The sequence below is a fragment of the Pituophis catenifer genome, unplaced genomic scaffold (genome assembly GCF_029215685.1).
Source record: "Pituophis catenifer annectens isolate HBS135680 unplaced genomic scaffold, rPitCat1.0.hap2 SCAF_7, whole genome shotgun sequence".
Classification (NCBI taxonomy): Eukaryota; Metazoa; Chordata; class Lepidosauria; order Squamata; family Colubridae; genus Pituophis; species Pituophis catenifer.
Window position 1 is genome coordinate 22,562,959 of NW_027256887.1, and position 72,089 is coordinate 22,635,047.

At 36.3% G+C, this 72,089-nt stretch overlaps 1 protein-coding gene across 1 annotated transcript; it reads left to right on the forward strand.

Annotated features, from left to right (window-relative positions):
- Positions 1–4,929: 4,929 nt before the first annotated feature.
- On the forward strand, positions 4,930–47,336 carry SLC13A1 (solute carrier family 13 member 1). Its single transcript, XM_070946705.1, has 15 exons — positions 4,930–5,028; positions 9,488–9,616; positions 10,941–11,077; positions 23,255–23,442; positions 23,540–23,591; positions 23,683–23,731; positions 24,767–24,927; positions 32,608–32,727; positions 33,472–33,570; positions 33,691–33,792; positions 39,486–39,589; positions 41,107–41,216; positions 43,271–43,432; positions 44,682–44,819; positions 47,193–47,336. The coding sequence occupies exons 1-15, from the start codon at positions 4,930–4,932 to the stop codon at positions 47,334–47,336; spliced, it is 1,794 nt and encodes a 597-aa protein (XP_070802806.1).
- Positions 47,337–72,089: the final 24,753 nt, after the last annotated feature.

The following is a 72,089-nucleotide window of genomic DNA, read 5'->3' on the forward strand; positions in this document are numbered from 1 at the left end:
TTGAGCTTCTTTGCTCATTTGAAAGATACAAATTTTGGAGAGAACTACGGGTAATACTTGACTTTCGATCACAGTTGAACCCAAAATTTCCGCTGCTAAGTGAAACAGTTGTTAAGTGAGTTTTGCCCCATTTTACGACCTGTCTTGCCACAGCTGTTAAATTAGTAACACAGTTGTTAAGTGAATCTGGCTTGCCTGTTGACTTTGCTTGTCAGAAGGACTGGGATATGGAAATTGTCATAAATATGAGTCTGTTGCCAAGCATCTAAATTTTTATCACATGAACATGAGGACGCTGCAATGGTGGTAAGTGTGAAAAATGGTCATAAGTCATTTTTTTCAGTGCCATTGTAACTTTGAACCATCACTAAATGGACTGTTGTCAGCTGAGGACTACTTGTATATAAAATCGGTAAAATTGATTTACACTTCATAGAAAACACAAATCATTGTTAATGGAGATTTAACAAAACCTTGTAATACAAAAAGGAAAAAACAGAGATGACTACACTCTTCTCTCATTTATTTTGGTTCTTGAAGTACAAGAGATATAAGTCAAGATGAGATGATTATAAGTGTAAAGAGTAAAAGAAGAACCTTATTAGTTAAGGGCTTTTGCAGATGGCTTGGTATTGGGTCTAGAAATTTTTTAAAAGGGAATTAAAATATTAATGAGACAATTAAAAGAATTTGGTGTATTAGCAGGTTTCGGGATGAGTAAACTGAAAAGGAAGATGTTGAGAAAAATATGAAAATAACAGATCAAACAGAATTGATGGATACAATTGGTTTTAAAATTGAAAAAAGTAAAATATCTGGATATCACTATAATACATATGAATTGTACTGCATGTTATTTCAGAATATTTTATTTTATTAATCAAATTTATATGCTGCCAATGTTTCCAATAGGTCAGCTCTGGGGGGGGCTCAATATTGAGACATGGAATGAAATATAAAAAGATATATTTGATTTGATTTGATTGATTATTTGTTCCCTATGACTATCATTAAGTGTTGGAAGTGTTGTACCTATGATTCTTGACGAATGCATCTTTTCTTTTATGTACACTGAGAGCGTATGCACCAAGTCAAATTCCTTGTGTGTCCAATCACACTTGGCCAATAAAGAATTCTATTCTATTCTATTCTATATTAAGATATGGGGGGGGAATTATAGTTGTCATTGGGGAGGAGCATTTTTGTGGTAAAAATGAATATCTTGCCTAGAATTTTCATTTCAGACAATACTGTGTATAAACTCTTATTGAAATTTGAAACAGAGGAACAAGGGGGCTAATTTTTTTTTTGTTGTTGTTATAATATACACAGGAAATAGAAAATATACAGCTGAAAATATTAAAATTCACATTATGCTATCATATTAAAGAGATTTTTTATAAAATGATGTATCATTATATATGTTATCAAAGAAATTGTCTAGCATGTATTAAGGCACTTCAAATTTATGTTTGAAATGTGAAAAACAAGAAGGGACATTTTATCGTGTTTGCTGAATGTGTTAAAAAGCTAGAAAATTTTGGGTTCAAATACTTGTATTGATTTAGGGATTTCAAAGATTAATATACAAGGTTTATTCTTTTTGTTTTGGAATTCAGTGGCAAAGTTGGAAAAGAATGATGGAACTTTGTACATGATAACTACAGCAAAATTATGTTTTTTAATTAATTTTACAACAACACAACACAACATACAAAACATAAACACACAATATGTGTTTCTTTTTAGCAAAATTATTATATATGCACAAAGAAGGAAAGATTTGGCATTAAGATTTTTTTAATATTTTGATGAGTAGACAGGATAGATTATAGAAAGAGGACAATTATAACTATAAAATAACTTTTATAATTATACTTACAGCTGTCATATTTTTGTAATCCTGGAAATTAGTACTCATAAAAGTTAAACCAACTGTCTGCTATCACATCCAATCTATCCTAGCAAAATAGTGCTTGCTTTCTATTTGCTATTCAGATTTAATTTGAATTTAATAGCCCTAGCATATATCTTGTTCTGTAACTAACAACTTGATCATTTACAATTGGAGCTATGGAAATATTTCAAAGTTTGCCACATTATTCAGGCATAAAAAGAGATTGGCTGTATGTATTACATTTTTAATTCAACTTGGTGGTTACTGAATATCTTTGAACAGAAAGAATTTTATATGCTCTTATCTGCTCCTTTACATATTGCACTGAGTTGTTTTGATTGTGAAAGTAATTTTAATTTCAGAGCAATACAAGTATAACAAACAAGCAAGCACATGCGATTTGGGTACATAAAACATAATTTAGGCTTAGCTCCAGGTGTGAAACAGACATGATGGTTTATTTAATATGCTCTAGATAGAAGAAATAATGTATTTCTTAGTATGTGAAACCTGACAATACATCTTACATTCCTCGTTCCTATGTAACAATCAATATTAACCTTGTACAATGGGGAGTGACTCAATAGTGGTTTTCACTTACCTTCACTACCAGTTCAGAATTGAGAGCGTGCGCGTGTGATCACTTTGCTTGCGCGCAGCGCTTCTGCGCATGCGCAGAGCATCTGTGATGACATTCGGGTGGGTGGGCAGAGCCTCCCGCCACCACCACTACTGGTTCACCCAAACTGGGGCAAATCGGTAGAAACCCACCACTGGAGTGTCCCCAATCTGTTCTTTCATTAAGCATTATACAAAAGCCTACAAGACATTTTCTTACTTTCCTATACAGAGGTTTCATAATTAAGTAACATCACTTATCTACATGTCTGTGGAGATTCTCAGACATCCAGGTCATGGTTGTCCCAAAGGTGCTTTTTTCAAGAAGCAACTGGACTTTCTGGTTTTTCTTCAGACCTGAAGACACTTCTTGGATGAGAAGCAAAACACCTTCAAAGAAAAACCAGAAGTCCAGTTGCCTCTTGAAAAAAGCACCTTTGGGATCACTTATCTACCATCCATCATTCTATATTGTCAAATATTTTATGGCAGCAGTGGGTTAATGAACTAACATGATCCTGAAAGATTCATCCAAAAGGTGAGTGACAGCGTTGTAGTAAATGCGCACAGGGACTGATCTATAATGCTGTTTATTTTTGGCTTTGGTAGGTCCATATGCTACCCTGTAGTTCATGATATCAGTGTTCCAATATTTGAGGGGCTGCCACAAAGATGAGGGTATTAACCTATTCTCCAAAGCACCTGAATGTAGGACAAGGAGAAATGGATGGAAACAAATCAAGGAGAGAAACAACCTAAAAATAAGGATATATTTCCTGACAGAACAATCCATCAGTGGAACAGCTTGCCTCCATCACTGGAGGTTTTTAAGAAGAGATTGGACAGACATTTATCTGAAATGATATAGGTCTTTTGCTTGAGCAGGACTGGACTGGAAGACCTCCAAGGTCCCTTCCAACTCTGTCATTCTTTTCTGTTTTGTTTGTGTTTTGTTCTGTTCTGTTCTGTTCTGTTTGCTCTGTTCTATTCACATCAACATTTCAGGGAGCCTATTACAGTATTTTGTGTTCCTATTTTTTAACAAATTACTTTGACATATTTTCTGCATGTATTGCTTTAAAAAAATATTTTTATTGCGATGATTTTCCTTAAAGCTTTTAAAAAATATTTTTCTGTAAATTGTTCTGAATTCCCCTGGAAGAGTAGTTTAGAAATAAAACAAATACATAAATTTCCTGTAGGACAGGTTTTTTGCTATTTTGTAAAGGATAGGACCATTAGATCTGGCATATAAAAGTTCAGATAAGTACATGATTGTAGCAAAGATACAGAAAACATAACCTACATTTAAAAGTCATCTGGATTTTTAAAAACTTTTTAAAAATTAAAATTGTAAAATAAGTGTATCAAACCTCTATTAGGTTTAATTTTACTACACATTTGCCATCAAGCCCCCCTCCCCAAGAAAAAATGTAAAGGCTAAAATTCTGGCTCAATTAACTATAGTGATGTCACTTTGTCATGGTTAACCAAAAAAAATCCTGCTATATTTTTAAAGTGCAGCTATCAACTGCAAAAACAAAAATGGCATTCCTCCCCCCACTTTATTGCTTTGGTGAATCAGGCAATTGAGATTTACTAAGTACGAATGTGGTTCAGAGAACAATCACTTAGATCCTATAAATCATCATAATTTGTTTCCTTGCAGCTGATTATATGCCTCAGAGATCTATGGAGACTAACGTCTCTACATTTGCTCTACAATACATAATTCACAAGTGACCTCTGGCCCACTGGCCTTGCAAAGCATTTAGAAAGTTAGCTTTAGGTAATTTGGCCACACTCTTCTTCTAAACCTTTCCCCCCTCCCCTTACAAATTCCATAAGTTGCTATGGAACTCATCCAAAAACCATATACTTAAATTGTCTCTCAGTTTATGTAGTATGGATAGATATCCAGCACCACCAATCCATAAATATGAAACAATTGTTCTAAGTATTTCTTGTTATGTTTGTCACCGTTTTAATCTCAGTTTATGAGGCTAACCAAAGTACTGTAGGTTTAAAGAGCTGCAAGTAAAACCTCTGCTTCAGAACAATCCCTCTTCAAAGTTGGTTAAATTTTTGAATGAAAAAGCTTCTCAGAGCCATTCTAATGTAGAGAAAATCCTGGTTAAAACAGCATAGTACAGCTAGGAACTGTTTTATCTTAAAAGAGAAAGAACAAGTGCAGTGTCTTCACTGGAGAATGCACTTCTTATCTCACATGTTAATGTAAACAAGGTAACAATAAAGAACAAGATTTATTTTTAACTTGGCTTGGCCAAAGCTCTGTTGCAATGACTAAAGGTGACAGTTTAGAGAAATATTAATCAGATACATCTATTTAAAGCTGAATCAATTTTCTTTTTTATTATTTTTCTGCAGAAAAGCTAAGTTGCCAACCCAGGACAATGAAGATAATCAGAGAACTCTTGGTGTACCGCCGGTTCTTTCTTACTGTTTTTACTCCTCTTCTGCTGCTTCCACTGCCTCTCATCATCAGAACCAAAGTAAGTGAGAACGGCAGAGCCTTTTCAGCTTGAGGCTGTTTAGATATGCTTGACTGCACCTGGCATGGCCAGCATAGCGAGATGCATCGATTGGGAAAAGCTGGGCTGTATATTGACGTTGAATTATTTTACCTGGCTATATCACTGACTTCCGGTATTTTATGCCCTATTGATCTCAGAATGAAATTCCGTACAACATTATAATGTATGTGACTGGAAAATGATCAAGGCTCTTTTTCTGATTTTTCTTAATGTGATTTTAATGGATAAACTGAGAAGTCATCAATCAAAATATTTCATATCTTTTGAAATCACAGCTCCTCACAAAAATCCTAGAGGCTGTGAATTACATGTATCTTTATGTTTTAGTATATGGGCATTTGAAGCCAATATGATTTGTAAATCATGGCTTATGACAGGTTTTTGTAGAAACCCACTCAATTATGGTTTAATTAGTAAAGTATGGTTAAAGTAAACCTTGACGTACTGTGTGAGCCTTATCACAAACCTAAAGTATGTTTAGTTGTGGATAGAAAATTACTAAAAACTATGGAAGTTTCAAATTACAACTAAGGCAACAAGACTGGGAAAAAAAACCTTACAGAGGGGATCCTTCTTTTTGAAAGTATAAAATTCAGTAGGAATGTCAGTAAACCTGTCTTAATAGAACAAAATAGATAAAAAGATGAAAATCATTTTTACAATTGCTATCATATATTCCAAGGGATATCCCCTACCCTGATTCCTAGTTTCCACATTCAGATAGGGCAGAATTTTTAAAATATGACAGAGGAACATCATACGAACCCTTCTTCACCCAAAGAAGATATTTTCATGAATCTGAATAAATTCTAATTTGTAATATTTGTATTCACAAAAAAGGAATATAGCATATTCCTTTGGGATATATGCAAGCTTCAAGCGTTCTTTCTTGGACCATGTTTTATTTTCCTTTGAAACAGCTGCATTTTCTTCATGCTTCTCCTACATACTTGTTCTCTAGAGAGTTTTCTCATCAGCCTTTCCCTCTTAAAGTGCCTTCCACTTATTTTGATTTCAAAACAAAGTGCTACATCTATGGGCCATTGTATGAAGGTTGCTGAAAGATGGAATTCAGCAGGTATTGATTTTTTTAGTGTATTAGATGCTTTCAATATTAATTGATCAATACCTTCAATAACAGTACAGAGATTGCATATGAACGCAACATTTTCTATTTAACATCTTCTGATGACAGAAGATTAAACTAAGTAGATATCAGCAGCTTGTTAACTGGACAAGTGTGGCTTTTTATCTGGCAATATAATCAAGGCACTTGTCAGATGTTAATAATGTTAATGAGTAAATTTTGGACTCCATGAAATTCTACAACAAAACTTGATTTTTGAGAAGTTGCCGACTGTCATCCTGGTCAATGACTGTGGCAGTTTGATTAGCTATACACTTTCCCCCAACTTTTTATGTCTATATATTTTCACAGTACCGCACAGTTCCTTTAAGTTCTAAAGGAGGAATATAAATCTCCCCTAATGCAGATATTCTCCCCATCATAATTAGTCATAACAGCATTTTCAGAGAAGTTATTTTGAGAACAAATAAAAATAGACTCCGAAGATTGAAAGGTAAATCTATCACATTCATGCAATGATTTTTTCTCTTCTCTAGTATCTTTTATATTATGAGTTTGCCATGCATCAATATATACCATCCAATACACAATTGTTTAGGAATATAGATGTCTGTTTGGATATGCAGGTAGTCCTTGACTTACAACCACAACTGAGCCCAAAATTTCTGTTGCTAAGTGAGACAGTTGTTAAGTGGGTTGCAAAGGGTTATCACATGATAGCAGGAACCGTCATAAATATGAATCAGTTGCCAAGCACCCAAATTTTGACCACATGACTATAGGGATGCTGCAATGGTTGTAAGTGTAAAATATGGTCATAAGTCACTTTCTTCAGTGCTGTTGTAACTTCAAACAATCACTAAATAAACTGTTATAAGTCAAGGAATACCCATATAGATGGATATGATGGATATATAGAGCAACATATCTGTCAGAGAAACCTATGTTGACATATGGAACCAATGTTGTGAAGCAGTCTCATTGTATATTTATGGAACCTGGTATCATTTATATAGCCATAAAATAGTTGGAAGGACACACTTTGTATATTTTAAGTTAGGAAACATGAAAAATATGATATAGTACTATGAATGGTACAGATAGCAGTAAAGAATCTTACAACATATTGAGCTGTGACCTAGGAGCTATCAGTCTTAATTTTTCTTAGTTTTTCAGCTTGTATAGCTCTATCAAGTTCAGATTATTTCCCTTGATTTTTTTTAAAGTTTGCAGTAAAAAATACTCATGTATTTTTATGCCTATTCCGTTAAGCATCCATGTTTTTGTATGTATTGTGTATCTAACATAATATTTACAAATACATTTGACCAATATGAGAATTTTTACATTATTTTTACAAATTTATATTTTTATGAGCAAATGTCAGTGAGTTTAACATTCTAAATGCTTATGCCATGCAAAATTCAAAAATAGCTATGTTTATGTATTAATTAAAACATTCATAGTTAAATAAATGTTCATAAATTTGCCAGATGTGAGCTGAAAAATTCCTGGCAGGAAAAAGAAATTTTAATTTCTAATATCTTGGGACCATCCAGATTTTTCCATCCCAAATCTAGTAGCCCTATATTTACATTTGAAAAAGTTCAATTTTTATATATATATATCCCCATCTCAGTTGAGAGTTTCCTTATCCATATACATAGCTGCAATTGTCATCTCTCAGTGTGGTTTGATACTGGTCTTTCTATAATTTCCTAAAAAGCAATCCTTTGCATCATTTAAGTATATTAATGTTTGATATCAAAGCTCTGATTCTTAGTAATTCTCAATCATCAGTAGTTATGCAGTAAAAATTTGGATGGTATCTTAAGAAATTAATCATTGTTTGGGAAATATGTGCTAAATATGTATGACTAGCCACAAAAGACAGGTAACCTCCTACTGCACATTCTAGGTCCATAGTGATTATATTTATTGTTGTATTTTCTTTTTAGAATATAATTCTGTAAGAATGGAAAAGTGTTATAAAAATGAGATTTTACTACTGTGTTTTTCAACAAATTGCATGCAATAAAATAAATTTCTCTTGTTTACCATCTTACTGAAATGTAGCTGTGCCTAAGAGATGGATAATTTAGTTTCAGGCAGAGAGAAGAAACCCTGCTCAATCTGTCATTTAAATGACTAATCTTTCCGACTAATCTTTCTTCTCTAGCGTATGTGCACAAGGATAGTTTAAGAGATCCTTCATGTGATGGAGAGAGAAAAAAACTGGCCGCAGAAGTTTTAATATGTATAGATTTTGTCTTTGCTTTGGTTTCTTGAAGATTTCTTTACAATTTTACTGAAAGCTGGTAACAAGTAGTGGTTTCCTGTTTTTAATTACCTCTCTGGGACACAATCTGTTACAGAGTGCTAAGGATGTGGAAAGGCAGACAAAAATGTTCCATCATTAAGAATGAATCTTAGGCTCCCCGTGACACATATATCACATAGCTCCATGGAGACTATGTATACCCCCCCCCGAAGCTTTTAGAAGGGCAAATTGAACAAACACGAAGAAACATATTCTCAATCCTATTTAGGAGACTGTTTATTCATATCCAGATCACCAATCTTATACGGTAGATCTCAGCCCAAACATGCAGGCTTTAGCAGATGGGAAGTATAGGAAAATGAATTCAAATAGGCTTGTGTCCTAGGGCATTCATTTTTGTTTGTTTGTTTTGAGGACAAAGCAAAAGAACTCCATAGAGGCACATCCTCAGTTATCTTATATACTGTAACTGAAACCAAAATGAGGATAGTTGGCCTACAGACCGAAAACTGCCATTAGCACAATATTTTTTTAAAATCGCTTCTATATAATTATCAAACTAATTGCCCAGATAAGTGCATTTCAGTTAGCAGAATAGAGTGTCGCCATGAAATCACTTTATTTTAGTCCAAATAAATGTCATTCCCTTACAGTAAAATAATGCGAAACTTTAGTATAGATTCAAATTGGCAGAAGATTGTGGTGGTTAACTTTTGTAAGTAGAGGTTGGGTCAGCTTCTGTTTACTGAAGGATTCATTGAAACCTGCAGTTTGACGAGATGTCTAAACTTTGGTGTACAACTATATATTTGGAATTGTATTTTCTCTTCCGTTCTTTGGATATTGCCATTTGACTACAATTATTGTCTAAGGCAGTGTTTCTCAACCTTGGTAGCTTGAAGATGGGTGGACTTCAACTCCCAGAATCCCCCAGCCAGCGCTGCTGGCTGGGGGATTCTGGGAGTTGAAGTCCACCCATCTTCAAGCTACCAAGGTTGAGAAACACTGGTCTAAGGTAAAACTAATTTGTTTTAAATTATTTTTTCTAGGAAGCGGAATGTGCATACACGTTGTTTGTGGTTGGTGTCTTCTGGCTTACAGAAGCTTTGCCTCTGGCTGTTTCTGCATTAATTCCTGCTTTAATGTTTCCACTGTTTGGAATATTGCCTTCAAAAAAGGTATATCTCTTCTGTTTGTTTGTTTGTTTCTTTTTCTCTACTGTTACTCCATCAGTCAGTCAATTTATATTTCAAAGATTAAAGTGCTTGTACTCTCTTTGATCAGATGTTGGTTTATAACAGGGGTGGGCAACTGTGGCCCTTTTCCAGCCTGTGGATTTCAACTCCCAGAATTCCTGAGACAGCCAATTCCTGAGCTGTCTCAGGAATTCTGGGAGTTGAAGTCCACAGGTTGTAAAAGGGCCACAGTTGCCCACCCCTGGATTATAAGGTGCCAAATGCTAAAAGGAGGGCTATGAGATCTAAACTGCAAAAATCCAGAGCACCACTAGGCTAAAAAAGATAACACAATTCCGATTCTTTGCTTCCATCTAGCTGCTATTTTTTTTTTCCTTTAATATATATGCCGCCCTTCTCCGGAGACTCAGGGCGGCTTACAATGCGTTAAGCAATAGCCTTCATACTTTTGTATATTTATACAAAGTCAGCTTATTGCCCCCACAATCTGGGTCCTCAATTCACCTACCTTAGAAAGGATGGAAGGCTGAGTCAACCTTGAGCCTGGTGAGATTTGAACTTGCAGTAATTGCAAGCAGCAGATGTTAATAACAGTACTTTAGTCCACTGTACTACAGGCTCTTCTATTTGTGGAACCAATTAAATAATCCTACTAAAAAGCCCTGAGTTCAGTTAGAACACATCTTGAAACTATCCTGGCTTGCATTTATTTTTACATTAGAGATGATTGTGAGGCAGAAATTTAAAAACAGAGCTAGCCTGGTACAAGGTTAATAAAACAAGGCTAAAACCCAGGAAACTGTGAGTTCTAATTCCAGTTTAGGCATGAAGCTGCTGGGTGACCGTGAGCCACTTACTCTCTCTCAAGGCAGTGATAAACCAATTCCAAAAAAATTGCCCGGAAAACTGCAGGAACACAGAAGGATGACTGAGCAGACTACATTATGATGACGCTTGCTTATGATACTAAAAACAAAATCACTTTTCATGAACTGAGCCATAGAATGACACTGATATCACTTAGACAACTAAAATACTAAGAAGTGAATGAAAATGACTTCCTATACGCACAATCTAAATTTATCCTACAGTTCCCTAATTCTTATTAGCTCCATTTATTTTATTTATCTCATATTTCTCTCAGATGATGGGCACTGCAGCCACTAACCTGCATCTTTCTCCAAAACTGCTTCATATATATTTTTTGTTTTAAAAAACTCTTTTTTTGTTCCAGATGATTTTTGTGTTTTGAATGCAAAAGTTTAAAAGCATGCACTTAGCTAATAAGACACATTTTGCTTTTTAGGTAGCATCTGCTTATTTTAAAGATTTTCATCTGCTCTTGACTGGCATAATTTGTCTGGCAACGTCAATTGAAAAATGGAATTTGCACAAGAGAATTGCCCTGAAAATGGTGATGCTGGTGGGTGTTAACCCTGCATGGTATGTAGCACGCACATGTGTGTGTGTTTGTTTGTCTGTATGTATGAAGATGCCATTGAAATTCCATTTGGCTCAGAAATGACTTTGCTTTGCAGCACAGTTGCTTCCTCTTTTCTTGATATTTTGTTGTCCATTAGCAACCACACACTGGAAAGAAATTCAACAAGTGCTGCTTTAGTACAGTTTCACTGTTACAAAGAGGATAAGAAACAATGGGGCAAGTTGAGCTGTAAGGCATTGCCTGTTTACATACCAGGATTACTGCTCTATTTGGCTGCTAAAGAGATTTTCTACGACCAGCCTTTTGCTGAAATTTAATTATATGTATCATTGGGGCGAGAAGACAAGTTGCACATGAAAAGCTTCTGTTATTGACGATAATGGTGGATGGCTTGGAACGAAATAGCAGACGAACTAGTGAACAACTCTGACTCATCCTCCTTAATGGCTGAGATTAGGCAACCCACGAGATCTTTCATACACTGCATCACTATTATTCAATTTATAGTTTAGGTAGTTCCAGCAGCAATTTCAGACTCGGAGGAATATTCTGTCTTTTTCCCAATTTGCCGACTGTTCTTACAAAGAAGAAATTAAACCCATGCTGTGCTCTTTTTTATTGCTCTCAGGGAGTCAGATGGCCCCTACTGTCTCTTGTCAATCCCATCAGCAAGTCAAAAAGGAGTTTGTAAGCACAGCAGGCTCCCTGAGTCTGAATTGCCAGTGGCTGCTGTGATGGGGAAGCAATAAGCTGTCACTTACCTCTTTGATTGCAAATTAGCAATGTTAGCTAAAGCAGGAGCGTTTCCCCTCCTGATGTTCGATGTGGGTGAACAGGAAGCCATGGTAAGAGCTGGTAGATGTGCTGATGCATTCCTACCAGCAAACATACAATACTAGCAAAAAAAGAGGTGGTCCTTCAATTGCACAGCAGCCATATTGATACTTTGCACCTGTAGGCATTCTGCTGGACACCATGGGATGGATCCAAAAGTAACCATATCTAGCCATTTGGGGTGATCTAGAAAGCTAAGTAGGGTTAGCCTTGAAAATATTTGTATGAGAGGTCACTAGGAAACTTTATGCTAATATAGAATAGACTAGTGTTTCTCAACCTTAGTCATGTTAAGTTGGGTGGAGGGGAAATTCGGGAATGAAGGCGGATATACATATCCCAGGATAATGTTGCAAGATACAATCTGGGTCAGTCACAAGGACCAGAGGTTTAATCCCCTGAGCTTTCAGACTTGTGTTGGAGCCCATTCTCAGGGAATTTCTCCCTAGCAGTGTGTGTGCTTTGGACTATTCCAGTGATGGCTAACCTTTTCTGGACCGAGTGCCCAAAGCGCACATGTGTGTGCGCAAATGCATGCATGCACGCCCAAACCCCCCAAATGCAATGTACATGCAGACCCATGCATGTGTCCTGGCCCTGCACGTGCACATGGCCCCCCATGCGCCTGCCCCCCATGCATACACATGCCCCCCACATGCACTCCACCTCCTGTGCATGCGCGACAGAGACCTGACGACAGGTGGTTGGTGTGGAGGTGCACACATGCGTGGAGAGCTGAACTGGGACGACGGCTCACATACCCACAGAGAGGGCGCTGTGTGCCACCTGTGGCACACATGCCATAGGTTTGTCATCATGGGACTATTCTGTTTGTTGTAGTTATATGGTGCCTGGTGTGTGGATTTTTAGTAGTTGATTAGCTTGATGATGGCTACCTATTAAGTTTCCTTATGCTGCCAAGCCCTCATCTCCCAAGTACTTGATACAGATGGTGGTAAAGCTGGAGTTTACATCCATCCATCTTAAAGTGGCTAAGGTTGAGAAACACTGAAATAGACTAAAAGTACATTTTTATACTTATCTTCTCAGAGAAATTTAAGCTACAGTTCTATGGATATACGTCTCAGTTCTTAGTTATGTAAATTACACATTTCGACTATAATACTGTAATCAGTTTCCCTAGACCCAAGTATTTTAAGTGTCATGTCACATGTACAATGACCCTTTATTTCTCTTTGCAGTAATGCGAGTATATAACATGAAATATGCAAAGTATATTTCAAACAAGAATAATTGAGAGTAAGCAATATTTTTTTATTGTGGGACATAGTGGTTCAGTGGCTAAGACACTGAGTTTGTCAATCGAAAGGTTGGCAGTTCAGCGGTTTGAATCCCTAGTCCTGAGTAATGGGGTGAGCTCCCGTTACTTGTTCCACCTTCTGTCAACCTAGCAGTTCGAAAACACATAAAAAATACATGTAGAAAAATAGGGACCACCTTTGGTGGGAAGGTAACAGCGTTCCGTGCACCTTTGGCGTTTAGTCATGCCAGCCACATGACCATGGAGATGTCTTCGGACAGCGCTGGCTCTTCGGCTTTGAAACGGAGATGAGCACTGCCCCCTAGAGTCGGGAACGACTAGTAGATATGTGCGAGGGGAACCTTTACCTTTACCTAATATTTTTTATTACACACATATAGACTTGCTTGGTTGCTCCAATGTCTAGAATTACAGCCTAAACCTCATGATTTTGTGATTTCAAATTAGTAAAAAGTTCAGATAGATAATAGAAAAATAAACAATACATTTATCTAGAATTTCCTTTGTAATCTGGTTGTCTTCATACTATTAAATATATATACAGAATAAAACCCAAAAGTAATGACGATTTAATGTTGCATGTAAAGCTTCACACTTCTTCTCCAATCATACAAGTGAGTGAACAGGTCACAAAGTTTTAATTTATTATACTTTTTGATTTAGTTTGGTCTGGGAAGTTATACCAAGGAAACATTACAAAGTTAATAAGCTACAGCTGCCCCATGCGTCTTTCCTTATCATCTATAATGACTTTTCCCAGAGGGAAGCTAAATAAATTGATCTTTCTGATGCTTATAATATGGTTTTTGGAATTAAACATATTTGAAATTCCTTCCACTGGAGATGACATATTCATCATAATTGACTTATGCCTTTGAATTGTTCAGTCCTGCAACCATCAGTCTTGATATCTTCATGCTTGCATGCATTATATTTTATCAAGTCAGCATTTTGATCAAAGAATATTTTACACACTTTTCTGTAAGAGAAATAGAATATAGATTTGCCTTCAGATAGTATTTAATTTAACTGAATTAAATCAAATTAGTTTGCTAGGTTGGGCAGAGTTTTTTACTACAGAGTAGTATTGTCATCTGTTGTAAATTTGTCAATGAACTCAAAACTTTTGGCAGCAAATTGCTGTTGCATTTTCACAGTGGGTTTTTTAATGGAGTATTCTTGTGTTTAGTAGTATTCTTTAATATTATTGAATAAGCTATTATCAACTTTAACAAAAGTTTTAAAAGAAAATTTTACTTTAGAAATTTATTAATAAATGCATATAGCTTAGACACTAGAAACATACTCCATTCAATATAGTTTGTGAATGACAGAATCAATGTTCGTATATAGTAGAAATGAAAAAAGTGGCAGAAAGTATTTATGGAAGAATTGGATTTTAAAATGTAATGAACATCACTGATTAGGATAATTTGAACATGCAATAAAGCATTTAAGCAGTTTATTTAAAGCTGCTGGATAGCACTTGTTATAAGCAAAGAGTATTTGTAGAAACATTCATAACATAAAACTTATGGATACCGCCAATGTTGTACACTACTAGGGATCCAATATGTATAAGTAGAAACCTGAATTGTTTAAATGTGATTTTAATAGCAAAAATGTCAGTTTTTCATATTTGGAAGAGTCAGGTATTCTAAATAGCATGTAGGAGTGTCAGACACATTCATCTTGAATGATGTTGAAACTGTCAAAAGCAATTGCAGTATACATATGCCTACAGTATACATATGCCTCAGTATGCCTACAGAGCCGAGGTGGCGCAGTGGTTAGGGTGCAGTACTGCAGCTACTTCAACTGACTGCTAGTTCAGCAGATCAAATCTCACCGGCTCAAGGTTGACTCAGCCTTCCATCCTTCCGAGGTGGGTAAAATGAGGACCCAGATTGTTGGGGGCAATATGCTATTTAGTATACTGTCTTTGGTGTAAGCCACCCAGAGTCCTTGGAGAGTGGGCGGCATAGAAATATGAATAATAAAATAAATAATAAATAAATAATAAATAAATAAATAATATATATATATATATATATATATATATATATATATATATATATATATATATATATATATATATATATATATATATATATGCTCCTGGCCCATCTAATTGTCAAAACTATCCAGCTACCCCAGATTCTCTCCAATTCAGTGCCTCTACAGATTTGTAAAGGGAGATCATGCGTGTGGTTTGTTCCCTGGTGGCTGGCCTTCTTACGCAGACTTTATGATTTAGAGGAAAAAACTAGCAACATGCACTGTTTTCAAGAAATTGTGTTCTATTGCTCTTTGTTGTGTCGGTAATCAGTCAGATATTCAGTGAAGTGTGTTTGTGAACTGATGTATGTGCTCATGTGTATCTGTGCATAGATTGATAACAAAAAATGATTTAGATACTTGGTGAACTGAGATGTTAGCAAAGAAAGCCAGCTGCTTGTTAGGATTTATGATTAGAGAATTACTTGTTGTATAGCAGAAACCAGTGACCTTTGGGGGGCGGGTGTGTCAAGGAATTTGCACACTTTGGAGTTAACAGACTAATGAGAGAGTCACAGAGTCGGTGAGGATATAGAAGCATGTGGGTTTGGAGGACATTCGGGGTGCTTCTATTTTAAAATTGTGACTTGCTTGTCATGAGCAAAATTGAAAATCTCATTTATTTCCTATTTCAAAATCAAAAGAAAAACTATATACCGTCACTTTTCAGTCGTCTTGGAGAGGCTCTTGAAGGCGTTAGGGGTTGGTTTCTCCATCCTTGCTATACGGGCTCATTAAAAAGCTCAGTGAAATACAGGTAGTCCTTGACTTCCAACCACAATTGAACTCCAAATGTCTGTTGCTAAGTGAAACAGTTGTTAAGTGAATTTTTCTTCATTTTATGTCGTTTCTTGCCACATTTGTTAAGTGAATCACTGCAGTTCTTAAATTGGTAACATGGTTGTTAAGTGAAATCTGGCTTCCCCATTGACTTTGCTTGTCGGGAGGTTGCAAAAGGTGATCACATGAACAAGGAACACTGCAGAGGTGGGTTTCAGCAGGTCTGACCAGTTCTGAAGAACTGGTAGTGGAAATTTTGAGTAGTTCGGAGAACTGGTAGTAAAAATTCTGACTGGCCCCGCCCCCATCTATTCTTGCCTCCCAAGTCCCAACTGATCAGGAAGAAATGGGGATTTTGCAGTATCCTTCCCCTGGAGTGGGGTGGGAATGGAGATTTTACAGTATCCTTCCCCTGCCGTACCCACCAAGCCACACCCACCAAGCCATGCCACGCCCACCAAGCCACTCCCACAGAACCTATAGTAAAAAATTTTGAAACCCACCACTGGGGACTCTGCATCCGTCACAAATATGAATCAGTTGCCAAGTGTCTGAATTTTGATCACCTGACCATGTGGATACTGCAACAGTCATAAGTGTGGAAAATGGTCATAAGTCACTTTTTTCAGTGCTATTGTAACTTTGAACGGTCACTAAACAAACTGTTGTAAATCAAGGACTACTTGTTCTAATCCATACAGTAGTTATCTATGCTGACTGTCCTTCCACAACTTTTCTTCTCTCTCTTCCAGTGGAAAAGCCCAGGGGAAAAGTAGGATCCGCCAGGAAAAAGAAATACTAATTAAAAAACACACACATATTATACATTTTTACCAGATTTCAATTGAACAACCTACTAAAGATAAAAGTAAAGGTTTCCCCTGTCCGGTCAACTCTGTTTCTTAGCCAAGGGAGCCAGCATTGTCAGAAGACACTTCCGTGGACATGTGGCCAGCATGACTATATGCCAAGTCATGGCACAGTATGCTTTTACCTTCCCACTGAAGTGCTTTCTTATTTATCTACTTGTATTTGCATGCTTTCAAACTGAGCAGAGCTGGGGCAAGTAATGGAAGCTTATCCCTTTGTGTGGCATTCGGGTCTTGAACCCAGGCTGTCAGTGTTCCAGGTGACAAGCTCAGTGTCTTTAACCAGTGAGCTATCATGTCCCCTAACAAGCTACTACCAGTATTTATAAGGTAAACTACGGTATATAACCTTTGTTATATACCTTTGTTTGGTTATAGCACTACTGGTAAAGCAAATTCTTGATTCACTTTTCCTGCCTCTCTGAAGTAGGCAATAAATAAAAATGGACAGGAGAACTCTGGAGGACAGAAGGAGAAAAAGAATATGTCAAAATTGTATCAGGAAACTGCATTTCACATTTGTGATAGAAGGAAGATGCCACATTGTCCATTCCCACCCTCCAAAAAAAGTTATTGGCCTTTTGTCTAACAAAACAATTTGCAGGGTTGTTTTTTTTAAATTTGATTTATATGCCGCCCTTCTCCGGAGACTCAGGGTGGCTTACAATGCATTAAGCAATAGCCTTCATACTTTTGTATATTTTATACAAAGTCAGCTTATTGCCCCCACAATCCGGGTCCTCATTTTACCTACCTTAGAAAGGATGGAAGGCTGAGTCAACCTTGAGCCTGGTGAGATTTGAACTTGCAGTAATTGCAGGCAGCTGATGTTAATAACAGTGCTTTAGTCTGCTGCGGCACCAGGGCTCTTATCTTTAGTCTGTTGTGCCACCAGGTACATATAATCCAGAGTAATGATGTATTTAATATATTTATATACAGTATCTGTATATCAAACCTTCTATGGTTTCTGCCCATCCGGTACAATCCAGCAGAGTGGGATTAATTTTTGTAATTTAGGAAGCACACTATCTCAGTAGTGGCACCCACCTTCTGGAATGAGATCCCCCAGGAGATCCGTACATTTCCACTTTTGACGTAATATTTACCCTGCCCTTGGATTAGAGTGGATTAGACTCCTCTGAGTTGTTTGCTTCATTGATGAATTGCCATCTTCTGATTATCTTGTAGCGATTTTTATACTCCCTTATAGTTCATTTTCTGGCTTTGTTGTTATTTTATTATAGTGAGCCACTCAGCGTCAGTTGGAGTTGGGCAGCATCAAAATTGAATAGAATAATTAAAATAAGATTAATTATATTGATTTAACTGGATCTAGATCAAGGAGACATCAAAAGCAAGGACTGGGAGAAGACAGAATCATTCATTTGCATTTTTATAATTACATGCATAATTCATCCTCATCCACAATCTTTTTCAAAAGTAGTTATAACCCATTTTTTTAAATAGCAAGCATAATAAGCTCATATTATCTAGAATTTAAGCATGGCCTAATAACTGTTGGTGCCCACACAGTGGAAGAACAAAAAGATCTATTATTTTATCAGCCAGCAGAGGAATGGCACCTGTATCAATCAGAAAGCCAGCTGCAGCTCTCAGGAAGCAAATACGCTTTTACTATTGGAATTTTCACAAAATCATAAAATGCTGAGCTTTGGCATGAAATCAGTGAATAGCAGTTGATACTAGTTATAGGCTTCCTGCAAAGTCTCTAGGAAATATTTGGTGGTTGTCGCAGAGATGCTGAAAAGACACTTAATCACCTAACAAAGTGTTAACAGTAATTTAACAGTAACTGAGAACCCCTACCTAACCAATTGGTGGTTTAAAATGTGTGACATAGCTCTGTTGTTTCATACAGCAAAAAAACCCACATACCACTATTTAAAATTGTTTAAAACATATATTATAATATAATTGACGTATTTTATACTTTATCCTTTAAAAAAAAACAACAGTATATCAACAGCGATTTGTTTTAATTGAAAGCTCCTTAATTCGTGATTAGTAGTTTAAACTATAAAATATAGATATATGGTCAAAAATAGGGGGGGGGGGAACCCTGAAGTTTTTTTTTAATATAATTTATATGTTTTATAATTTATAAATAATTATTTATGAGATAACCCAAGAATTATTTTACCCTACTTGTTTGGGATTATTTTTGTTTTGCATGCTTAAAATAAAAATTGGCCAGGTTTATGTTAATATATTAACATATTACAGAAGTGTATATGTTAATCTCAAACTATAAAACCTTCTGTGTGCCAAACTCACACAGTAAGGAGTGCCCAATCTTTGTAGGTATGAGATCCAAACACACCTTTGAACAGTATTCCAGGGGCTATGATGTAAAAGGGACTGGGACAAAATATTTTAATAATAATAAGTAGAATAACAGAGTTGGAAAGGACCTTAGAGGCTTGAGCAGGAGACCCTTTACCATTTCAGACAAGTGGCTGTCCAGTCTTTCCTTAAAAGCCTCCAGAGATGGGGCACCCACAACTTCTGAAGGCAAGCCATTCCACTATTTAATTGTTCTCACCATTAGGACATTTTTGGTTGCTTTTCTCCTTGCTTTAAACGTTATTATTAATTTAATATAGTAATCCAATCTCTTTTTATTTATGCTGATACAATGTGTTTTATTCTGTAGTTAGAATTATTGTGGGTTATTGACGATGTACACGACCAAGTCTTTTACCCAGTGGGCTGGAATAAAGGGAAGAAAATAAGCCTATTAGCTTTAGTTACTTTTAATAACACATGATGATAGTGATCTTTATCCTCTTACACCCCATGACAGGTTCAAAAAGTTATATACTCCAAGGAGTATATAACCAACCCCTGTCATAGGGTTGCAAAACCTATGGTACAAAGGCTTTCATTAGGTTTCCCTTATTAAGAGAATACCCCAGTGTAACCACCAGTTGTAGAGAGGTTGGGGAAGAGGATCAATAGATGTCAGAAGTACTTTGGTAAAAAGGCACTGGTTCAGTTGACTTCACAATACTTACAGCTTGAGCCGATTCAACTTTGTGAAATTAATTGTCTAGGATGATCTGGCTGTTCTTACTGCATGATTTGAGATCATTTCAGATAGCTGTGCAAAAAGAAAAGAAAACAACAGAAACAAAAAAAAAAGTTGTTGCATTGTTAGAATAAGATTTGAGGAGAAATTTGTTTTATCTTACTATAGGAAGCCTTAGATTACATCCTGTCTGATAACAGTATTAGGATTTTTTTTTTTTTAATAACATGGAGTCATGCAAGCATTTTCCTAACATGTTACAAATACATTAGGAAAAACTGTTAAAACAATTTTTCATAAGTTTAAATAAGTCTACTCATTACAATGATTGAAGTAATTTTCAGAGTCACAGATTTCAAAGATCTTTATGGTCTTTAACAATTACTTAGGCTAGTGCTGCTTGGTGTAAATTAAAACATGGTGTATTCATACATGGTAATCATTAATTGTGTTAAAAATGGGGCAATATCACAAACTGAATTTGTCCCATAATTGCCTTTCATTTGCATTGTATCATGGGAACAATTGTACAAAATTGTTCAAGGTTATCCCAATGAAAAGGCAAGTCAGTGGCTGCTGTTCTATGTAGAGTGTGGTTTGATGCATTTCCATTTTGGCACATTGCTGAAAATTCTTATGCTAGACTGTTTCCTATATCAAACGAAAATACAATACTGTCAGTAACTGTGCTGTGTGAGTAACTGAGCAGGTGTTCCAAGGATGTAATTTCTCAGTTGGAAAAGAAACTTCAGGACTTGGCAGTAAAAGCTTATTGGAAGACCGTGGCAATCTAACTAGAAGATTACATATCATTCTTGGAGAATCTTTACAGAAAAGAATTAGTTGGATTGAGATGCAAGAAACTAAGGCAGAAACCATAGCCATTAGGTACCAAGGAAACTCCACAAAAATGAATGGGGTCATCTCCTGCATGTCTCTCCGTGTGTGTTTTTTAAAAAAGTCAAGGATTCATGTTATAAATGCACTATCAAAGTCCTACTCCCTTTTTACATACACAAGGCTTTGATCATGTGGTTGAAGCGATCATTCAACGTTTTTGTCCCATCCCCCATACACATTCTTGAAATCAGATAAAATATAAAGCAAGATTCCAAAAACAAAAAAAAATTAGTTGAAACATACAGCACAATCATCACATTATGATCAAGCAATTCCCAATTGTACATGTGGAATGATTTGATTTTTCACAAATGAAGGCAAATATACATGTCCCAGGATAATGTTGCAGGATCCAATCTTGGTCAGTCACTGGGACCAGAGATTTAGTCTTCGGAGTTTTCGAACTCATTCTAGAGCCCATCATCAGGGAATCTCTCTCTACTTAGAATGTGTGCTTTGTGCTATTCTATGCATCACATTTATGTGGTGCCTTCCTATTGGTTGATTGGTATGTTGATGGCTGGTGATTGGCTATTGTTTCTTTCTGTTGCCAAGACCAAGATTTGATTTCTACTCCTGCCTTGTTTCCAAATAGAAAAGTGAGACCTTTATACAAGTCTATCTGTTTTGATGCATCAGGAAAAAAAATATATTAAGAAATGGCCTAATATGGAAAAAGTAGGGACCTTGAAAATCAATATGAATTAATATGGAAAATTGCAGTAATTTAGGGTATTTCATTAACAATTCTTCACCCATTTGTGCATTTCAAACACCATAAACGTTGATGATGCAACTCTAGTGTGTTAAAAATCATTACCCAAGTCAGTTGTGTACCTTTCAGGTTTCAAATACATTTTTATAATAAAAAATATTTAAAGTTAGAATCCCACTTAGTGAAACTATTATTTGTAAATCTTGTCTTTACCAGAATGTAGACTAGTGGTAGCTTTTACATTATAGTATAAATTTAGAACATTGTACATCCTGAACTGTCAGCTGAATCAAATCTATTCAGCTATTCAGTGTGGAAAAACCAAGTGACTCTTCAAATGGATTCAGAGTCAACTTGATTCAGTTCAATGCATTAAATGCATTGAATGTTAATTCAAATTTGGCAAATATTATTCAAAGTTGCTTTAGTTATATTTCTCTGAGAAAACTCACATAACTTGAAAAAGTCACATGACTTGAATTTATTGGGCAGTATTTTTGTAGTACTTTTTTCATCTTCTCTTCTTTTTCCCCAGAAGGTGATGGTTGCTTGCCTTTTCTCCCTTGGTTAAATGATTTCACTGAGATCAACAAGTTCTGTTACAGATACAAATTGATTCTAGGTTATTTTAATGTTGATATCTTTGAAAGTATAGTAGATTGAAATACACATATTATATATGCATGATATAAAAAGAATAATAATTCCATTATTATGTGAAAAATTTGTGTGTAGAAGACTTGAGAAAAAAACTTCAAAGTTTGAAAACTGAATACGTTGACAATTCAATTTGTACATGTTCTCTTATTCATTGTTAGAGGCATACATAGGATCTGATATTTTCATCAAAATGAAGAAAGGAGCATTGTTACATCATGGCAATATTCTGCCCCTTTCAATGATGCATATATAAAAGGAGATGGGATGATTGCATTGTAACAGTGCTGCTCTGAGACATACCCACAGTCTTATGGACACTTCTGTACATCATCTGGAGGTCCATATGCTAAACTGTATGGCAGGGGTGAGATCCAGCAGGTTCTGACAGGTTCTGGAGAACCACTAGTGGAAATTTTAAGTAATTTGGAGAACTGGCAAATACCACCTCTGGTTGGGCCCAGAGTGGGGTGGGAATGGAAATTTTGCAATATCCTTCTCCCAGGAGTAAGGAGGGAATGGGAATTTTGCAGTATCCTTCCCCTGGAGTGGAGTGGGAATGGAGATTTTGCAGTATCCTTCCCCTGCCACGCCCACCAAGACACGCCCACCAAGCCACACCATACCCACCAAGCCACGCCCACAGAACCGGTAGTAAAAAAAATTGGATTTCACCACTGCTGTATGGGTAAAGGAAGAGCTGCAGCTTGTGTCAACACATTGCATGCAAGTCCATGGTTTGGTCTGCTGAAAATCCAGCCATACTTGGGAAAATCCTTGCTTCAACCATTAGAGAACCACTGGCAGTCAGTGTAAACAAAAGTGAGATAGATGAGTTAGAGATGGCATTCTGCTTTATCTTCTTAGAGTCCAATTCTGCTTGAATGGCCAAAGTGCTAAGTTAATTGGTTCATACTACAGCTACATAGAGAAAGGAATTAGAAACTTTAGTAGAAGGTCTTATTATAATTACTTTATATTATTGAGTGTTAATAGCAGACATAGATGGACTTTTCACTATTATTTCAGGCTCACCCTTGGTTTTATGATCAGCTGTGCATTTCTATCGATGTGGCTTAGCAACACTTCTACTGCTGCTATGGTGATGCCAATTGTAGAGGCGGTGGCTCAGCAAATCATTAGTGCAGAAGCTGAAGTAGATGCAATGGATATGACATATGCAAATGGAACCACTAATCCTGCCCTGGAACTTGAAGGTAATTAATTTCAACCCATTTTTAACCTCACTTGGATAAAAATCACCTGAGCAAAAAACAACACCTTCATTTGAACTTTTTGTTTTTGTTTTCATAGAAAATATTAGTGAGTGTGAAACACCTGACTGGAAATCCACTAAAGTTGAAGGGTAATATATAACAAGAAAGAGCAAGATATTTATATGATTTACCTTTTTTATTAGCACTAAAATAATTACTACTGCAAATATTTCTTTCCAGATACAGCAATGGAGCTGCTCAAGCTGTGTGTGACATTGAAAATGAAAAGGTACTTAAAATAATTTGTCCCACTTGTTTTAAAGATTAGCATAGCTATTACAGTCAGATTAACATGTTATGGTTTCAGTTATAAAGTCAATTGAATAATATTATATAATTATTAATATGAAGCAATATGATATCTACAATGTTTCCTTGATTTTCCAGGTAAGTTAAAACATGCAGGTGGCTTGGTGTTCCAATCCCAAAGTAATTTGCGTATTAAGACAAAGGAGAACATCTCAAAGTCATGTTTAAAATTTCAGCTTCCTCAGACAGTTGGGACGTTTTATTTATTCCAAATTAAGTTACTGCCATTCTATATATCAGTATTCCCAATATTATTACTGTTTATAATGTATACTGCTCATAATGTATAGGTTGCTCATCTCGCAGTTTCAGATGATTCTGGGTGTCTTACAACATAAAACCTATAAATATTAAAACAATTACAAATATAAAAAGATTAAAATTACAAAAGATTATGGCAAGCTAAAAAAAAACTATGGGTTTGGAGCAGAAAAGTGGTAGTGCCTTCTCTGTTACTGCACCAGCCACTCCAGCCAACAGCTTCTCTTCCAGGACCAAATGCCTATTGGCATAGCCAATGTTTTAAGACATATCCTGAAGGCCAGAAGAGTTGGGGCAGCTCTCACCTGCTGCAGCATGATGTTCCAAAGGGCAGGGGCCATGGCACAAAAGGCTCCTCTTCTGAACTCCTCCAGATGCAATTCCTTGGCTGATGGAGTCTGTATTGGGCCTCTTGTGCCAACATGAGTGGGGTGGGCCAATCCCATTGGAGAAAGAGAGCTCCTCAGCTACTCTGGACCCATGTCATAGAGGGCTTTAAAGGTAACGACCAACACCTTGTATTGGAGCCAGAGATAGACTGGCAGCCAGTGCAACATGTTGCCCTCCATAAACAACACATTGAACTACTGTTCTTAACAATTTTAAAAGATTAATCATTTAACTAGGGAAGGCTGGTTTTAATAGGCTAATATGAAAATTGTTGATTGTATTTGTTTGATTTCTACTTAATCAGAATTCAGAATTGAGCCAACCTGAAAGACAGTACCGGAACAAAAAAGACCATATGATATGTAAAATCATGTGCTTGTGTGTTGCCTATTCATCCACTATTGGAGGACTGACTACCATCACTGGGACATCCACCAATTTAATATTCGCAGAACAATTCAATACGTAAGAAAATTAATTAAAATGTTTTGTCCCTAAATCTAAATAATTTCAATTCTGTTCTTCTATCCATTTAAGTTAATTCGTGTCAATGCAGTGCTTTCCAATAATTTAATATTTCTCCATTTGGATATCAATGCTAATGAGAAATCCCACATCATAAAACTCCTGTTTTATAGGGAAGAAGTCAGCAGAAGTGTTTTCTTCAATGATGTATCCCTACTAACCAGACAGAAACCTTGAGCCCTATATTCAAATTTGGAGCTCTTCACTTGTCCAAAGCTGTTTTTATTGGAAAATGCCCTTTCTTTACCCTTCTCGTTCTTTGCATCCCTGGTCATACCAAGTGCTTACCACAGTGTAGTTAGCTAACTTAAAAGACCTGCATGTCAGATCATATACATCCCCAGTAGAATAATTATCCATTTAACTAATTTGCTTCACCCTGCTCTTGTAGATTACATGTCTGTATCACATCACCATTTTTTTTAATTCAATTATGGTAAAATTAATTACTGTTGTATGAATCACAGTAATTATTTATTTGTTTCTAAGTACTTAAGGCATAATTTCTGTACTCCTTATGATATCTGTGGGAAGGAATGCTCAACTTCATTTCATATTAAGAGCACACCTTTATAATTTTCTCCCAGTTCTTTAAATGTTTAACTGCTTAGATTACACTTTATACAAATAGAAGATGAAATATTACCGGCAGGACTAGCACCCATAGAAGATTTTATGATATTCATAAAAACACAGTGTAATAGATGTAAAGGCCATTACACAGTTCAGAATGACAGAATAATAAATCCGTAATCTTGGTTGAAATAATTGTTTGTCAAATTGGCTACTATTCCTTCCCTCCTTTTCCCTATTTTTTATTAATACATCTGAAAATGCTGGAGGTGTTTCAAAAATATTTCGTAAATGATTTTGGCCTCAAGAAATGTTATTTATAGGTGAAGCTTTGTGGTGAATAATTTGAATACACACACAGTACATAAACTGCAATATTTTTCCTTGATATAGATAACAATCACGAACATTCTGTCACTTTCACTCTAAATCCCAAGGATTTCTAATCTGCTAAAATAATTTCCAATTGCCAGGAATATTGTCCATCTGCCACTTGTAATTCATTCAAAGTTGCATCACTGCAAACTGAATTTTACACAGAAGAATATATGAACTTCAAAGCAATAAAAGAAAAGCTTACATATGATCAAATAAGCCAAGACACAAAGATTTTAAAATCTTTTTGAATACAAAGCAAGGGACCATAGCAAAATCCATATCCCCTCTAATTCCTTGTGTGAGTTTGTCTTGATCACCACGAATGGAATGTGCATATTCCATTCATATTAATTTCCAACAAAAATAGAATTTGGGTTGTATATGCTAACCAGGAATGGCTGCAAAAATTTATTAATATATGATATAGCATTATGACATTGGTTTTGTGGAGATTCTAGGATAATTGTTATAGCAATTTACAATGCTACTGTTTCCATTGAAGACAGACAGATAGACAGACAAATTTTAAAAAAATGCAATGTTAAAAGATAAACAAAAATAGAAAAGATGATCCCAAAGGTGCTTTTTCAAAAGGCAATGGGACTTTCTTCATTTTTTCTTCTTGAAGATGTTTCGTATCTCATCCAAGAAGCATCTTCAGCTCTGACTGAATGCTGGGGAATGGAAGGATTTATATTCCTTGCAGTTGTCTGATCATTAGAGAGGGTGCTAATCCATCCATTGTCCCCACCATTCTGCTAGAACTGATGAAGATTCTTGGATGAGAAGTGAAATGTCTTCCTCATTGAAAAACAGTCCAGTTGCCTTTTGAAAAAGCACCTTTGGGACAACCACGACCTGGATGATTGAGAATCTCCATAGACATTCATCTCAGAAAAGAATAAAAGTACAGAAAGGGGGGGGGGGGTAAGAAAAAGAAGGACTTCTGACTTTCTTTGGTACAGATATAGATATAAGAATACATCAAATTTACTCTGTTAACATTTGTCTACATTATTTTGATAAGCCCATATAATACCCATCATCAAATTTCAAAATCAGCTTTCCACTTCTTTCAGCCTCTTACAAAAAGTCCAGTAATGGTTTCCAAATAGAGATTACATTTGGCATTACATTTTTCTTTCATCAAGGCTGTCAATTTCACCATCTCCATCAATCACCAACATCACCATCCATCCTTTCTTGTAGGCTTTTGTAAGTCTTGCCCCTTAGTGCATATAAAGTTCTCACTGCCATTATCATATATAAAAGCAAAGTTCAATTAGATGTTTCCAATTGGAAACATATGCTTGATCATATTAATTGGTTCATAAAAGCTATTAAATAACTGGGTTCTTTTTTTGGCCTGGTTTTCCCATATGTCTTGGTCTTCTAACTCTTGCTTTAAAAAGAAAGTTCAAAAAAATGGGGAGGGATACAAGGAACTAATGAATAAATCCCTTCCTTTTCATCCCTTCCTTTTGCCCATTCTTTTCTCTTTGAGTCTGTAATAATTAGGAATCCAGATTTGCCTTATTGGAGGCAGGGAAGGACAGAAAAATGAATGGAAACAGCTACTGCTTTCTCAACTCATAATTTAAGATGCCTGCACATTCTTGGGGTTGCGGCCAAGCACACAACTTATAGAGCAGGCTCTAATAAATAGCTTGAGTAAACAGGTAGTTCTAAGGAAAATTAATTCAGGGCAAAGGCAGGAGATGGAGAGCTGTGGAATTGGAAGTAGGTGAGCAAAGAAGGCATGTAGAAAGGTAATGAATTGAGCAGCTGCACAGCAGAGGGAAAATGAATGCCCAGGATAAAGAAATATCATTACTAAACTGCATTAATATCCTCAGGCTTTATAGCTCTCCATGATACAGCTGGTCTTCTGAGTTCTACTTAGATATGATATAGTTTTGCTGTTCTTATTGGAGGGGGGGTTGTGGAGAGGGAGGGAAAAGAATGTCCTTCTCTTGAAACTTAAATAACCTAAACTCCTAAGAACATTGTTAAGATAATAAAAGCCCAGTTGCAGAGAGATCGTCTTATATCTAGGCTAGTCCTGATAGAGCAATTTTGTCATTGCAGTTATACATCAGTAGCTATTCCTTAATGAAAATGACAGTGCATGACAATAGCCATGAAAGAAAGTCAAGAAGGGAGGGAGTTGTTCAAAGACAAGACTCCAACTCTCTTTCATATCACTGTCTGTAATAGTCCAAGTCCCTAAGGGCAAAGATAGGCTCTTTTTAGCCTGGGAATTTATTAGTGAAAATTGGCTGAGCAAGTAGTTTGTTCAAGGTAATAATGGTTATGTAATCCATTGGAAGGCTTTGCTTTGGTTGGGCAGCTGAGCTTAGTCCTTTTCTATTTAGGCCTGTCTTTTATATTTTAAGAATATATATTTTGAGATGCATATTCACTTCAAACTAGCCAAATTTCCATATAATTCCATGCTACAATCCTGGCATAATAAACTATATGTGCATATAGCCCTTTCCATCAGGTGAGACAAAAGAGGAAGTTTGGAATGGCTTGCCTTCAGAAGTTGTGGTGCTCCATCACTAGAGGCTTTTAAGAAGAAACTGGACAACCAGTTCTCTGGAATGGTATAGGGTCTCCTGATTCAGTAGGGAGTTGGGCTAAGAAGACCTCCTTGGTTGTTCCAACTCTGTTATTCTGTTAAGTATTCTGTTAAGTATTTATTTATTGTTTTGTTGGTTTAATTAATTTTTTATCCTGCCACAATCAGATGACTCTTAGTGGTTATATTCAGTGGTGGGATTCAGCCAGTTCGCACCACTTTGGGAGAACCGGTTGTTAACTTTCTGAGCAGTTTGGCAAACTGGTTGTTGGAAGAAATCATTAGGGCAAAGAACCGGTTGTTAAATTACTTGAACCCCACCACTGGTTATATTACACTTTTAACTCATCATCATTGTGAAATGCTCCCCATAATCCAGGACAGGAGTCAGCAATCTGTGGCTTTCACCCCTCTGCTGCGGCTCCCTGTTACTCAAAATATGCATCTCAACCGCCAATGTGCGACACCCACTGGCATGCAATTTATTGAGCTTTTCAACCCCCAGTAGGCCAACCATAGATAAATCTAAGAAAAGAAAAGTTTCAGAAGAAAACAGAACATTTAATTCAACTACATATGCTAGTTTTGTGGGCGCTGAAGAAATAGTTAGGCACGGGAAGGTTTTTGTGACTCCCGGTGTTTTCTTTTCTGTGGGAAACAGGTCCAAATGGCTCTTTGAATGTTTAAGGTTGCAGACCCCTGATCCAGAATAACAAGCCAGGCTTAAACCAGAGTACGTTATTGCCTTCACAAATATTATTTTGTGTGGGTGGATTTAATCACAATGCCATGTTTCCAAACAAAATCTTATTTATTTACTAATTCTTGTGAAGCCAGGAATCAAATAAGAATGAATGGACTGCTTCCATGCTGATTATTCATAGTCCAGTTGAACAGACCATAATTCCTTGCTCACAGTGATACATAACTTTAGCTAATCTAATAATGTCATTTTTTCTCAGTTATTCACTCACAGAAGAGTGGGGTTTTTTAAACAATGTCTTGAGAACTTTATGCTTTTGCAACAATTTGTGGACATGAAATCTCTCTAGTCTCTGAGCTATTTTCTCATTAGTCATTTTAGCATCTTCTAGCACCATTCGGCCACCTTTGAGGGAATAGAAATCCTGTCTGCAATATTGTTAAATTGACACAGCAATGGTTGCAGCTTGCAGGACTTTAGAAGTTTCTGTAAATTATGACTGTGACATGAAGACACATTTCAGAACATATGTCAAATGCTATCTGGAAGTCTTTCAGAGTACCTTTACCATTTCAGAAAATAAGCTTCACTTTTTGTCTAACCATAGATAGTATATACTAAAAACCTATCCAAATGATCCTTCTTGAAGACCATAAATGATTGGTTGTTATCAACTGAGGAAAGAAAAGTAAAACTAGATATTTATTTCTAGTAAGAACTGGATTTTCATCAGATAAACTTGGAAAATGAAGGTGGCTTGGTCTGAAGCAATGAATAGATAAATAGTTTGCTTCTGGAACTTTGGAACAATTTTGTTTGATGCATTGTTATAAAATTTTTCTCTGTTTCTCCATAGATTAAAAAACATCAGGCAGAAAAGAGAAAGCATTGTTCTATGCTGAAAATAACTTCCAATCAGGATGATTATATGGTTATTACATAATACCTACAGACACAGTGGTTTAAAGTATAGCAGTTTAAAAAAAACATTTTTAAACTCTAAAACACTAATGTTTTACTGCATAATGTGTAAACTATGCTTATTTTTTTTCAGAAATTGCTTCTAGAACTCTAGGAAAGGCAGTCAAATTATTTTGTTTTTAATTTTTTGGCTTTAAGCCTGCTGCCATACAATCCTTCCTGAAATCCCTCCTATCAGAATCACTAAACATTATTCAGTTCTGTCCCAACCTAGTGATAGATATTTGTTGAGACCCATTGTACAAACAGCCATACTCCAATTCCCCCAAAGCATCCAAGGCTTCTGAAGGCATGAAAATGTCCTGATAAAGTGTGATGTCATCAGATCAGTCTAAGTTAATGAGAGATGTTCAGAGTCCCCTCCTCTCCCGTAATTAGAATCAAAAGTTGAAGTATATATATATATATTAGTTGATATGGCCGGTGTGACAAAATGGATAGGACCGTGCAATTTTCTTGAAGTATTTTGTCAAAATCTTCTGGAAGATTTTTGACAAAATACTTCAAGAAAATCAATCTCCTTCTGGAAGATTTTTCAACTTTCTAATTTAAGGTTGAGGGAGATTTATTGGGTCAATGTCATCAGGCTGGTTTTAAGCCCAAGGGAAGATAAACTCAGGCTCCCCACTTCAAATCTAGCACCTTTAATCACTCTATCACTCTGGTTCTCATCCAGTATGCACTTGATCTTTTCTATTTCAACTGAATTTATCACCTCATTTCCTGAGAGGATACTCCATTGAGTTCACCTTGGCTGGCCAGAGTGTTTTGCCATATCAGATAAAATTATTTGGTTTAACAGTTTCAAAGAAGCAACATACAACTAGTCCTCAACCTACAACCACAATTGAGCCCAATATTTCTGTTTCTAAGTTAAACATTTATTAAGTGAATTTTGCCCCATTTTATGAGTTTTCTTGTCACAATTATTAAGTGAATAATGGAACTTATTAAGTTAGAAATATAGTTAAGTGGATCTGGGTTTCCCATTGGCTTTGCTTGTCAGAAGGTCACAAAAGATGATTATATGACTCTGGGACACTGCAACTATCATAAATATGAGTCAGCAACCAAGCATCTGAATGTTGATCATGTGACCATGGGAGTGCTGCAACAGTTGTGTGAAAACTGTCATAAGTCAATATTTTCAGTGTCGTTGTAACTTGGAATAGTCATTAAATGAACTGTTGTAAGTCAAAGCCTATCTGTAAAGTTTCGATAGAACAGCTAACACAATAAAAAGGTATTAACTTTCTTAATTTATAGCTGCCAAATCTTGGCTGAATCTTTTGTTCCCAGAATAAAAATCATCCAAAACTTTTCAGATGATGAAACAAATATATATCTGCATTTGTTAAGCTACTGATTGTTGGAGTTCAGGGGATATTAATTACTGTGTTGAGAAGATCATATGAGACTTAACCATGAATAAGATATTAAAGCTCTGGTTACAATTATGCTTTTTTAAAAAAAAAAATTGATTTATATGCCGCCCTTCTCCGGAGACTCAGGGTGGCTTACAATGCATTAAGCAATAGCCTTCATACTTTTGTATATTTTATACAAAGTCAGCTTATTGCCCCCACAAACTGGGTCCTCAATTTACCTACCTTAGAAAGGATGGAAGGCTGAGTCAACCTTGAGCCTGGTGAGATTCGAACTTACAGTAATTGCAGACAGCTGGTGTAAATCACAATGCTATCAGTCTGCTGAGCCACCAGGCCCGATTCTTATTCACCAAAGATCCAAATATTTGGAACAGGGGTGGGTTCTACTTACCTTTACCTTTACTACCGGTTTGTAATGGTGCCGCATGCGCTTCTGCGCATTTTGATGACATCAGGGTTAGTGGGTGGAGCCTCCCGCCGGTTTTACTACTGGCTCTATAGAACCGGTGCGAACCGGGGGCAACCCACCACTGATTTATAACTACCAGGCCTGAAGATGATGGATTTCTATTGAAAGGTCTTTTCTTCTATTTTTCCTCTCATATACATTAATCAACACAACTAACAATGATCACTGTAAAAAGAAATTTAATAGAGTACCATATCCACTAAAAAGCATGTTGATAATAGATAAAATACCATCTTCATATAAAATGTTATCTAGAAGAATTTTAATTAACTGATAGAAGACAATTTAAAAAGAAGTCATCTCTTCTTCAGTGACTGGGCATTCTAAAATACTTCTACCATGGATGGGCCAATTGGTGCAAGACTCTAAATTGCTGATAATGAATATTCCATTTTTACTTCCTGGAGTTTTATCTATTAAGATAAAAGCTGGATAGATTTTCTCTTAAGGTTTATCATCTGTGTAGCCATTGTGGATCTTGGTTTAAGAAACATCTTTCTATTCATATTCAAAGCCAACTCAAATTTCATTTTTACTTTTTCAGACGATATCCTGGTTGCCAATGCATTAATTTTGGATCCTGGTTTATTCTTTGCATCCCAATCACGGTTATTATTTTGATACTCTCCTGGATCTGGCTTCTGTGGCTTTTTCTGGGTTTCAAGTAAGTACTCTTATGGGAGAAGTCCAAGGTATTATCATCTTGTGTAAGGATGTGTTTACAATAAGTAAAAATAACAAATCCTTACCCCCAAGGAGCATATGTACAAAATAAATATAAAAAAACAATAGAGGAAGAAGAAAAATGAAGGCATAGAAAAGTTAGGGAAAATATGTATGTTTCTTATTTGCTCAGCTACGATTCTGAATGTACTGGATATAGTATGCTTCAGTGAAGGCAAATAGCTTGAGGGTTCAAGAAAAAAAAATAATGTGGATTATATTATCTTGATATGCAAATGGAAAATTATAATACAAAACAGAGTGGAGAAATCAGCACTAGCCCTACCATTAGAAAGAGTGTGACAGTTGATTCAGGCAGTATGCTACATCAAACAAGGAATTTTGTATTGTAAAGTATTGGAGCTAAGTATTATAAATGGAAACCATCCTGCCCAGTGATCTAATAGCTGCCTTGCTGCTTAGCTAGGATAGAGGGCATCAGTCCATTATTCATGTTAAAGTAAGATTGCTCTTCCAGGGAGGTCAGTTTTTGAACATGAAATTGTGGCATTCTCTTGCTCTGGATCTCACACAATACAGTATGTTGGATTGCCCATGAGATCTTTCAAAGGAAGAAAGAGAACCCAATCTTCAAGAAGTTCTTTGGATCAGTCATCAGAAGTGGAACCTATCTTCTGCTGAACAGGCACTATAACAAGTTATATCAATTCATTTTTCATTTCAGCTTGAAAGAAATGTTCCGGTGTGGCAAGGAAAAGACATCTAGAGAACAAGCTTCAGCACAAGTGATCAAAGAAGAATACAGGAAACTTGGACCAATAAGGTAATGCATTTGGCTAATCTACAGAATAAATATTACAAATGCTCTCAAAAAAATATTACCATACTATCAAAGCAAATCAGTTCAAAGGGTAATGGTCAACACATGGTGTTTTTGTTGCAGCTACCCTGAAATTGTCACCCTTGTCCTGTTCATTCTGATGGCCCTGTTATGGTTTACTAGAGATCCTGGATTCATCCCTGGCTGGTCTTCTTTATTTCCAAAGTAAGTCAATAAACTGTCTGGCACAATTTTGTTTTTTTTTTTAAAGCTGGAGGTGTTAAATAAACATTATGTAAGAGTCATTTTTTTACCTGGAATATAATCATGCCTTCTTATGGTTTTATTTTTCTCTGTTAAATTTTCACCACAATTATGATTTCTTTTTAACTATTTTGAATATCCATTATATTCTGCTTCTGGCATGGAATGTCATGTGAATACTTGGAATCCATTCAGGTGTTTGGCTGGTTTATATATGCTACTAAACATGAAGTTGTGTATCTGTGTGTGTATATAAAATCTTCTTTGCAGATTTTATTTTCAAATATTATTTACATTTAGTTCCAGGAAATTTCCATGGCAACACGTACGATTATAAGAACCCCATACAGAATAGTTCATGTAAGGTTTACCATTAGTTTTTCTTTATAGACCCTGCTGAATACCTCATTATCCATGAATATGTTTTACATATTTTATGCAATAATACCTAAAGGAAAGCTGGGCAGCTTTTACACCTAAAGAGCTCTGGTGAGGTTAAAATAGGGCTACTAAGAGAGTTGTCAAGGTCTGGAGAATGTTACAGCTATTATTTTAAAAGCTTCTACATGTTCCCTGAGATTTTTTTTTATCCCTGTCAAATATGACAGAGAATTCAGAAGAATTCAGTGAAGTAGAGGCATTGTTGTGGGAGCTTCATCTCTGGAGGCTTTCAAGAAGAGATTCGACTGCCATTTGTCAGAAATGATGTAGGGTCTCCTGCTTGGATGGGGGGTTGGACTAGATGACCTTCAAAGTCTCTTCCAACTCTGTTAATCTGTAATCTGTTGCTGCTACATCTCAAGCTATTTAGTTACTTTCTTAATCTTCAGTGCCTGATATGAGTTTGATCGCTTAGTTTCTTGTTGACAAGAAGAATTTGCGTTTTCTTCCCCTGCCTCTGATTGTTTAGTTGTGAAGAATCCCTTTGTAGCTAGATCTTGGGAAAAGAAAACAGGAAAAAAAAAACTGCAGAGTTTTTCAATCCAGATGATGCATTTAGAGTCAGCTCAAACCAGACCCATATAATCCTACAGATTTTCTTTTGCTAGGGATGATTTTTCTGGGATGAGTGCCAGAAGCTATCAAGCCTTTTTATAGTTACTGACAATACCTTTTTTTTACAATACCTTTTTAAAAAGCTTTATTAAATAACAATGCTTCTGTTACATGAGTTTTAACAGTTTATGACAGATGAAGATATAATGCTGGAAGTTTTTTTTTAAAAAAACCCACTGCTTTTCTAATTAAAAAATATGACAGAAAGATAATTGGGAAAAAAAACAAATATAGAAGGAAGGAATAAAGCAAACCATAATCTATTACATAACATTCAGATAATTTTGTAAATAAATCACATGAAATATTTCTCCATTTTTTTATTATGAAAAACACCCACTTAAAGAAAACAAATTATACATCTTTGCTAGCTTTATCTTTTTCTATTGAGCAGAAAGATTCTTCACTACTCCCTAACCTTAAGAAATCTATATTTCATATACTGATAGACCTATATTTTTTATTTACAATTAAAAAACAGATTCACTTCCTCAAAATTCTCTGGTGTCCCCATATTAACAATCATATGGATTACAACCCCAAACAGAGCATTAATAAAACAAACCCATATCATTTGAGTGTGTACTTCTAAATTAATGAAATTAGGCTAGCCTTTTTAGTGTTCTCAGGGAAGTCCAGTAACGAAGAACAAGAAGATTTTGTTGAATTAATCTTATTTTAAGATCATAGGAAATATGCTTACAATTTTAAGTCCCTTTGACATTGATTCACAAATATAAGGTGCCTCAACTCTCTCTATAAAATAATTATTTGCAGAAATTAATATAAAACATTTAAAAATGTGGTGAGTTTGAAATTATCTAAATTATCTATATAACATAGCAATAATACAGAAGTTTTAGATGTTGCTAACATATCCAGGTCTATCAAGAAATATTTTAGTAATGTATAACCCTTTTTTATTTTAGGCAATCAAAAGTCAACCTGCAGTGATACAAGTACTGTAGCTTGAAAACTTGATTAGTAATAAGTTGATCTAAAGCAACCTTTAGATCAGTCTGAAAAAGGCTAACCTTTTCCAGACTGTGACCCCAAAGTGCACATGTGTGCCCGAATGCGTGCACGCACACTCGAACCCCCAAAATGCAATACGTGCACGGCTCCCATGCATGCATATGCAGCCCCCTGCATGTGCCCCACCCCCATATGCGCCTTGCCCCCACGCATGTGTGGCAGAGACCCGACAACCAGCTGGCCGGTGGGAGGCATGCACGCATGCGCGGCAGAGCTGAACTGGGGCAATGGCTCACGTGCCCACAGAGAAGGCATTGTGTGCCACCTGTGGCACGCGTACCATAGGTTCGCCATCATGGACCTAAAGTAAGAGCCGAGGTGACACAGTGGTTAGAGTGCAGTACTGCAGGCTACTTCTGCTGCATGCCTGCTTCCTGTAATTTGGCCGTTGCAGGCTCACCAGGCTCAAGGTTGATTCAGCCTTCCATTGTTCCAAGGTGGATAAAATGAGGACCCAAATTTTTGGGGGCAATGTGTTGATGCTATAAACTGCTTAAAGAGGGCTGTAAAGCACTGTAAAGTAGTATGTAAGTCTAAGTCCTATTGCTATTGCTATTAATTGTCCAAGACTGCAGCAACAACAGCTTTATCTGCTATGGATTAGATATGTAGCCCCACTTTTCCATTAAGTAGTTTGGTTACCAGTTCTCTTCTGCAATACAAATGTTATTTATCACTTGTAAAAGTCTTCCTGGCATAGGGCCTGTTTATTTGAGGGACTGCCTGTCTCCATTTGTTTCTACCCATAGAATAGAATAGAATTCTTTATTGGCCAAGTGCGATTGGACACACAAGGAATTTGTCTTTGGTGCATATGCTCTCAGTGTACATAAAAGAAAAGATACATTCGTCAAGAATCATAAGATGCTACATTTAATGATAGTCATAGGGAACAAATAAGCAATCAAATCATATTAGGAAACAGGCAATATAAATCATAAGGATAACAGCAACAAGGTTACAGTCATACAGTCATAAGTGGGAGGAAATGGGTGATAGGAACGATGAGAAGATTAATAACAATGCAGACTTAGTAACTAGTTTGACAGTGTTGAGGGAATTATTTGTTTACCAGAGTGATGGTTGTTCTAGTGTGCAGTGCTCTATAGCATCGTTTTGAGGGTAGGAATTGAAACAGTTTATGTCCAGGATGCGAAGGGTCTGTAAATATTTTCACAGCCCTCTTTTTGACTTGAGCAGTATAAAGGTCCTCAATGGAAGGCAGGTTGGTAGTAATTGTTTTTTCTGCAGTTCTAATTATCCTCTAAAGTCTGTGTCTGTCTTGTTGGGTTGCAGAACCAAACCAGACAGTTATAGAGGTGCAGATGACAGACTCAATAATTCCTCTGTAGAACTGTATCAGCAGCTCCTTGGGCAGTTTGAGCTTTCTGAGTTGGCGCAGAAAGAACATTCTTTGTTGTGCTTTTTTGATGACGTTTTTGATGTTAAGTCTCCATTTTAGGTCTTGAGATATGGTAGAACCTAGAAATTTGAAGGACTCTACTGTACAAACCAGAGGTGAAATGCTCCTGATTCGGACCGGCTTGGGCGAGTAGGTAGCGATGGCGGCGGACAGTTCAGAGAACCGGTAGCAAAAATCCCTGCCCCTGCCCCCCCAAGCCCAGCTGAGCCGCGCGATCATCAGAGCCTTTTTTTTCTTTTAAATGGCTCTGACGATCCCAGCTGAGTTGCCTGCTAACCGGTAGCAAAAATCCCTCCCCCCCGCCCAGCCTCCAGCTTGCTTACCTTAGCTGCTGGTCGCAACACCTACCTTGCTTCGCTTGCTGTAATACCTGCAATCCATTGCATCAGCAAGCAACTGAATCTCCCTGCCTGCAATCAAGCTCATTGGTGAGCAGCTCTATCTGCAACTTTAAGACTTGTGGACTTCAACTCCCAGCAAAGCTGGCTGAGGAATTCTGGGAGTTGAAGTCCACAAGTCTTAAAGTTGCCAAGGTTGGAGACCCCTGTTCTATTGGGTAAGTTTTTTTCCCCTTTGGGAGCTTTAAAAAAAATAGTTAATTGGGTTTTTTTTTAATTGTTCTTTTTTTAGACTTAGCCATTTAAAGTTTAGGAAGTTTTAAATTTAGCTGCTTTTATATAAAAATTAAAATAAAATAAAATAATATTTGTGCAGCTTTCTGAGATTTAGTGTGTTTCTGTAGTGTTTCACTCTACCTACACAAACACACAAAATCTCACAAAGCTGTATGTGGAATTTTGTGTGTGTAAAGTGTGAAAGTTTGTTTTTTGGGCTTTTTGTGGCTGTGTGAGGTTCCTGCTTGTTGCAGGGGCCATTTTGGGTCTAGCACAGCTGCGTTTACGTTGTGGGAGAGCCAGTTGTGTTTTGTTGTGTTTTGTAGGTTAAAAAAGGGCAAAGAAGTGACATTGACTTGGCCACACCCGCCCAGTCACCTTATCACCAAGCCCCGCCCACTAATTAAGCCATGCCCACAGAACCGATAGCAAAAAAATTTAGATTTCACCCCTGGTACACCCCTTGGCTGGGCTGAGTGAGGATGCTACAGGTCTCACTATTTAAGTAACATCATTTTCTGAGCCCAGGAGTCTGTCACAGATTCACAGCATTTGATAAACAAATTGAAGTCAAAATACATGCCTAGTGATAAAGTTGATTTAAGCCCTTAGCATCATATGATAACTATAGTTCAAGAAAATCCAGGAGTCTGTCCTTCCCACAAAAGAAATATGCTGTAAATAAAGATATTTTTTACTTTGGGTTACTTTTAGCAAATATGTCAACTTTAAGTAAAATTACCATTTTTTACCTTCACTAGAAGCTGAACATAATTTTTAACCATCTGTTTACAATGTTTTTCATCTGAGGTTTAAAGAAAAAATATAAATTTAAAACCATATTTGGGAAGATATGGTATTTAAGAAAACCTTGTTTGCAAACACTGAGTGCTAGAAACATTTGAAAGAACTAAGAATGAATTTTGATACATATGCTGAAATATTTATCACATTTTAGCAAAAACTTTCTTGGGGGAAAAGTTAGAATAAGGTGAACTAAACTTCTGAGTTAAAGTAAGCAGCTACAAGAAAATTTGCCCATTCTTAAAAAGTGGCAGAGATATTTGTGCACACTTCAGATATTTAACAAGATATTTTGTGAAAAAAATCTGTTTTTCTTCTTAGCACAATATCTTTCGACAAATATTCACATCTGTAATTTCTCTTAACAAATATTAACAGAATTTGTTGGCATTTCTAGTAGGTGGAAATGGCATATATATTTTCAGGCGGGTCAAAAGATGAACTGTACAAATGCTTTATTTAAAAGATTGAAATATATAAAATTACATCTGATTTTCTTTAGGCTGCTGCAGTGTTGCTTGGGAGATAAAATAATCCAGATAGTAAATCTGATTACTAACTCAATATAATTCCCAATACTTTCAAATAAATACTTTCGGAAAGTATTCTGAAGTATAAATAAGCCTAATTGGGTTGATGCATATTATTGCTGAAAGAAATTCACCAAATTCTTTTCCTAGACTTGTAATATTTATTTTCTAAGTAAATATCTCTTTCCTTAGATATCCAGGCTTTGCTACAGATTCAACAGTGGCTTTACTAATTGGGCTCCTCTTCTTCATTATTCCTGCGAAAAGATTGTCTAGAACTTCAAATGGAGAAAACAGTTGAGTATATTTCCTTGCCCATTTTTGCTGCAATTGCTTAATTTAGAAAATTATGCAATCCTATGCATGCATAGATGGATGGATGGATGGATGGATGGATAGATAGATAGATAGATAGATAGATAGATAGATAGATAGATAGATAGATAGATGATGGATGGATGGATGGATGGATGGATGGATGGATGGATGCATAGATGCTATAAAGCACTGCATACCAGAACAACTAGACACAAGGACAGTTTTTTCCCAAGTGCCATCACTCCGCTTAACAATTAATTCCCACAACACTGTCAAATAATTTACTAAGACTGTATTACTATTATTCTTCTCTTCCTTGCTAGTATCTATCTCTTCCCACTTATTACTATAATCATGTTGCTTGTATCTTTCAATTTATATTATTTTTATTTGTTTCCTAGTACGATTTAATAGCTTATTGGTAATCTTGACTATCACCAAGTGTTGTATCCTTTTATACTTGATGAATGTATTTTATTCTCCTTATGTACACTGAGAGCATATACACCTAAGACAAATTCCTTGGGTGTCCAATCACACTTGGCCAATAAAGAATTCTATACATACATACATACATACATACATACATACATACATATATACATACATACATATTGGATTCTTCTGAAATTCATCTGACCTACAATGTTTAATACAGCTGTTTGAATATGCATACTGCAAATCAATTGTGAGATTTATTTCTAACAAGATCTCCCCTTCCAAGAGAGTGAAAATTCAGCGGATCAGAAGAAAACCCATCTCTCAAATAAAAAAACTCACTACCCAAGTTTCTATGACATAAATCATCTATCTATTGTAGTAGGATCCTTGTGTGTCATTTATACATTAACCTCTGCCCTAAAGTGACTTTTTAAATTTATACTTAGTAAAATGTATGTAGCCACTAATTGGGCTTTGTAGACAATTGTGTATCATTTTGGAGTGCAAATGCAGGATTTGAAGTTTACTCAACAGATTTTCTTGTTCTGAGCCAAGAGCCTGCATGGAGTTGTAAATTGTAGAAGTTTGCCATGGGCAATATAATTATCAAATGAACATGATGTGTTCAGTAGTGGGTTTCAATTTTGGCCACTACCGGTTTGCTCGTGGGTGTGCGTGCGCTTGCGTGCATGTGCAACGCTTCTGTGCATGAGCAGAGATGTCTGACCAGGTGGGCAGAGCCTTCCACTGCTGCTACCGGTTCGCCCGATCCATGGCGAATCGGTAGCAACACACCACTGGATGTGTTACTATAATCACCGATGGGGGAAGAGAAGGACATGAGGATATGTTTTAAAAAATCAAAATGGTGGTTGAAAATACTCCACTGGAGCCATCACCTTGACTTTTTTTTCATCACCTCCCTATCAACCCCTTCAAGATGTATCTGGGTGAAAATATGTTTAAAATCAAATGGAAGATTAATAAAAGGATATCTGTAGTGAGTTTTTCTATAGTTACTAATATATATAAAAAAACCTTTCTGTCTTTTCAGTTGTTTTTGACTACAGTCCACTGATATCTTGGAAGGAATTTCAAGCATGCATGCCCTGGGAAATTGCCATCCTTGTTGGCGGTGGGTTTGCGCTGGCTGATGGCTGTGAGGTAATGCAGGTTTTTACCATTTCGTCAGTTTATAAGGTATAAGGTAGTTACAAGAGAAGTGCAAAGAATGGCAGTGATCTTTTGATGATTTTGTTTATTGATGTCACTTATCTAATGGCAAAATGGTGTCCCTGAAATTGTTTGCATTTAGGCACACTAAATTTATTGAAATCAGCAAGAAGCATCTGTTGTCTAAAGAAAAATATGCACAAACTGTTTCCTCAAAAAGGCTACCTGTTCCTCATACTTAATATATATCTTGTGACCTCTGCTTTGACCCCCAGTCTCCCATAAGAATATCCTATTGGCCATATATTGCAGAATTTTCCAATTCCAATCATTGAAAGTCTGGATATGTTGTGCAGCCACTCAGATTCATAAAATGCAAAGCTGGGATTTATTTCGTTGCTTGATGTGTTTTTGCAATCAGTGTAGGTAAAACCTTCAGTGAGGTACCTCAAGTGAGCATAATTTTCCTCATATAGAGGCTAGACCTCGTTTAGTGACCACAACTGAGATAGGCAACTTGATCATTAAGCAAAGGAGTTGCTAAATAAAACTGTAACTGTACTTACCATCTTACTTCAGCTTTCCTTTGCTCTGCAGTCATGCAAAGTTTGTAATTGCGAGGATTGGTCACAAACTTACACTTTCATCACTATCATAACTGCAAATGGCCACTAAATCAGACAGTCACTAATATAGTATACTAACTGTATATTATATACCTATATTCTAATATAGCCCGAAAGTCACTGTTCTTTAATGTAACAGATCTATCCCAAGTTTTTCTGCTGCTGTGTAAGAGCCAAAAATATGTCTATATAATATACTGACAACATTTGAAAAATACACCATTGCAAATACACCAGTATGCAAAAATACTGCATTTATATGGGCAGAAAAGCTTCTTCATTTGCTCAGCTTCACCATTTTAGAAATGGTATCAGTGTCTGTTATGCATTAGCTTTCTAATGGAAAGTTACATGATAATAGTTTTGAATAGAAATCAAATTAAGACAAATTTGATTGTGGTGTGGTATCTTGAATTCGTAGACCATGGTTTAGATGCCAACATAAATACAAAAATAAAATACACCACAGCTCATGGTATAGTTTCATCATGATGCTCTTATCATTGGAAATTAACATCTATTCTGATACACCAAAACTGTGATCTCATCAGGCTGTGTTGGAACTATATCCAAATCCAATGATAAGTAGGTTTTGATACTATTGATAAATTAAAATAATTCCTTATCAATACAATGCCCTGATTACATTCTATTTACATTATTTCTTCATTTAAAAATCAAAATAGGGCCCATTCAAATCTCAAGGGAAATGTTGGTTCACACTAACGCAACAAAAAAGAAATGCCTTAACATTTAGATAGAGGTTTAAGCTATATGCAATTGTTGGAGAACTATTTGTTAAACTAGATCTATTCTAAGTATTTATTAATGCTGGAACATAGAGATAATTTTGTTCTTCATGTGGACTCATTAGCACTCTACATGACTGAGGTTAAAAAATAGAGGACTTAAACCAAAGCTGCTTAAATCTAAGAAATGATCCAAAACATACTTATATTGAACATTTTCCCATTGATATACATATTATTAGGATATATTCTATAATCCTCCAATTATTATTTTACTATTTGTAAAATGGGACTCAAGCAAATATTCACTTAGCAGTCATACTCATCAACATATTTAAGGGTCATCCACACACATCAAGAATCTCTGAAAGAAAGCAGATATGGATGCAATTTATCAGATCTGGCATCTAAGCAGCTGTGGTTATTTATACAAAATGTTACACACTACTTATGTGGCTAAAATATATCCACTCACTCAGACTGAGCATTCTATGTGCTATGAATATATTTTGCTAGAAGGAAAAGTAAATCATATCATAGGGATGGGTCTCTTGTCTCTTTCCATTTCCGTATTGATCTTTTGGATTTAGAAGCCATTTGGTTAATATTACATTTACACAAATTGTTTAATTAAATTTATGGATAACTAAGCAATTACTGTTTTTCCCAGGACTCAAAACTCTCAGCCTGGATTGGAAGCAAATTAACTCCATTAGGATCACTACCCATATGGCTAATAATTCTCATTTCATCTTTGATTGTGACCACAATAACTGAAGTGGCCAGCAATCCTGCTACAATCACTATATTTTTGCCTATCTTAGCCCCTTTGGTAAGTAATCTGATTTAGGTTTGAAACAGCTGATCTACACTCATAACAGTTAAGGATCACTAAAAGGTTGGATTTAAAACAGGAGTTTTACAATATGAATTAATGGCAGAGAATGGTTATATAAGATTATTTAATTCAAGACTACAAGAGTAAAGTATTGTGAATAATTCATAATAGGATTTTTTTTTTTTGTTAGTTTTGTGAGCTATAACAAGTTCAAAAAGAAAAGTAATCAATGTTTATTTAACTCTTAAGCAAAGGCATAACTGAAGCTTAAAGTTTTTGATTCTATGGTATTTACCGAGATTCATTAAGATCACATCTTGAAAGAGTTTTTGCATTATTCATTATATTTATTAAACAAATTTATATGGCTGCTCAACTCACTCACAGTGACTCTGAGTGGTGTACAATATTCTACATATAGAGATACTTCTGTCCTTAGTATTGTTATGTAGTTTTGTCATAATATATAAAGTTCTCTAATTCCTGTGACAGTCAATAGCCTTGACATTTTCGTGTTGTTATCCATCCAATTATTAAGTAGCTCTGACTGTGCTTAGCTTTTCAGGTCAACTAAGAGTTTACTGTAAATGCATTCTCCTTATAGTTATGGTTAAATTACTTCACATTTGTAATAAAGAATGAACTTATATAAGAATAAGTAAGCATTCTATATTATGCAAATAGCTGATACATATCACAAAATTATAGGCCTATCATCGATGTTTTGATTAAGGAGTCTTCAGCTGGAACAGTAAAGAATTACCAATCTTCATAGCTAGAAACCCATAAGACTCCCTTTTAGGTTGAGCAATATTCTACAAAGTACAGAAAAAAGTAAGAAGTTATGAGAGCATTTATAGATTTTACATTCCAAGTCACAATTCTCCATATGGAAGATTAATATGAACAATATAAGCAATAATGATTATAAAGGTTTGGTAAATGTTCTATTTTAAGTGGTATGTATCATTTAAATTTTCATTTAACAATTACAGTACCGGTAGTAATATTATTCCTTGGATTTTAATCTTTCTTGCAGCTTCATGCAAATTTGTGCTTCCCAGATGTGCTGGATTATAATTTCCATCATTCTCGTTAGCAGGCTCATTTTGGAGATGATAGGAATTGTAGTTCAATTCAGTTAAAGATCCTAATTTCAAATTAAATTTGTCCTTCAAGTGAGCAAATATTAATTTGCTCTCTTAATGTAAAATAATAATCCTGAATTTCTCTTGTCTAATAGGCTGAAGCCATCCATGTTAACCCGCTTTATATCTTGATACCATCAACCCTCTGTACATCATTTGCATTTTTGCTACCAGTAGCAAACCCACCCAATGCCATTGTATTTTCTTATGGTCACCTGAAAGTTATCGATATGGTAAGTTAACAGTAAGAAAAGAATAATTTGCGAACTTTATTCAAATGTTGTTGTTAATAATATTGAGAATACATGAGAAAGTATAATGACATCTATTATATGTGTTGATGGTGGTGGCATCAAAGAAGCTTAAATTCTCAAGAGGCTATCGCTGTCAACCCCACCATCCTTCACAATTATAATCCAGTTTCCAATATTCCAATATTGTGGGGAAGGTTGTGGAGAAGGTGGCTAGATGGCAGCTACATAAGATCTTGGAAGACATAGATTATCTGGACAGTTTCGGTCAAATTTTCATTTATCAATGATTTGACAGAAATTGGATATAATGGTGCATCATCCTTGTACTATGTCATCTGTTAGCAGCTTTTGATGCAGTTGACTGTGGTGAATTACTGTAATGTACCGCTAGATGAGCTGCCCTTGAAGGCCATCCAGAAGCTATAGCTGGCCCAAAATGAAGTAGTCTGTGCCATAACAAACAGTTCTTATTACTCCTGTGTGATATCACTAGTAAGTGAACTGAACTAGTTATCAGTTGGCTTCCAGCTTTCCAATTCAAGTTGTCACCTAGAAAGCCATTCATATATTATCTGTGGGACCATCTACTCTGATAATTTCTGCCTGCCCAGTACATTCAGGCAAGAGTGGTTGTTCTCCAGTCCTCTCAATTTAATGCTGTCATCTTAAGGGACCAAAGAAGTGTGTCTTCTGTTTTGCTGCCACTACCTTCTGGAACACCAATCTCCAGAGGTACATATGGCATCCATTGTCTTAGGGGTCCAAGGGCTCTTTAGACCTGGCTTTGGTCCTAGACCTGAGCTTAATGTGCTAGTGGAGACCCTGTCAACTGTGTTTATTGCCGTGGTTCTTTTTTTTCCAGGCTGTTATGCTGTGTGGTATGTTTTTATTTGTTTTAAATTTTATATTTGATGTTGCAATCTGCCCAGTTTTTTTTTGGAGTGCAACAAATCATCATTATCACCATCCTTAGATGGTGATAGGTGCCATGAAGCATGTAACAGAACTTTTATAATGACAGGCAGATTGCTTAAACTTAGTTCAGGGAACAGACTCAGCTTCTCTTTAGTAGCACATTATAACAGTTTATGACAAAGTTTGAATATGAAGTTCTTTCTGTCTGCTCTAAATTAGATGCCATAGGCTGTGCAGAACTTGTCATAGTCTGTGATTTAGCTTTGAAAATCTGAAGAAGTAGACAAAACATTTATAGGAGTCAGGTAATTCACTTCTTCTCTAAACCACTACTCATGATGTCTGGTAAGCTGTATCTAGCAGGTGGGACTTACATGAAGAAAAGTCTTTATGTATGATGTTTAGAAACAGACTTTGAAAGAGATTGTGCTGTGACCTTTCTTGAAAAGACTCTCCCTTGAGCCAGAGCTTTTAGATAATTTCTACCCAGTTAGAAATATTCCTTTCTAAGGATGGACAACCATCTATAGATATTATTTGGGGGAAAATCTAATCTTCTAGAACTATTTAGTTTGGTTTAGAGAAAAAACTGAAATAATTTTGGTTGTTTAGACCAGGGGTCGGCAACCTTAAACATTCAAAGAGCCACAAACATTCTAATCGGAAGCCCCCGTTCAATTCTGGAGCCGACGTCAGGTTTCCCCATCATAGTCTCCTCCTAGTGTGGCGTCCTTTTTCCTCTACTTGTCCTAACCGAAAGCCCTATCAATTGTGGAGCCGACCAGCAACAAGGAGCTGCAGCAGAGGGATGAAAGAGCTGCATGCGGCTCCTGAGCCATGGGTTACTGACCCCTGGTTTAAACTGATACTTTCAATCAGACTATGTGGATTAAAAAGGAATTTTTCAACAATATTTGAAAAGACAAACCAAGGGATTTTTTACTGGAAAGGTTCAGTGGGTTGGAACCTTGTGACTGTTTGTTACAATCATTTTATTTCTACACACAGTATACATTGTGAAATCCATAGTGCTCCATTCTTTCTCCCCATATCCTGCCTCTACAGGAAGCCCAGTGGTACTCATTCAAATCTCTGAAATGCAGTATTATCAAGGTACCAAGAAGGTACCTGGGCAGAAGAGTCTATCTACTTTAGTATTAAAATATACCACATCAGTTTCATCTGGTGATCCACATCATACCTTCCAGCAATGAAATCTAAAAATGAGAAAACAAGTGTTTAGAAATTAGACTGAGGAAATAATGAGTAGTGTTCAATTGACTATTCTGATTCAAAATTTAATGCTATCCATTCATGCATAATAGCTTTTAATCATTATTATTTCACTTCTCTTAATTTTCGCAAATTTGTTCTAGAAAAGTTGGTCTTTCTGTTAACTTTCCATTTGCTTAATATAAATATATATTCCTTCTTTAGGTAAAAGCTGGACTGGGTGTAAACATCATTGGAGTTGCTGTTGTGATGCTCGCCATTATGACATGGGCACAGCCAATATTCAATCTCCATACATATCCAGCTTGGGCACCCTTTCCTTCTGCTACTAATATCAGTGTACATTAAAGGAAGAAGAGCAGGTTGCTTTCCTTCTTTCTCCCAACGATGGTGCTAGTTGATAGATCTGTATGGCACAGTACAGCTATGATCTAGGATAAGTTGCGCTTCATTGTTCCTTGTCCTAAGTACTGGTACAGCTGGCTGGAAATCCACAAAACAAGAATGTTACAACCTGAATAATGCAACAGCAAGTAAGTCTGTACAAAGGATCAGTCAGTTCCTCCTGTTAAGACTGTATTCGCCAGAGTTAGAAAATGGCATTTGTACATTATTCACATTCATTATGAATGATAATTTGTCCCTGTTTTTGGGTCACAAAATAAAATAGTATGATTGTTAGAATAATGATAGAAGAACTATATATGGACAGACAGATAGACAGATTAATTAATGTATGAGAAACAGAGACTTTAGATACTAGGAACCCAATGTTTTTAATTTATTAGTCAATAAATCCCCTAGTCCCATCTTCCAAGATGCTGACCCTTAATGTATTCATATGATACATTTGATACTATCAACTAACACTCCCTATGAGCTTTCTTTCCCAATGATAACATTTATTGGCTAAAGGGAAAAAATTCCAAACAAGTAATGAAAGCTTTAGAAATTCAACCTATCATGCTATGGATATAACATGACAGATACAGTAGGATAATTTATATTGAGAGATTCATACTATTCCACGTTATGTTCATTATTTGATATCAAAAAACCCTTTATTCTGAGGATGAAACTCCATACTTTAATTAAGATTAGAAAAGTTTACTAAATCATATGGATTTGATATAACCAATTGCTTATGAAAAATACATCTCAGCCAATTCTTAGTGCTTTATTTTTTAAGCACCTTTTTCATTAATAAAACTCATCCTCAGTCAATAATGATTTCTCATGATTACATGGACATGTCTATGCAGTTGTCTTGGCAATACCACAAAAAGTGTTTGCCATTATAAGTGTTTCTTCCAGAAACTTGGGTTTTTGGATTGTTGTTGTTTTTACCAGCCTAGAGCTCTGGAGTCTCTGGTGAATTTTCCACCCAATTAGTAGCCAGTCACAATTATTCTTATTGCCTTATATTCCAATTGTACTGTGTAGATCCACTTTAATGAAAACAAATAATAATTATAATAATAATTATAATTCTTGGAAGAGTTATAATAATTTCTTGCCTCTGATTGTAATTTTGGTTAAAAATCTGGTTATGTATGACTGCTAATAAAATTCATGGTAGTTTTTTAAAAACTTTATAGAAACATGATAATGTCAGATAGTATCTTTATAACTGTTAAAGAAAATTATATTGCATTCATCCATTTCTTAGTCTGGGTGCATGCTAAATATTCTGTCAAAAGAAAATGGAATAACATTTTTTAATATATTTATTTTGTGCTTTTGTATTAAAATATATCTTTCTTTTAAACTAAATGTGTTGTTGAATATTTATGTATCACCAATGTTAAACGCTGGAAATAAAATATTCTGTGCAATTACTTCACAAGAGCGCCATATAATACATATTTGTTTGTGTTACAAACATAAATAGTGTAACTACTTTTAAAATATAAATTGATTAGTGTAGAACAGCAGTTCTCAGCCTTGGCAGCTTGTCACCACTCGTTGTCAAAAGGAAACATGTTTAGAAATATGCAAAGGTTTCAAAGTTGAAATGCTCCAGCCTAAAATTATTTGGAGATAGGGAACTAGTTCTGACCAGTTTAGGATTCAGGTGGCTGTACCAACTCATGAGCTTACCAGTTAACTTCAGGAAATTTCTTCAATGAAAAAATGCCCAGCTATTTTGTGAATGTTTTTCTCATTTTCCTGTTTTCCCTGTTCAGCCAAATACCTCCTGTGTAGCCCAGCCATAATTCCAAATTTTATCAGACTATCTAACAAAATGAAATTCAATGGTGAAAAAAGTAAGGTTCTAACTTTAGGCAAGAAAAACAAAATGCCCAGGTATAGTATAAGTGGTACCAGCTCAGTAGTAGTAACTGTGAGAGGGATCTTGGAGTCCTAGTGGACAATCACTTAAATATGAGCCGGCAGTGTGCTGCAGCTGCCAAAAAAGCCAACAAAGTTCTAGGCTGCATCAAGATGGATAGAACCGTCAAATGAAGTGTTAATGCCACTTTATAATGCCTTGGTAAGGCCACACTTGAAATACTGCATCCAGTTTTGGTCGCCACAATGTAAAAAAGATGTTGAGACTCGAGAAAGAGTACAGAGAAGAGTATCAAAGATGATTAGGGGACTGGAGGCTAAAAATAGAAAGAACAGTTGCTGGAACTGGATATGTCTAGTCTTATGAAAAAAAGGACTAGGGGTGACACGATAGCAGTCTTCCAATATCTCAGGGGTTGCCACAAAGAAGAGGGAATCAAGCTATTCTCCAAAGCACTTAGGCAGGACAAGAAGCAATGGATAGAAACTAATCAAGGAGAGAAGCAACCTAGAACTAAGGAGAAATTTCCTGTCAGATGAATTAATCAGTGAAATAACTTGCCTCCAGAACTTATGAATGCTCCAACTCTGGAAGTTTTTAAGAAGAAATTAGACAAACATTTGTCTGAAATCATATAGGGTTTCCTGCCTGAGCAGGGTGTTGGACTAGAAGATCTCCAAGATCCCTTCCACCTCTGTTATTCTGTTCTGTTATTGCGTAATCCACATTCATTCATTAGTTAGATGAGTATATTTCACTTTTTATACATAATTCAAAAACAATGTGACATGCCAGAGGAGTTAACACACATGTTTTCTTTAATAAAAGGAGCAAAGGCTGAAGGATATTTTTGACCAAGCTTTCTTCAGTGATTTTTATTATTTATCATCGTACTCAATGTATGTCTTGGAGGCTCAAAACTTTTTTAAAAAATAAAAACCATAGAATTTCTACACGAAGAAAAAATGTCCATCATTATGTACACATTAACATTACTTAAGAAGCAGGAATTTGAATACTATAGTTACTGCTACATAAGCTATGATTACTAGTGGCCTCAAGGCAAATGTAAAGCATGTAAACAAATGAAATGTAGGAGTTAAAAAACATTATTATAAAACAAAAACTGGTGGGTGGATGAATTTATTTTATTTATTAATTTATAAATTGTTTCAGTCAAAAGATTCTAAACAACATACAAGAGCAAATGCAGAGCCAGTACAGGCATAAAAGCAAATCCTGCGTAAACAAATACAATAATAGAAAATAAAACCTAACATATCATAAGAAAGGTAATTACAATTTAATAACAATTTTGTTCTCTGGAGTACCTGAATACACTGAAATACCAAATACCTTCCAGAACCCCAAGGTTACATGAGTGTGGGCAGTAGTGAAATCCAAATTTTTTTACTATCGGTTCTGTGGGCATGGCTGGGTGGGCGTGGGTGTGGCTTGGTGGGCGTTGCTTAGTGAGCGTGGCAAGGGAAGGATACTGAAAAATCCCCATTCCCACCCCACTCCAGGGGAAAGATACTGCTAAATTCCCATTCCCACCCCACTCCAGGGGGAAGGATATTGCAAAATCTCCATTCCCACCCGACTCTGGGGCCAGCCAGAGGTGGTATTTGCCAGTTGTCTGAACTGCTCAAAATTTCCACTGCCGGTTCTCCAGAACCTGCTGGAGTTCACCCCTGAGTGTGGGGTCTGCCAAGCTGCTCCAGAAGAGAAAAAGTCTAAATTGCAGCCTTCAGCAGGAATTTAGCTTAGTTTAGAGCTGCAGTGATACAGTGGTTAGAATGCAGTAGTGCAGGCTACTTCTGCTGACTGTCAGCTGACTTCAATTTGGCAGTTCAAATCTCACCATGCTCAAGATTGACTCAGCCTTCCATCCTTCTGAGGTGAGTAAAATGAGGATCCAGATTGTTGGGGGCAATAGGCTGACTCTGTAAACCACTTAGAGAGGCTGTAAAGCACTGCGAAGCGGTATATAAGTCTAAGTGCTATTGCTATTGCTATTGCTATTGCTATTAGTAGTCCACTTGAAAGTGGACTACACAAATCACATAGCAGAAGCATCAAGACTGCCCAATAAGCATATTCGTCTCCTGTTTTCTGCACTGGTTAAAATTTCCAGGGCAGGGTTTCAATGGCCCCACATAAAGTAATTTTCAGCAATCCATACAAGAGGTGACAAGAGCAAGAAGGACTACCTTCAGTGCCCTCTCTTCTACCTAAGGTTGCAACTGGTGCCCAGGCAGAGTTAGGCCAAAGTTCTCCTGAATCATAGTCTCCACTCACTTTTCCTGCAGGAGATGTGAGCCCAGAACGACCTCCAAATTACAGAACAAAATTGAATTATTGTTTGCTCCTCCCCATTAGATCTTAAATGGCTCAAAACACAAGAAACTATGTGTGCATCTACATGCATGAAGAACAACTTATAGTGACTGAAAAGAAGAAGAAATCTGATTTTGTTAAAATTCTGAACATGTTGTTCTAAGGGCTAAATTGAATATGCAAGAAATGAACTTGGTGCTACATTGCTCTTTTTATCTTGTCTAAGTGGTCCCTAGCTATTGAAAAGTGACTGCTTTCCACTTGCTTCCTTAACCAACACATTCTGAGCCATCAACATCTCAACAGGCAATCCTAGTGATCAGAAAGTGAAATAAACAATTAAAAAAAGAGATCTTGCTGGCTAGATTTGACAGACAGAATGAAGTGTCTGCAACCCACATACTTACTTGCAAATGTGTAGAACAGTTTTCTCACTTCTTATATTTTAATAAGAGGAATGTCTACCCAGGCACCTTTTAAGCAGATCATGAAAATGTCACATTCAAAATGAAGATTTGTTTGCATGGTGGAACACTTATTTAGATTTACTTCCAGACTAAATTGGTGACTTCTACTAAGCCAATATACTGGAGTAACATGTTCTGAAAGAGTAGAGGTATACTTGAATATGTCCACTTGATATTCCCCTTGGCCTCTGACTCAACGCAGCAGAAAGAGAGGCTTAACCTAAGTCTGTAGGTTCCTTTTTAATTTTTATCCCTTACCCATGTGGAATAAATGAGATACTTATACTATATAAATAGAGGAGCCATTACATCTAGTCCCTTTGTTCTGTAATTTTAAGCCAATAAAGTGGTATCGATATGCAGCTTTGTGGCCCAAAAAGGAAAAGGTCAGCAAAACATAGCTGAGCAACAATTCCAATAATCAAAATTAATCTATTGAAAAGCCTGATAATCAGGCTGGAGAATAAATTCTGCCAGATTTCACGCATCCATTCCTTTTGAGCATATTTCTTACAGGTGATTGGAGTATTAAGCGCAGAGATGCAGTTTTAAGTACCCTGGAGCCACTTGGTTTTAATTTATTGTTGGCTGTGGAGGAAGATTTATGGTCTTAGCCATATCTTCTGTTCCCTTGAATGTACACACACATATGGTTAGGAGTGAGTCTAAAAGGAATTTAAATAAAAGGTGGCATCCGCACAGAAAATCTATGCATGATTCATTTGCTGTTTGGAGGGGAGTAGCTACTCCTCTTTCACCAATTCATGGATTTTAAAAATGTAAACTTGCACTCAGAATTCATAAGTTATGAGGTGCAGAATTAACAACCAGTTCACAAACAAGGGAGAAAATTGGCTCAGACAATTTTTAATGTTTAAATAGATTAATAAATTTACTTTGCCTACCTCCTAGCTGCTGAAGTCTAACAGATGGACTGGCACATTATTTCTAAATAACCTAACCAAAGAATAAAAAAGACAAAAACATTTGCCAGTTATAATATCCTTAGGAAAATATCAGGTTTTGGATAGCAGCTCCTGCTTTGTTCTGCCGTAAGTTCTAAGACCCAGGAAAGAGGTAACAGTATTTCTCAAATGTCTTGAGATAATATGGGAAGACTGGCTAATTCAGAAGTTCAAATCTCTATGTTTATTGGCAGGGTAGTAGCTTTAAATTAAACACACTATATGAAACTAAGGTATTTAGTAAGTAAATTCCTTTGAATTTAATTAATGAAGATATTCCAACATCTATGTTTAGTTAACCAAGCAAATAAAGCAAAATGAAGCAAAACCATTTTCTCCCACCTGAGCCATTTTTTCTCCAGAACAAAATGGAACTTAAGTGAAAATTCTGAGTTTAAGAATAAAAGGTCATATTATAAAAATGTAAACAAAAAATGCACATATACAAAAAAAAAAAAAAATCACCATGACTCAGATTTAGTGGTGAGTTGTCCCCGGTTCAGACCAGTTCACAAGAACCGGTAGTAAAACCGGCAGGAGGCTTCGCCCACCAACCCGGACGTCATCAGGAAGTTTCTGCACATGCACACGCAGCCCCATTGCAAACCAGTAGTAAAGGTAAGTAAAACACACTCCTGCTCAGATTGCTCTGAAAATAATCTTTCAACCATCTTACTTTGTTTTAAGCTGATGCACATCTATCTTCTACTTTGAGTATAATTTTTATTCAGTTGAAACTTTTTTCCTACATAATGTATACATTTAAGAGTAATAGATTAAAAGTGCCAAACAGAACTATTTTGAAGATGCCAATAAACCAGGTAGATGGCTAGCATATAAGTTGAAAAAAGAGAGAAAATGAAGGAAAATAACACAATTAGTAGATGAACAAGGACAAATTAGATTTGGGAATGAAGAGAAAAAAAATATTATACAAGATTATTATAAAAAAATATATGAAAAAGAAAATATAGAGGAGGAAAATGTTAAACAATATTTTTACAAGGCGAACCTACCCCAGATTTCAAAAGATACTAAGATGATGCTAGAAGGAAATATAACAACGATGGAATTCACCGAAGCACTTAAAAAACAAAAGATTGGGAAGGCGCCAAGCCCGGACAGACTGCCAGCAGAATATTATAAGACTTTACAGGAATCACTGAGTATTCCATTGTTAGAAGTTATGAATGAAGTAATGTTAAAGATGGAAATACCTAAATCATGGTTGGAAACATATATTACATTTATCCCAAAGGAGGATGCTGACCCATAACAAGTCAAGAATTATGGGCCTATATCCAGGGGTATAGGTTAATATGGATCCATAGAAAGGAGACGGGAACCATATCTATTTCATTAAAGGGATATTTAATTGATTTCCTTCTTACCATGTTATGAAACTAAGAAGAATTTGAAATGCCTATTTTATCATTGCTACTGATAAAGACAGTAAAGTTGTGTGATTGGTTCTTAAAATGGACATTATGCAGTTTATTATTATTTAAGCAGAGGAGATTTTCCTCTTGCATTGCTAGTGATCAGATTTTTTATCTATGCCACCTAACCACTACAATAGGTACCAAATTCCTATGCACACAAAACTGAGTGTTAGGGTTAGAAAAGGCTATATATCAGAACAAACTTAATGTGAATTTCTATGTGGTTTTTAAACATTTGTAACGAACAGATTGATTGTGCAACCAATCATAATTTATTAAACTTGCATGCTGCCCGACTCCAATGACTCTGGGCAGCTCTCAACTATCAAAGAATTTACAATCAAATCAACAAAAAATAAAAGATGAAAAACACACCAGACAGATGGAATGAAGTGAGGGATCTCACTCCCTTGCCAAAGGCCTGGGAAAGAGCCAGGTTTTAACCACACGTGTGAACAATAGCAGAGTAGGGTCCATCCTGATCTCAGGGGGAAATTCATTTCAGAGGGAGGAATAATGTATGATTTAGCTATGATGTCACATTATCATGCCTTCAGGGGTGGGTTCTACTCACAACGGGGCATGCACAGAAGCGTTCTGATGATGTTGGGGTCGGTGGGCGGTTCTCTTCTATAGAACCGGTGCGAACTGGGGGCAACCCACCACTGCATGCCTTGCACTGATAATGTCAGGTGCAAGGAGCCAGAATGACATTAGGAGGTGATAAGAGCAGTACACTTATTACTACTTGTCTATTTACAAGAATCTCTCCAGACTAACTGCACCCACTACAGAACAAGTGGATAAGAACTCCAAAGTGTGTTTTTTGGGGGGAGGAGCTGCTTTCTGTTGTTTCCTCCCCTTTAATGATTCCATGCTAATGGTCTCTTAACATCTCCCCCACCAGAAGTCTGTAGAGATTCTCAGTCATCCAGGTCAAGGCTGTCCCAAAGATGCTTTTTCAGGAGGTAACCAAACTTCCTTGGTTTTTTTTCTTTTGAAGACATTTCGCTTCTCATCCAAGAAGCTTCTTCAGCTCTGACAGGATAGTGGGGAATGGAAGGATTTATATTTCTTGCAGGCAGCTGGTAATTTACAACCTTTTAGAGGATTCAAAAGAAAAAAACAAGAAAGTCCTATACATTCTATATCATTTTTGAATGTCCTAATAAAGTTTCATTTATTTAGTATATAGTACTTTACAGTCTCCATATGATTTTAGTATTCATGCATTGTCCTCCCTCCCTTATTAACTTTAGTTCTTATTTACCTATTAAATCCACCAAGAAGATATTAATACCATAGAGTACATAAATTAGTTATACTTGTAGACAAACATTGTTCACATACAGGATGAATATTGTTAAGAAATTGACTATTCAGAATTGGAGGCAAACAACTACAATAGCTCTCAACAACCATATTACAATAGACAGAATAAATAGAAATATAATTGAGTAGTAGAGATTACATATTGTAATATAGATTTTTAAGGCTAGAATTTACTCCTTGCACAGTGAATAGTGAATTCCTGGGGGGCTATTTAATGAGATCCTATGCAAGATACAGGGGAAGCTTTTTTATACCCTTGGTTGTGTCACATTCTCATTTAAGCAAATATTGTGGCGTAATTCTGCAAGGTTTAAATTCTACCTCTAGTTTGTTAAGAAAGCGTATAAAACAAAATAGAAGTTACATGCCAAGAAAACAAAGAAGGGTATATGATCTTTGATGCTATTAACAGGAAATACCTTCCTCCCATACCACATAAAGAGTGAGAAGATATTTAAAAACCACCCCTCTGAATAATGTGTCAGATGGAATCCCTTCTTCATATAGGAGAAAGGGTCCATTCATTCAACCCTGTGCACCCTGGAGGAACAAAGAGGGAAAGCAAGATTAGTAACAAAGTCTCCTAAGAAGACTGGCTTTGACTATCTGGATTTGCTTGAGCTCAATTCCTGGTTCAATTGCCAACAAGCAAAAGTGGAAGGAAAGGAAAAGATAAGATGCTCTTTTGGTTCAGCATCAGTTTTTCCCAGATTCTGGTGATTAACTACTCTTTATTTACAAGAACTTGACAAATATTTCATAGACAGCTTCTGTCAAAGAAGAGGAGAGGAGAGGAGAGGAGAGGAGAGGAGAGGAGAGGAGAGGAGAAGAGAAGAGAAGAGAAGAGAAGAGAAGAGAAGAGAAGAGAAGAGAAGAGAAGAGAAGAGAAGAGAAGAGAAGAGAAGAGAAGAGAAGAGGACATTTTCTTAAACCTTTTTCTCTGAGGACTCCTTCCCACTTTTAAAAATTATGAAGAACCTCCAAAGACTTTTGCTTTATATGGGTTGTATTCAGGGGTGCTATTCACCAGGTTCTGACAGGTTCTGACAGGTTCTGGAGAACCGGTAGCGAAAATTTTGAGTAATTCAGCGAACCAGCAAATACCACCTCTGGCTGGCCCCAGAGTGGGGTGGGAATGGAGATTTTGCAATATCCTTCCCCTGCCATGCCCAACAAGCCACGCACACCAAGCCACACCATGCACACCAAGCCACGCCCACAGAACCGGTAGTAAAAAATTTTGAATTCCACTACTGGTTGTATTTTAGAATTGACACACTCATAGAATACTTATTGAATCATGTAAAAATAACAATATTAAGCCTATTAGATATTAACATAAATAAAATATTTTAATGAAACAAACCAATTTTAACAAATAAAAAATAATAATGACATGAGTGACGTTGTTTTAAATTTTCCCATTTTTTTATTTTGCAGGCCCTGAGAAAGTCTTGGGAGGGGGGGGGCGATGAGCCATGCTGGCACCATAGTTAGAGTGCAGTACTGCAGGCTTCTGCTGACTGCCGGCTGACTGCAATTTTGCAGTTCAAATCTCACCAGGCTCAAGGTTGACTCAGCCTTCCATCCTTCCGAGGTTGAAAGGCTGAGAACCCAGATTGTTGGGGGCAATAGGCTGACTCTGTAAACTGCTTAGAGAGGGCTGTAAAGCACTGTAAAACGGTATATAAGTCTAAGTGCTATTGCTATTCTTATTTAAGAAACACTGGAATAGAATAAGGCCCTAGTAAATGTACTAGGGCCCTCTGTATGTTGTATTACTAACATGTTATAATACTTTCTTCTTTTTGGAGAAATAGATTCAAGCACCAACATAATTTTTTGGCCATAATTCTCTTTTGGCTGTACCAATAGTAATGTGGAGAATCCAAAACAGATACTCTTCCTTATTGAGGGACATAATGGAATACAGTTAAATTTCAGAGAATATTCTGCCTTAAAGTCTATAGAGATTCTCAGGTCATGGTTGTCTCAAAGGTGCTTTTTCAGGAGGCAACTGGACTTTCTTGCTTTTTTTTTTCCTTTGAAGACAAGAAGCTTCTTCAGCTCTGACTGGATGGTAGGGAATGGAAGGATTTATATTCCTTACAGACAGCTAGTCATTTGCATTCTTTTAGAGCAGGGCTGTCAAACTCCCGACCCACGGGCTGGATGTGTCATGCACTGGCCACGGCCATACCCTGTTAACAAAGGGGAATAAAGTCCTGATGCGTCACATTATGCCACCGTGACGACATGAATTCGACACCCCTGTTTTAGAGGGTCATTGAAGCACTTGGAGTGCTTCAACATAAGTGCTTCAACGACCCTCTAAAAGAATGCAAATGGCCAGCTGTCTGTAAGGAATATAAATCCTTCCATTCCCCACCATCCTGTCAGAGCTGAAGAAGCTTTTTGGATGAGAACCGAAACGTCTTAAAAGAAAAAAACAAAAAACTCCAGTTGCCTCCTAAAAAAAGCACCTTTGGGACATTCGGCCTCAAATTGTGTCCTAGCAGATCTTTTACATCATGCTAGTTCATAAGATACGGTAGTTGTTCTGTTTATCCCTTTTATTCTTAACTGTTCTTATTTCCTCACCACCATTCTGAAATAGTATGATTCTCTGCATTTCTACCAAGAGTAACACCTGTTAGGCTCAGTAGTTCTTACTTGGAAGTTCTGTCACTGCTTGCATCCAACCATGGCATTATCTTTGTACTACCATGTCCCCATGAAGATGTCTTCTAATCTCCATTCTTAGCTGTACCAGTAATACTTTACACCTTATTCCGACACATTCAATGACAGCCTAGTTTGGAGGGAAGTCAGGTGATAAAGAATAGTTGGGGACAGACGCAATACAAGTAGGACAAGGATTAATAATGGATAGGACACATTTCATCCTGATTATTTTCTGCAGACACCAAGAGTGTGAATAGCCCCAGAAACTGATAGTGCGGAGAGACTCTTAATGCATACAGCAGGAAAGAGAAATGTATGTCCCACTTAATTTCCCTGAACAATTGTTCCCAACAATCATCACAGTTGGTTGTAATGGTTTGGACTACAGTAAATTTTCATTTACTGTATTTCATGGATTATCCTGCCTCTCTCCCTCCCTCCCCCTAGCTCAAAATGTTCCTGCCCATTTTTATTTATAATATCTGTGGGAAGTAGCTTAGCTATTTATAATAGCTGTGGGAAGTAGCTTAGATCTAAGGTCATGCTTTATGCTCAAACGGTTCATCATAGCGTTTTCAATATATGATAACCATAATCTCTATTTGTGTATCACCCACTAAACCAAAAGCAAGCAAACTATACTATGAGTAAACACAGTGTGTGAAATCAGCTGGTATGCTTAATTAGCAAACTGTTGCTTAATATATGCCAGCTCAATTGGTTTCCCAGATGAATAAAATTTGAACCTGGGTGTGATATATAAACCATCAGTACAAGTCACAATTATATCAAGTGTTTTATGACTTCATCACACAATGATGTAAATTACATAATCCATATAATTTGAGTAGTGACATTGTAATACTCGTTACATCATTCCACAGTATAGTTCCTTTAAACCAAGGGTGTCAAACTCACATCATCACAGTGGCGTCATGTGATGTATCGGGACTTTTTTCCCCTTCGCTAAACCGGGCATGGGCGTGGCCAGCACATGACGCATCCGGCCACAGGCCATGAGTTTGATAGCCCTGCTTTAAACTGAAGACTGTAATGTAGAAAGCCTGGATTTCTCTATTTTACTTTATAAAGAGATTTCTACTTTGTAAACATTTTATTATCTCAATCACTTGACTGATTAAAAGAGGAGCACCCAGCAAATGGATTTTTATTAGATGTGATAAGAGATTTTGGTAAACAAATTAGGATATAGAATTGGAGAACCGACTTAATTTTAAAAATACTTCAGCCTAGGTTTCAGACAAAAAAAAGTATGCTTATTGGATTTCCCCACTCTATTGAGTCCAGGTAAATCCAGGTTTATAATCCAAAAAATCCATCCAGCAATTGGCTGTAAATTTTGGGAGCTGCAAATAAAACCTAGCTAGAAGATAATAGGGCGGGTGAAATTATCTAAAGTATAGCAAGTCTAATTTATTTATTTATTTTTATGCCGCCCAACTCCCGAGGGACTCTGGGTGGCTAACAACAAAGAAAAACAATGCGAACAATATCCCATACAAAAGTTTAAAAAGAAAACATTAAAACCTATACACTCCAGAATTGTCTTTATGACTACAGTAGTCATGTTATCTTATGATAAATTGTGAAAAAATAATCAGCTATCATGACACAAATAAAATGCAAAAAGCTATGGGAACACATGAAAGTTACATTTAATCAAATTGCATTTTTAATCCCACATTAACTATTTTAGAGTTATCAGAAAATAAGTATAAATACCTTATTATTTATAACATCAAGTTATAAATAAATATAAATACCTTATTATTTATAACATTAGAATTAGATCCAAACAATTGAAATGGAATTATTTATGGGTACAAAATGTTTAAGTCTTAACTTGAGGAAAAAATGAATGGAAGAATGTGATAGGAATATTTAATTGTTAGAAGATGTTTAATAAGAATTTAATCATTTGCGGATTCATATAAATATCTACATTGGCTGTAAATGTTAATCTTTATAATAATTATTTTAGAAATGTCACTCACACTGTTGCAGAACTACTCTCTTGACCCAAAAGTAGAATATTGTTTTTATTCTGTAGACATTTTGCCTAACTAGCACAGAGGATCTCAAATAAAACTGTTGCAGCTACACATGGATTACAGGCAGTCCTCTACTTATGACCACAATTGAGCCCAAAATTTCTGTTGCTAAGCAAGACAGTTGTTAAGTAAGCCCATTTTACAATCTTTCTTGCCATAGTTATTAAATGAATTACTGCAGTTGTTAAGTTAGGAATACAGTTGTTAAGTGAATCTGGCTTCCCCCTTGACTTTGCTTGTGAGAAGGTCGCAAAAAGAGATCACATGACCCTGGGAAACTGCAACCATCATAAATATGAGTGTCTGAATTTTGATCATGTGACCATGGAGATGCTGCAGCAGTTGTAAATGTGAAAAACGGTTATAAGTCACTTTTTTCAGTGCATTGTAACTTTGAATGGTCACTAAATGAACTGTTGTAAGTCGAGGACTACCTGTATTTGGAATCAAATCCATGTCCACTTAGCTCATAGATCCCCCATCTGAATACTCAGGAAGCCACCCAATGACCTCCCAGGAACAACAGTGTGGTATGAATTCAGAGATGGAAAAAGGGTATATCAGGATCCATTGGACTATTCAGGACAGTATTCTTTTCTTGATCTTGTGGTCACGAGAAACCCCTGTGGAACATGTGCTAATTGTCCCAGACTCTAGGGGGCGGTGCTCATCTCCGTTTCAAAGCAGAAGAGCCAGCGCTTTCCGAAGACGTCTCTGTGGTCATGTGGCTGTCATGACTAAACGCCAAAGGCGCATGGAATGCGGTTACCTTCCCATCAAAGGTGGTCCCTATTTTTCTACTTACATTTTTTATGTGCTTTTGAACTGCTAGGTTGGCAGAAGCTGGGACAAGTTACACGGCACTAGGGATTCCAACTGCTGAACTGCTGACCTTTCGATCGACAAGCTCAGCATCTTAGTCACTGAGCCACCGCGTCCCTTAGTGTATATAACTAGATACATTATAAAGTAAGGTTTCAGTTAATTTGGAAGGTTTGATTTGCATTCAAGCAATACAGATTTTCTTTCTCCACATTTGATCAGATACTGGTCCTTGTCCCTGCAACCCGATCTATCTAAATGCAATCTCCTTTTGAAGTAGTAGCTATTGATGAGACTAAAAATGGCACTAACTCTACTTAAGGGGAAAAAAGCTTAGAAAATTAGAATTTATTTAAAAACATGTTTCTTAAAAAAAAAAGTATAAACATGTTGGACAGTTCATATTTTACCACAGTAGGAAAAAAATGCATTTCCACTTCTTAGTACTAATTAAATAGGAAAAAAGCTGTGCTAAGCAGGATAATAATTGATTACTACATTTGGTAGCCGTTTTAAATGTACTGACTGAGAAGTAAGAACTATTAAACACAGTGGGACATGCATAAGGCTGCGGCGATAGTGAGCTGGATGCCTCAATCCATCAGCTAATTTTTGAGTGATCTCTTCAGATTTGCAAGCTCTTCATATTCAACTATGAAAGACAGTATATAAATAATTGGTTTACTATTTAAAAAAAAACTATGAAAGAAATCAAGCAGGAGATTGATGCTAAGCTCGAAGAAAGCTTGGGTCACTACTTTTTCTCACTCCTGTGCAATGGATTCTGGGATTTACTCAAACTTGTGTGTCAGGGTTATTTTCCAATATTCCAGTAATAATTTATGCTCCCATCAGGACCCTTAACTTGGCAAAGGGAGAGAGACAGATGGCAGGGCTTAAGTCATTTATTCTGGTGCCTCTGAGTCAGTCTTGACTCTTGGCAACTGCCCTGATATATCACTGCATGTTTGTTTTTTAGCCAGGATTTCAGAAGTGGTTTGCCATTGCTTTCTTCCTGGGGTTGAGTGAGTGTCTGGCTCAAGGTCACCCAGTTGGCTTTGGGTCTAAAGCAAGACAGGAACTCAAGGTGACCCAGTTTCTAGCTTGATGCCTTAATCACTACCCCTAATCTGGAACTATTTAATTTGAATGTCATTGTTGATTTCTTTAGCATTAAGACTTTTGATTGGGACATTAGATACATCCCCCCCAAAAAAAGGAGGCCCTTACCACAGACCTGGGAATCAAATGACTTTAAAAAACAAAGTTGCTGATGTCTTCTGGATGAATTGGTTTTCCTCAATCAATAAAATTTATATTAAAAAGTGAAAAAAGAGCACCAATTTGGTGGCTCCTTTTCCTAACGTTGGTTTCAACTTGAAACCTTAAATGTTCAAACTAAGGAAGTATGATGGTACTTTTTAGAGTCCTTGATGATTATAATATGCCTGTATACTGAAATCTTATCCTATGGCCTGCATTATATTATAGTAATAGCCTACAATAAGATTATATAATACATGGTCCTTTCTACTGTTCATAAATATCTATAGGCTGATCTATCCTAATTGCATAGCAACCTCCTTCATCCTTTCTATTTTGATCCATATATTGAGATCAGAAGCGGGTTCCAAATCCCATCGCTACCGGTTCGCTCGTCCATGCTTACTCATGCGCGCACATGCACACACGCGCTCACGCGTGTACCAGGCACTTCTGCGCATGTGTAGAAGTGTCCGGGTGGGTGGGCGGAGCCTCTCGCCACTGCTGCTACTGATTCGCCCGATCTGGTGCGAACCAGTAGCAACCCACCACTGATTGAGATATGATTTCTAGCATTTCTGATCCATTGAGTGCATTTACAGTAAATAAATGGGTCTAAGCCACAGAATTGTGGATCAATCATGATCTTGAATACTTCTGTACTCTATTCACAAGTCATCTGAAACAAAACTGGCTTCATTTGGGGTCTATCAATCTCTAATCAAAACATATTTATCATCACTTTATTTTCTTTTTAGCAGGGCCAACCACACTGACCCTGCAATGTAGGCACAACAGAAATCAGATTTTATTTCTGATTCCAGAATATATAAAACTATTAACCATTCAGGAACTATTGCTAAGGTCTATTTTGTTTTTCTGAAAGGTTTGAAAGACGTTGTGAAGAAGACACAACTTTTTTAAAAAAATCCAAAACCAAATGCTTCTACCCAAACCAAGAAGGTTTTAATTTTGCCTTTTCAGACCTCACCAATGATTAAAATCATTCTAGTATAGTTTTTATTAAAGCCCTCGTGCCCAATGTTTCCAATTTGAAAATCCCAAGTTAAAGGAAAAATGGTATTTTAAACACCATTTATGTAGTATTAAATTGCTTTTTTAAACAGTAAGGAAGCTGAACTGCTGGTATAGTCCAATAATAATAATAATAATAATAATAATAATAATAATAATAATAATAATAATAATAATAATAATAATAATAATAGCAACCTAGCTGCAGCTTCAGAAGCGTCAGCCATAGGGTTATAGGAACATTGTGTATATCTGCCAATTCCCATGGTTGACAACTGTGCCACGAACTGCTTTTTGTATCTATGTGTCAAATTAGCCGACCTCCAGCAAAAAAGAGATGAAACCGCTCTTATGCAATACTTACAGATTAAGAACAATCAACCCATCTTGCTTCTCTTTTTTGCTTAGGCTCCAGTTAATGGAGTTTTACATGTTATGTGCATTATTTTTCTATTAATAGAACTTACATACATGTAACCAATACTTGCCAGTAATGTTCCATATAACAAATTTCTCTTTTTTTAAATTTCCTAATGAAAAGTCAGCCCTACTGAGCTACATACCATCATATTCTTGGATGTTAAATACATTTCCAGAACTGACTATATATTGTACCCTTGCAAATTTTGCCAGATCAGGTGACTTATGAAGCAATGACTCCTTAGGGGTCAATTTTATTGATAAATGGTAGTTTTTTTCCATAACATCACTCCACCAGACATATGGGCCTTCTAGTCCATGGACTTTTCCTAACTTTGGGAAGCTCCTCACCTGATCTGCATTGTTCTTTCTATGCCACAGACTTCAGTTCTTGTCAAATAAAATGCACACTTTTCACCATGCTATCTTTCCCTGATGTAATATCATGCGACATATTGTAGAATTCTACCTTTTATTTCTGAGAAAGCAGTGACATTTCCTTTTCTAAATAAATAAATAAATTTCCGTGAACTGACAGAATGCAACAGTAGGAGGGAACCCAGTTTCCGCTGGCAGTTGGCTTTCTAGCATGCAATTTTAATTACAGAATCAGCATGCTCCCCACACAGACCCATAGGAATTTATTGGTCTAAATGAAGGCAAGGCCAGTCATGGCTACCAATATAAGAGAAAGGGGAACTATAGTTCAGATGTCAGATTGATACTTGGGTCTGAAATGGTATTTAGGATTGCTTGGTTCTGGTGGGCCCCAAAATTAATTCTGAGAATGAAAGACTGAATACATGCTCTATGCTTGATGTTTTTCATAAGCTATCATCTGAAGGATTATTGACAATCAGCCTGATGTAGCATCTGTGGGCCAAATTATAGCAGAATATTTGGCTGGTCATAAGAGCATCTCGTTGACATTCTGCTTGGAAACGAAACTTACTCATCAAGTGAAGTAATGATCTGTTTGCCACATTCTATAAACCACAATTGGTTGGGTTCATCCAATGCAGGCTAAGCCAAAATCAAATGAACCATATTGTGGCTTAATATGAGTGATGAATCTAGCCTGGAGATCAGTGAGCATGATATGCAAAGTCACTATGTGGTTTGTTTGGGTTTAGTATTTGTGCAGAACCAAATATTATGGTTTATAAACTCTAGTATATGACTTATACTATACTTATGACTTTCTGAATTTAAGCCAATTATGGCTTATCTACTAAGGTATAATGGGCATCCTCCTATCCCTCAAATTCCCTTTTTATAACCTATAATCCACCTTTTACCATGACTGACAAAAATTTCCAGATGACAGCACAATTTCCAGCCCTTTCAGATGGGGAACAGAGGAAAAATAAATCCTAAAACACACATCTCTCAGTTAAAAAGACAAAATCGACTAAACCTCCATATATATAATGGTTCATCCAGTAAATACATTAGATTAGATTAACAGAGTTGGAAGGGACCTTGTAGGTCATCTAGTCCAACCCCCACCCAAGCAGGAGACCCTACACCATTTCTGACAAATGGCAGTCCAATCTCTTCTTGAAAGCTTCTAGTGATGAAGCTCCCACAACTTCCAATGGCAAGTTGTTCCATTGGTTGATTGTTCTCACTGTCAGAAAATTTATCCTTATTTCTAGATTGAATCTCTCCTTGATCAGTTTCCATCTATTATTTCATGTCTGGCTTTCAGGTGCCTTGGAAAATAGTTTGACCCCTTCCTCTCTGTGGCAGCCCCTCAAATATTGGAACACTGCTATCATGTGTCCTCTCCCTTGGTCCTTCTCTTCACTAGCCATGCCCAGTTCCTGTAACCGTTCATATGTTTTAGTCTCCAGTCCCCTCATCCAACTTGAAGCCCATCCATCCCACTCAAAATCTTAGTGCCGCTTTTGAGTTAAGTTGCCCTTCCTACAATAAGCCAGACTTTTATTTATTTATTTGTCGAGTACGTATTAGATAATATATATAAGCATGAATTGAATACATAAAATGAATACAATTAAAAGGAACATTAGGACAGGGATGGTAGGCACGCTGGTACTCTTATGCATGCCCCTTATAGACCTCTTAGGAATGGGGTGAGGTCAACAGTAGCCAGTCTAAGGTTAAAATTTTGGGGGTTTGGGGATGAAACCACAGTCATGTAGGGCATTCCAGGCATTGACCACTCTGTTGCTGAAGTCATATTTTCTGCAATCAAGTTTGGAGAGGTTCACTTTAAGTTTGTATCTATTGTGTGCTTGTGTATTGTTGTGGTTGAAGCTGAAGTAGTCATTGACAGGTAGGACATTGTAGCAGATGATTTTATGAGCTATGCTTAGTTCATACCGAAGGCGGCGTAGTTCTAAGTTTTCTAAGCCCAAAATTTCAAGTCTGGTGGCATAAGGTATTTTGTTGTGAGCAGAGGAGTGGAGGACTCATCTTGTGAAATATTTCTGGACACGTTCAATTGTATTAGTGTCCGATATGCAATGCAGGTTCCAGACAGATGAGCTGTATTCGAGAATTGGTCTAGCAAATGTTTTGTACGCTAGTTAGTAGTGTAATATTACCGGAGAAGAGGCTACACAAGATTAGGTTTACATTACATTACATTACATTACATTACATTACATTACATTACATTACATTACATTACAACACTTAATGATTTTTTGGTGATGTTGTTACAGTGGGCTTTGCAATTTGCAATGGGCTTTGGACTTAAGCAATGAATAGCTTAATAATAGGTTATATTTAGCCTAGCTTATTCCGCAGAGTTGTTTTAGGAGTATAGTTGTGAAATCTTATAAAGATGTCCTTAAATTGCTTGAAGGACAACTGGCATATAAGAAAAGGACCCAGATTATGAGGACCCAGATTATGGGGGCAATAAACTGACTTTGTATAAGTATGAAGGCTATTGCTTAACGCGTTGTAAGTCGCCCTAAGTTTCCGGAGAAGGGCGGCATATAAATCAAATTAAAAAAAAAAAAAAGGAAAATGCATGAATGACTGTGTTTTGTACTTGAATGCCAGTTCTTATGCCCGCTTATTACAGTGACTGATCATTGGCACATCTGGAACAAATGAGGGGAGACCGTACCAATTCTATACCAAGGGCTGCTTGACTACAGCACCCATCATCCCACCAGTGTGTTCATGATGGTTCAGTTTGACAAGAGTTTTACATCATCATGTCTAAAATCACTCTAGGCCCCTGCCCCTTTCCCTGCCAAAGCATTCTTAACCAATATTAACTTCAGACAGTTCTGACTTAAGTTATTGCGTATCCAACGGGCCAGCTCTAAGATGCTTGTAAATCATTTCTAGAAATGTTTCTGAAAAATACATTTTTCTCCTTTGCTGTAATGAATCTTTTTTCTTTTTCACATAGCCAAACAACAGGACACAGAGAGGGGGCTGATTCATACTCCTAGCTTTTCCCAGCTGTTATTAATCATAGAAATAGCATATCTCAGAAGTATGGCAAAAAAAAAAAATCCTCTTCTTTAGAAATGGCACAGTTGGCTGTTGTTCCCACCATTGATGGTGTGATCAGACATAACACCAGGATGTGAGCAAAAAAATTTCATGCACCTGCATTCATCAGTCTCAAAGGCCATGAATTAAAAACACTTTGTGAATTAAAAGCAAATTAATATGATGTGACTTTTAAAAATGAGCATCCTGGATACATTGGGGTGATTCCTAAACCATGGTATTTCTCTTTCACACTTTAACAGCTTTGCAACTAAGGAGATAATTGAGTTCAGGATGCCTAGATTAAACCAATGGCAATTGAAAAGAGAGGCCAAAGGAAAAATCAGTTCTTTTCTAGATCAATTTTTGGAACCAAAGAGCAATATGTCATCATTGGCATCAAAACATCTTAGGTCTATTTGGATCCCAGACTGTTATTTGTATTACTGGATTTTTAATTTAATTTTAATAAGACTTTTCTTGTTTTTCGGTATCTTGTTTCCATCTTCAATGATTTTACAGATGTTATTGTATTACTACTTCTTATCTCTTCTCACAGCTCTCTGAAATCATTTACTATGTTTCTTCAGAGATATTTGTCTTTCTTGGGTTTGGCTTCTGCTCTCTTCTTGGGAATTTCCACTGTGTCTTCTAACATTGAGTTTGCTTTCTTCAGTTTCTTGATCTTTGGCAGTCTCTTTTCCCATTCAGCCTTAAGAACTTTTTTGAGTTCATTCCATTGTTCTTCTGGTTCCCAGTCAATGAGGATCAAGATTTCAAAAGGATTCCTGAAGTTTTTTTTTGAAATGGTGGGCATACCTTCAAGATTACATTGTGTAAATTGGCTTTCATTGGTTTTCTTCTTCTACTTTAGCTTAACTTGGAACTTGCATTTGAGCAGTACATGATCTGTTACACAGTCAGCTTTTTGTTAGCTATAACTAACCTGCCCCACCTCTTTGTACCACTAAATATAAATTTAGTTTCTGTGCACTCCATTAAGTGATGTCCATATAGTCACCATTGTGGTTGTTTAAAGACTATGTTAACCATGAATAAATCATTGGAGTGACAGAATATAAGTTGTTTTCCTGCTTCATTTCTGTTTCCTAAACCATACAACCATAGATTTTCTCATTACTGTTTCCAGGCACAAATCACAAACAGCACATCTTGCTTTCATGTTTTGTTGATTTCAGATTGAGCCTGATTATAAACTAATCAACCTCTCACCTTCAGCATCAGTGGTTGGAACATGAATGCCATATCAAAGGAAGTCCAACTGATGTTATTCAGCTATTGTCTGCATTGTAACCAATATTATTTCTGCTTAATCCTTCCTGATTATAAAATCAGGGCCATTCCTTCTTTCTTTTTCATATATGAATTGTAACAGCATGACCTTCTAACTGAAAGTGTCCACTTTCAATCCATTTCAATTTGTTGTTGCCTAGGATGTCACTGTGTAATTGATTCATCTTTCATTACATTGAACTTTTCCATATTTGTGCTTCATGCATTCCAGGTCCCCATATATTTCTGTCTTTGCAGCTTTAGATTTCCTTTTTCTGTATGGTAACATCAGCAACTAGGCATCCTGAAGAGTTTAATCTAGCTTGTCATAAACACCATTAGTACTTGAAAAGATCCTCAGCTCTTTCTCAGTAGTATGTGACATAAGGAGTCCATCATCTGGCACTTTATCATCCATTGGTTTATACCATCTATCTATGTGGCTTCTTGGTGAAATATAGGAATGTTTACCATTGCATTCTTCCACAGTGTGAAATTATTATGCCTTTGCTGAGGTCAGTAAAGTGATCATCCAACTCCAGCATCGTCCTATTTTGCTGTTGCCAAAAATAGATACCTGCTTGCTTCACCTGGGCAACTGGGACAACCTTAATGCCTACAGTGATCCTTTTGGGAATATAAACTCTTGGCCTAGACTTCTTGTGTTTGTAATGAGAACACACCATCAATACCACTGGGGCAGCATAGTAGGGCACTGGAAAGTTAGCAGAGGTTTGTTTTCCTCTACCACCTCTTTAATTGACCTTTATGTTTTGGAAATATTGGAGCATCAAGAACATCTCAATAGGTGGAAGTAATATGTGAACAATGTAGCATCGGATTTTAAAGTTTATGTCTTGGAAATTATACCATCAAATTTACCTAAAAAGCATGGAATTTTTCTTTGTATTTTTCAAGACTATGTAATGTTATAGGGCATGATGCTTAGCTTCCTGGAAAAACCAGTTTGATAATCAATGGTTAATGGATTATTTTACTCTTTTATGGTAGTCTTTTCCCACATGTTGTCTTCCTCATTTCAACAAACACGGTTATAGAAAGTTGATGGGTCTTACTAAGGGAATTGGGTAGATTTTAATAACTTAAATTGACACTTGTCTTTGAATATTGATTCTGGATTCTGAATGATAAACATGGGTGTTAGCAAAAAAAAAACAAAAAAAAAAACACCCATCTCAATAGAGTTAGCATTTCAGTTTGGAGGGAGGGGAGGCATGTATGGCTTGTCAGCTACCTCACAGATGGTTCAGCTATAGGTTGCGAGGTTTGAAAAATAACAGGCTCAAAATAGCTTTTCTTCCCAAACTTCCAATACCTAGCCATTGGTAAGAGACTCTGTTATTTCCTTGAAACTCAGTTTAACTTTTATTATTAACTTTGTTATTTCAAATAATTCCTTCTCCAATTAGAAATCCTCTATATGTACAACATCTGGAATTCCCAACCAGAATTGCAAGTAGTCGAACCTTCTTTAAAACGTTTGTCAATTCTCTTTAACCCACTCTATCAAATATTTTATTGGAAATCTTGAATATTAAAATCCTGGGTCTCTAAAATTCTTTTGGGGAAAATTTACTAATACATTAAAAGACCAAAAGTTGACCATAAAATATATATGTATTTTTTTAAAAGAAAAGTTTTGAGAGATAACAATATGATTAACTTTTGATGCCATATCTGAAAACTAGAATAGAATAGAATAGAGTAGAATAGAATAGAATAGAATAGAATAGAATAGAATAGAATAGAATAGAATAGAATAGAATAGAATAGAAAGGGAGCTTGGAGGTCTTCTAGTCCAGCCCCCTGCTCAAACAGGAGAACCTATACCACTTCAGATAAGTGACTGTCTAGTCTCTTCTTAAAAACCTCCATGGATGGAGTGTCCTTGATTTCTGAAGGAAAGCTGTTCCGCTGGTTAATTGTCCTCACTGTTAGGAAGTTTCTCCTTAATTCCAGGTTGTTTTTCTCTTTGGTTAGTTTCCAACCAAAATTTTCTTCTATTTTTTGCTATTTATTTATTTCAGAAAAAAATTATCCTGTAATCTACAACTTCTACACTGCAAAAACATATGGACTACAAATCTTGATCAGGGCAAAGCAATAGATGCAATTTACATAGACTTCTGTAAAGCCTTTGATTCAGTGGTAAATGACAAACTACATCTAAAACTAAAAAAGAAAGACATTCAAAAAGGAGTTATAGAGTACTAATGACTTAATATATGTCTTTGAAATTCATAGATTCATGCAAAAGAATAATATAGTTTTTGATTGCAAAATTCATTTGAAGTATGTTGCTGATTACTTGACATCTATTTAAAACAAAAATTTGAGATGGAAATTTAGTGAAATTTGCTTTGTCCAAAAATGGAATGTAGTTTTCTACCAACAAAAAAAAGAGGTTTTCAAAATTTAAAATTCAGTTAAAATAAAATTGACCGAAATGGAGAGGGAGGAAGTGCACACAGAAAGGAGGTGACTTAATACAATCAGAGCTAATATATCAGTTAAGATCACCTGGAGATGTCCCAACAATAGTTTTTTCTGAAGGCTTAGCTAAAGTTGCTATATTATTTATGTTATTTATTAGATCTAGCTGATTCTTTTTTAAGGATTCTGTAACAGCCTGGAAAAAAATCACAACTTTAATAATTAACTCATTAAAATTAATCCAACTTTGAGAAGAGTGGCACATTTTTTTACAGTCATGCATAAGGGCAAAAAAATTCTATCTGTATTTTTTTAAAATAGAAGAGATTATATTTGTATGTACCAGGTTCAAAGCATTTTTCCCTGAATCATGTTTATGTATTAAGACATCTCTTTGGGAGACATTCAAACGATATATTGTTTCCTAATAGTTGAATCTTGGACATAGCAATAGCACTTAGACTTATATACCGCTTTACAGTGCTTTACAGCCCTCTCTAAGTGGTTTACAGTCAGTACCCCCGACAATTTGGGTCCTCATTTTACCCACCTCGTAAGGATGGAAGGCTGAGTTAACCTTGAGCTTGGTGAGATTTGAACTGCCAAACTGCAGGCAACTGGCAGTCAGCAGAAATAGCCTGCAGTACTGCACTCTAACCACTGCGCCACCATGCTCCTACTGGAGTTCTAGGGATTTTTGGATTGGTGACAGTTTGTATATTATTGTCTCACTTA

Excerpts from the sequence above, each read along its gene's own strand:
- SLC13A1 (XM_070946705.1), top strand. The coding sequence starts at position 4,930 with ATGAAGATAATCAGAGAACTCTTGGTGTACCGCCGGTTCTTTCTTACT. Across the intron at positions 33,793-39,485 it reads TGGTCTTCTTTATTTCCAAA|ATATCCAGGCTTTGCTACAG; the intron begins GTAAGTCAATAA and ends CTCTTTCCTTAG. Across the intron at positions 41,217-43,270 it reads CGCTGGCTGATGGCTGTGAG|GACTCAAAACTCTCAGCCTG; the intron begins GTAATGCAGGTT and ends TGTTTTTCCCAG.